The 72,089-nt window shown below is 46.0% G+C and overlaps 1 pseudogene; it reads left to right on the forward strand.

Moving 5' to 3' along the window:
• The first annotated feature begins 33,732 nt into the window (after positions 1 to 33,732).
• Positions 33,733 to 34,424, forward strand: LOC138528036 (secreted frizzled-related protein 2 pseudogene; annotated as a pseudogene).
• The last annotated feature ends 37,665 nt before the right edge of the window (positions 34,425 to 72,089 follow it).

Genomic DNA, 72,089 nt, shown 5'->3' on the forward strand with positions numbered 1-72,089 from the left:
GCATTTAGTTGGGAGTAGGCAGTTCGGTCAATGAGTTTGGCAAGGAATCTGGTGTTTGAGATGGGGCGGTAGTTTTTGGGTTTAAGAGGGTCAAGGGAAGGTTTTTTAATTAGCAGTTTGACATGAACCGTTTTGAATGCGTCGGGAAAGATACCAAAGGAAAGGGAGGCATTTATGATGGATCTAGTGTGTTCTCCTGCACAGGTGGAAGCGAAAATCTCTTTGAGGGTTGTGGCCAGGCAAGGGTCCAGCGGAGAGCCAGATGGTTTGTGGGCAGATAGGAGTTTGAGAAATTGCTCTGGTGATATTGGACTAAAGGATTCGAACGTTGGTTGCGTGGTGGTCGCAGCTGGTGGGCTGACCGATATGGGGGGAGTATTGCCTGGTGGATGTAAGAGAGACATTTTGGTGGCTAGAGTATTTGTTCTTTCGAGAACTGTGGTGTAAAAGTGGAGGGAGAGTGAGTCGCACAGTGATTGTGAGGGGGTCGGGGCGGTCGTGGTGCATGCCGGTTTGGTGAATTTAGAGATGATTTTGTGGAGTTCTTTGCTTGGGTTTTTGCAGTTTAGGATTCAGGAGTTGTAGTGGGCTTTTTTTGCTTTCCGGATTTTGGCATGGTACTGATAGAGGTGTCGGGACAAGGTGGCCTTGCTCTCCTTGGTTTTGTCTTTCTGCCATTTGCGTTCTAGGTATTTATGTAGTTGTTTAGTGGACTTCAACTCAGGAGTGAACCATTTGGGGAAGAGGCCACGGCGGGTTGATGGTTTGCAAGGGGGTGTGAGCCGCATCAGAGATGCCTTGAGCCATGAGTCAAAGGCATCAGCGGTTATTTGTTTATTGAGTTGGCAGGTAGGTGGTGGAGACTGGAGGAGCGCGTCGGCTAGGTCTGGGACGATAATTCGTTTTTTCCAGCATTTGCATAGATTTGGAGGCTCAGATTCGATTACGGGAAGGGGATTGGGTGAGCGAATGGCAAACGATAGAATGAAGTGATCGGACCAGATGATGGGGTGGGGGGGTTTAAATGAATCCGGGTGTTGGAGCTAAAGATGGCATCAGGAGTGTGTCCTTTTTTAGTGAGTCAGGCCCTTTATGTGGGGTTGGAGGTTAATTGCATCTAAACCGTCAACTAGAGAGTGTGTCATAGGGTTGGTGGGGATGTCGAGCCATATGTTGAAGTCTCCAAGAAGGGTGAGGTTGGGATGATTTAGTTGAAGGGTGGCAATAGAGTCGCATAGGTTGTTTGCGAATTGTCTATCATAGCCAGGGGGCCTGTAGATTAATAGGAAGCTATGTGAGAGCAACGGGGAGAGGAATATTTTAACGGGAGAGATTCACAGGAAGGAATGGAAGGTTGGTTGTTGATGATTGAGGCGTGGAAGAGAGACTTGAAGACGAATGCTACTCCCCCTCCTCTGGAGGGACGGTTCAGTGGGATGAGGGAGTAGTCAGGGCGGAAGGCTTCATTAGCGATTGGGGCAAAGTCGTCAGAGAGCCAAGTTTCGGTGATGAAAACCAGGTCTGGTTTGTCGGAGGTGAGGAGGTCAAAGATGCAGTGTCTGTTTTTTGCTACGGATCGGGCATTAAATAAGATGCATTTCACATCCGCAGGCGAGGTTGGTCTCGGAGCTGGAGCGGAAGGGGGTGGTGCCGGAGAGACTGGAAGCTGGAGAGGGTGAGGGGTAGGGTGGGCGATAATCAATGGGAATTGTGGGCGAGCAGAAGTATTGGCGGGCTTCTGGCGGGATTGGGTGGCTGCGTGAGTTAGGATGATCCGGTCTGGCTTAGGAGATTTGAAGGTGGGGTTTGGGCGGTTAGGAGTTTCAGTTGCAGATGATGAGGAATCGAGGGAGAGGGGTTTCAGGAAGGGTGAAGCCACGGGGAAGGAGGTGAGTGGGGGAATGAGGTGGTGGGTCGAGACAGGGGAGGCGAAGAGTGCTGAGAGATTGAGGGGGACCAGGTACGTTTCCTCTTTAGTTTCTTTGTTGCGATTGGAGTGTGAGAGAGGGTAGGGGGGTCAGAGTTGGAGAGGTATGAGGCTTCGGTTCTTGCTGGGGCTAGGCATGCAGATTTTAGGGAGGGGAAAGGGTGCGGGCGGGGGGGGAAGGTAGCGGGGGGTGGATGATTGCAGGGCTGGGTGTGCCAGGTATGACAGTGAGGGGAGCGGGCATGGTTAACGTTGGCTGGTCGGTGGTGGGGTTCAGGGGAGGATTGGCCTTAGGGTGGTTGGCTCGCCATTGTGCCTCTCTGGCTTGGTGTTTGGAGAGGGGAATGGCAGGGAGTGCGAAGTAGGGTGTGGTGATTTGGGAAGGACAGGGGGCAGGCTGATCAGGGAGAGGGGCGGTCCGCGGTGGTCATTTCCGACAAACTTTGGTGGAGTGGGTGCACTCATGCTTGGTACGAGCTTTTAGGTGGATTCAGGAGGGCTTTCTAGTTGTAGTTCTAAATTCAGTGAGGGCAGCCTTTTAGGCACACTTCCAGGTTCAATTTGCTCAGAGATGATACTAGACTATTAGGTGCACTTCTAGATTCAATTGTACACAGAGATGATATTAGGCTATTAGGTACTATTAGGTACACTTCTAAGTTCAACTGTACACAGAGATGATATTAGGTTCTACCTCTAGATTCAGTTTTTGTATAGAGGGGATATTAGATTATTAGGCACAGTTCTCGATTCTACATTACACAGATATACTATTAAGTATACTAATGGTGTTGTGTACACTTCTAAATTGAACTAAGCTCAGAGAGACTATTTGGACACTAGTCAGTTAAATTAGGGCACGCTAGTAGGCGCACTTCTCTCACTTCAATTTTATACAGGGAGGGTATTAAGCATGAGTCTAAATCAACTTTGCACAGAGAGGTTGAGCCCAGCACAGTATTAGACTATTAGGATATTGGGCACACTTCTAAATTAAACATTCACAGAGAGTCTATTGGGCACATTTCCACATTCAACTTTCACATAGAAGCTGTTCAGCACGCATCTAAATTCAACCTTTACAGGGAGTCTATTGGGCACACATTTAAATTCAACTTTCACACAGAAGATATTGCGCACACTTCTAAATTGAGCTTTCACAGAGAGGCTATTGGACACACTTCTAAATTTAACTTTTGCAGAGATGTTATTGGGTACACTTCTAAATTTGACTTCTGAATGTACTTCTGAATTCAACTTTCACAGAGAGGCTATTGGGCACACTTCTAATTGAGCTTTCACACGGAGGCTATTAGGCACATTTCTAGATTCAACTTTCACAGCGATGTTATTGGGTACACTTCTAAATTCAACCTCTAAATGTACTTCTAAATTCAACTTTCAATGAGCAGCTGTTGGGCAGACTTCAAATTCAACTTTCACAGAGAGGCTATTGGGCACTCTTCTAAATATGAGTTTCTATGAGCCGGTATTGGGCATACTTCTAGATCAAACTTTCACACGGAGGCTGTTAGGCACGTTTCTAAATACAATTTCTAAATGTACTTCTTAATTCAACTTTTCACAACGTGGCTATTGGGCACACTTCTAAATTCAGCTTTTCGCAACGTGGCTATTGAGCACACTTCTAAATTCAGCTTTTCACAGAGAGGCTATTGGGCTCACTTCTAAATGCAACTTTCACAGAGAGGCTATTGGGCACGCTTCTAAATTCGACTTTTCACAGAGTGGCTATTGGGTACACTTCTAAATACCAACTTTTCACAGAGTGGCTATTGGGAATACTTCTAAATTCATAGAGAGGTTATTGGGCAAACTTCTAAATGCAACTGTCACAGAGAGGCTATTGGGCACACTTCTAAATGCAACTTTCCCAGAGAGGCTATTGGGCAGACTTCTAAATTCGACTTTTCACAGAGAGGCTAATGGGTACACTTCTAGTGCAACTTTCACAGAGTGGCTATTGGGCGCACTTCTAAATTCATGGAGAGGCTATTGGGCACACTTCTAAATGCAACTCTCACAGAGAGGCTATTGGGCACACTTCTAAATGCAACTTTCACAGAGAGGCTATTGGGCACACTTCTGAAATCATAGAGAGGTTATTGGGCACACTTCTAAATGCAACTGTCACAGAGATGCTATTGGGCACACTTCTAAATGCAACTTTCACAGAGAGGCTATTGGGCACATTTCTAAATGCAACTTTCACAGAGAGGCTATTGGGCACACTTTTAAATTCACAGAGAGGCTATTGGGAACACTTCTAAATGCAACTCTCACTTGTATTGAACAGAGTTTCCATATGGAAATATATTACAGATATAACGAGTTTACAGTGGTGATGCTTTGTTAGATGAGTGGTTTGGTAGTATGGCGTGAAGAAATTGCTTCAGTCCCTGCCCTTCGCACACTTACTTAGTGTTGGCTTCTTGCTTCTCCTGCTGATACCTGCAGATACGATCTGGTGCCGTCTCTGTAGGAGACGTCCTTTGCTGAGTGGTCCTTAGCCAATGGGCCGCCGGGCAGAGGGCTGCCCTCGGAGGACTGGCAATGAGTGCAGATCTTCTTGTCAGGACCAATCAGTGCTGGGAGCTGGGAGGGCGAGGGAAGACCAGGAAGGGGAGGCCGGGGAGTCCGGTGCAACACGGGGCCGGGGGCACTATTTTTTGACAAAAACCACAGAAATGGGGTCGCCTTCAGGTGGCACACTCACCTGCTCCTCAGATGGGAAAGGGGAGCAGGTGCGACGAACGGGTCGCTAGACCCAGGCACACAGTTTGGAACGACCAATCAAGGGTGGGGGGCGGGCTGGGATTTGCGGGCTGGGAGGCTGGTGGGCGAGGGAAGACCAGGAAGGGGAGGCCGGGGAGTCCGGTGCAACCTGGGACCTGGGGCACTTTTTTTTAACAAAAATCACAGAAATGGGGTCGCCTACGGGTGGCACACTCACCTGTTCCTCAGATGGGAAAGGGGAGCAGGTGCGACGAACGGGTGGTTAGACCCAGGCACACAGTTTGGAACAACCTCTCCGGGGTGGGGGGCTGGCTGGAAGGCGGGAGGGCGAGGGAAGACCAGGAAGGGGAGGACGGGGAGTCCGGTGCAACACGGGGCCAGGGGCACTTTTTTTTAAACAAAAAACTACAGAAATGGGGTCGCCTACGGGTGGAACACTCACCTGCTCCTCAGATGGGAAAGAGGAGCAGGTTCGAAGAACGGGTTGCTAGACCCAGGCACACAGTTTGGAACAACCAATCAGAGGTGGGGGGCGGGCTGGGAGTCGGGAGCACAAGGGAAAACCAGGAAGGGGAGGCCAGGGAGTCCGGTGCAACACGGGGCCTGGGGCACTTTTTTTTAACAAAAAGCACAGAAATGGGGTCGCCTATGGGTGGAACACTCACCTGCTCCTCAGATGGGAAAGAGGAGCAGGTTCGAAGAACGGGTCGCTAGACCCAGGCACACAGTTTGGAACAACCAATCAGGGGTGGGGGCGGGCTGGGAGTCGGGAGCACGAGGGAAAACCAGGAAGGGGAGGCCGGGGAGTCTGGTGTAACACGGGGCCTGGGAAACTTTTTTTTAACAAAAACATCAGAAATGGGGTTGCCTACGGGTGGAACACTCACCTGCTCCTCAGATGGGAAAGAGGAGCAGGTTTGAAGAACGGGTCGCTAGACCCAGGCACACAGTTTGGAACAACCAATCAGGGGTGGGGGGCGGGCTGGGAGTCGGGAGCACGAGGGAAAACCAGGAAGGGGAGGCCGGGGAGTCCGGTGCAACACGGGGCCTGGGACACTTTTTTTTAACAAAAACGTCAGAAATGGGGTTGCCTACGGGTGGCACACTCACCTGCTCCTCAGATGTAAGGTTAGTCATGGGACACTTATTAAATGCCAGGATGGGGTCAGTATCTAATTTAGTTACCTCGCCCTTACAATTTGCCATACTCAAAATGTTGGCACTGCTCAGGTCATTTTTATTTGAATTTGAGTCTTTAAGACTAGGTGCTTCGAGACATGCAACACTATATGATTTCCTTAGGGGCACAATGGAATCATTATGGTTTAAGGGGTCTTCAAGTGATAGCTAAAGATACATAGTACAACCAGATCAAAGAAACAAAGTCCCAATTGGTTGTTTTTAGCCAGGCTAGAGGGTGACGTAACACATTGTCGACGTCTGGATATAAATCAAGTAGTTGGAAGGGCCAGGTGGTGCACACTGGGGTGCTGGTCCTCAGACATTTCGGCAAGGTGCCTTCATCTAGGGCCTGGAATAGGTCTCCCTTAGGGGTAGTTTCGCTGTGGATCCTGCAGTGGGCGGTCCACCAGTATCAAGAATGGAGTGAATGGTACATAATTGTTCAAGAGTTGTTCAGTACAGCATCAGGCTGCTTGTATAGCGTAGCTGTGAGGAGCTGGTAGTAGTGAGAATCCCCCAAATAACGAAGCTGGAAAATGTTGAAATGTAGAAATTCCAGTGAAAATGGGAGCTTTAGTATCCCAAAGATGGACGCTGTCTTGCTACGCGCCGGAGGTCTGCATCCTAGTCGAGGCCGTGATGTGGATATAGATTATCTAGACTGACACAAGGTAGTGTTTGCCCAACACCCAGATATCACTAAGACTGCCCAGGAGGATATAGCCAACATCTTTTTAGCTGATCTACTACCCAAGGTAGAAGCATATTTAAAGAACAAATATATTGGATGGCAGACCAAACCCCTAGTAGAGTCAATGGTGTTTGCCAATCACTGCAAAGATTGTGAGTCGCTAAAGGAAGAGACTTTTGAGAATAAACTAATGTCCCTCCAAATACAGAATTTACAGGGACAGGTACAGTGAATTGTATAACACAGAATAGATTCACCAAGAGCAGGCAAACCACAGAATAAGGGAAAAGGAGTTCTAGCTCCTGGACAAATGGGACAAATAGGGCAGGCAGGAGGCTACCCAGATAAGCGCAACCCCCTGAGAGAGTAGGAACAGAAGGACCAACTGTAACGCTCACCTGACTCCCATGGAGGCGCTGGCCTGGTTCACGCTGCTTTGACCTCTTCTAAGGTGATGCGCAGGGTTCGGAAGACGGACTGGACCGGGCCCCCAAATCTGGCTTGTCTGGCTCACAGAAGTATCCTTCTGTAGGCGAAAATAGGGGATTAACTGTCTGCGGGGTAATGCAATCAGCCTCCCACTTTCCCCTCTCACCCTCCTCGAAACCCTTCTGTGATTCCTCGTAGCGTCTCACCTTAGGGTCTGGAAGGACCAGCTCTCCATCCTGCTTCTGATGCAGGGGCGCGTTGGTATCCAGTTACTTCACTGGATTTTCGGATTGGTGAGAACCAAACTTGCTTGGCTTCCAGGTAAGTTTTTTGATAAGAGGTTCCCCTTGTGTCCATGCATTAATGTACTAATGCTAGTGTCTTTTTCCCCCTAGGGGCCGGGGTACGGAATGCCGGGGAACAGGCACCGACCCGAGATGAGAGGTGAAATCCTTGTAGAAATCAGGTAAGTCTTTAATGAGCGTCTTTTGGTAATGTCTTTTCATTCGCTCATTAAAGCTGATGTCTCTTTTTCCCCTTAGGGGCCGGGGTCCAGAAATGCCAGGATGCGGCGCGGACCCGAAATGAAGAGGGAATGAATCAACAGGTAAGTCTTAACATGGAGATTTAGCTTTCCTTATTCCCTTCTCTCTCTCACCTTTTGTTCTGGTCTTTTTCTCCCTAGGCGCTGGGGCGTGACAGCGAATCCGGATGATCGCTGCTGAACATGGAGGTGCCCTGTAAAGGTGAGTGGAATGCGGCGCTGCAGCGATCGACGCGATGAGCTTTTAAATAAAAGTCTTCCTTTTCAGGATTGTCGGCGAGATGTCTCCGGGATGCGGATTTAGCAGGTAAGGACTTTTCCTTCTTCTGTTCTCTTCTTCTCTTCCTTTGCAGGTGATCCAGGATGCTGGCAGGCGTGGCAGAAGTCAGGATGCAGGAGCAGACACGGTGAGCGTCCAGCTGCTAGATGCAGAACAACACGAAGCACGTGTGGCTGTTCGGGTGGGGTTTAAATAGCCTTGGAAGAAGTTCCAGGTATGTACCCTTCCTCCAATCAGGTATGTATCCTTCCCCGACCACGCCCGGATCGTAAATTATTCCCACAGGTAAAGTAGTTCCTTTCAGGCCTCAAGAAGGCCGGGATCCTGCAGCATGGTCTGCATCAGGTAAGTGCACCCAAGCACTCCCATAATGAGCCTGGCGCCATAGGCGCCAGGACTGATGTCTTTTATGAGCCTGGCGCCATAGGCGCCATGACACTGTCCAAAGGGCCCCTATATGGGGTTGCTGGGTCCTTCCTTGGGGACTGGATGTCCGCTTTTGGGGACGCAGGGCTTGAACCGGCTCCCCGGGAGCGGGCATCATGACAGCACTCCCCCCCAAGGCCCCTCCCAAGGTTGTTCCCTCCGGGGGTTTTGGTTTGTCTGGGAAGAGTCGGTGGAATTTCCTGACTAATCGAGGTGCATGCACATGGTTGCTGGGTTCCCACGACCTCTCCTGAGGTCCGTACCCCTTCCAATCAATTAGGTAGAACAGTTTTGACCTAAACATTTTTGAGTCTAAAATGTTTTCACTATGAATTCGGGCTCCCCATCTATTAGAATAGATTCTGGAGGTTTGAGTAGTCGGGTTCCGCGTACCACTGGTTTCAGAAGTGACACATGAAAAACAGGGTGAATTCGCATACTAGCTGGTAAATCAAGTTTAACAGCCACTGGGTTAATTATTGCCGTAATAGAATAAGGTCCCAGATATTTTGGGTTAAAAGTTTGAGGCCCTTTGAGTGGTAAATGTCTGGTAGCTAACCACACTTGATCCCCAATCTGACACGGAGGTGCTTCACTCCGATGTAGATCAGCATTCTCCTTGTATTTTCTCTTGGCTTGTTGTAAATGCGTAGTTGCCTCTTTGAAGGCTTGGGTAATTGTAGAATGCAGATGTTCTACTGCAGGCATTCCGAGGTTCTGAGGTGAGTCAAGGTTTGAGGTTCGAGGGTGATGCCCAAACAAAGTATAAAAAGGACTGTGGCCAGTTCCAGAGTGTACCGAATTATTATATGCGTATTCGGCTATCCAAAGAATGTCTTTCCAGTTGCTTTCAGATTGCTGTAACATACACCGTAAGTACTGCTCAAGGGTCTGGTTTGTCCTCTCGGTCTGACCATCGGTCTGAGGGTGGTGACTGGTCGATAATCTTACGTCGATCTGCGCCATTTGACAACATTTGCGCCAGAAGTGGGAAATTAATTGGCTTCCCCGGTCAGAGATTAGTATAGATGGGAATCCATGTAGCCGAACAATCTTTTCAAAGAATTCTTTGGCTAGGACAGAAGCTGAAGGTAAACCTTTCAAAGGAATAAAGTGGGCCATTTTGGAAAACAAATCCACAATTACCAGAATAGTATTGTACCCCGAACAAGGAGGCAGGTCCCTAATAAAATCCATTGATAGGGTGTGCCAGGGTACTGGCGGTATGTCTAGAGGTTGAAGGAGACCGGCTGGTCTTTTCTTTTGACTTTTAATTTGGGCACAAACACCACAGGACATCACAAAAGATTTAACATCTTTTCGCCAAGAGGGCCACCAAAATTGTCATTTCACCTTTTCCTCTGTCTTGGCAATACCGGGGTGTCCCTCTATTAATGTATCATGATAACCGGAAATAACTAGTTCGTGTAATTCCTTATGTGGCAGGAATAAGCGTCCTTGGAAATAAGGTAAACCATTATCTATGGAAAAGTCTGATCCCTTTTGTATCCAATCCTGTAAGGTTGTAGGGTCCAGGAGTTGTTTCACTCTGGCTTGAATGTCTTCAAGCGTCTGTAACGAAGTCATGCCTAGAATCCTCTGTTCGGGAATTATTGGTACTGGTTCTGAGCTTGTATCAGATCCTCCCATTCCAATTCGGGATAAGGCCTCTGCTTTGCCATTCTTGCAGCCAGGTCGATAGGTAATCACGAAATCAAATTCAGCGAAAAACAAAACCCATCGGAGCTGCCGTGATGACTGAGCCTTGGCGGTTTTCAAATACTGTAAATTCCGGTGATCAGTGATCACTGTGATGGTATGTCGAGCGCCAAGCAGGTAATGCCGCCAGGCTTTAAAAGCGGACTTAATGGCTAACAGTTCTTTGTCCGTGATTTCATAATTAACCTCGGGTGCCGAGAATTTACTGGACCAAAATGCTACAGGATGCAGTTGGTTGGTTTCGGGATCTCTTTGGGACAGGACAGCTCCCATGGCTAGGCTGGATGTGTCAGTCTCGACGACATAAGGGAGATCTGGACGCGGGTGTTTCAATGTAGGTGCGGAGGTAAACTTAGCTTTTAAATACTGAAAGGCCTGCTCGGCTTCTTCAGACCATTCAAAACGTTTATTTTTCCTCAAGAGTGCAGTAATGGGTTGTACCACGCGTGAAAATTCCGGGATAAACCTGCGATAGAAATTGGCAAAGCCGAGCATGCTTTGAACCCCTTTTACAGAGCTAGGTGATGGCCATTTGAGGATGGCATCCACTTTTCTTGAGTCCATTCGGACTCCTTTGGGTGTCAGGATGAAACCTAAAAACTCGACTTCTGTGGTATGGAAAACACATTTCTCCAATTTAGCAAATAGTTTGTGTTGGCGCAGTTTTTCAAGTACTGCCCTGACGTGTTTTCTGTGATCAGATTCCGAAGAGGAGTACACCAGAATGTCATCGATATATACGACAACACAAACATCGATGAGTTCCCGAAGGACATCATTCATGAAGTATTGGAAGGCAGCCGGCGCGTTACACAATCCGAAAGGCTTCACCTGGTACTCGAATAATCCGTATTTAGTACAGAAGGCAGTTTTCCATTCGTCGCCTTCTTTAACTCGTACCAGATGATAAGCCCCCCGGAGATCTAACTTGGTGTATATGCAAGCGTCCTTCACCTGGTCAAGGAGTTCAGGGATCAGAGGCAGAGGATAACGGTTTTTAACCGTTATCTGGTTCAATGCGTGGTAATGGATACAAGTTCTAAGGTCGCCTTCTTTTTTGGGCAAGACGAACAAAGCCGAGGATGCCGGGGACTTTGACGGGCGAATAAAACCATTAGCTAGGTATTGATCCAAATATTGTCTCAAATGCAGGTTCTCAGGTTCGGTAAGGGCATACATCCTGCTACAAGGGGGTTGTGCACCGGGCACCAGATCGATTTGGCAATCGTATGATCTGTGAGGACGTAACGTGTTGGCCTGTTCCTTTTGGAAGACGTCCTGAAAGTCTTGGTATTCCCGAGGTAGTGGCATGGAGGCAGAGGTTATAGATGCTAGATTAATCTTCAGGTTTTCTGGGTAGCAGGTTTGTGTACAATCCGGGAAGGTTATTCTCTTAGCTCGCCAATCAATTCGAGGATTATGTGTCTCTAACCAAGGGATTCCAAGAATAACCTGAAACTGTGGAGCCTTGATTACATCAAACACAATACCCTCCCGATGGCCATCGGGACCAATAAGAGTCACCTCAGTAGTGGAATGTGTTACCGGTCCAGAGGCAATTTCAGTTCCATCGACTGTGGTGATGACATCTTTGCTGGTTTTAGGATGGAGAGGGAGGTTAATCCTAGAGACCAATTCACGATCCACATAGTTTCCAATAGCCCCACTATCGATGTATGCCTTTATTGCATGCAACCGCTTAGGCTGTTCTGGATCTACGAGAACCATTGGCACAATGAAATGCGAGGTCTGAGAGTTAGTTTTCAAGCTCGGCAAGCGGACCCCTACACTTGTCGGGCAGAGTCGTTTCCTGAGACAGAATCTTCATGGTTTTTATCAGCGGCTCCTACCGCCTTTCGGGGCGGTTTTGCCGGGCAATCTCGTAGAAAGTGTCCAGAAGTCCCACAATAAAGACATAATTTTAACTGCCGCCTCCTTTCACGTTCCTTTTGAGTTAAGGGTCCTTTAACCCCTCCAATTTGCATAGGCTCAGAGACATCAACTCCCTTGGGATTAGCATGGGTCTTGACCAACACCCGGGTTTCAAACCTGGACTGATCTGCTTTTCTGTTTTGAAGTCTGTGATCCAATTGGACCACTAAGTCTATATACTCTGTGCATTCTTGGGGCGTATTTACAACTTGGGCCAAGACATCTTTAAGTTCTCCGCGTAGGCCTCGATAAAACAACGTGACTCTTTTATCCTCTGGCCATCCCGTTTCCACAATTAGCCTATTAAAGGTTGCAATATAGGAATGGAGGTCCTGATTGCCCTGTCGCAGGGATAGAAGTTCGTCATCCAGAGCCTGCCCCTGAGAGTATCGAGCAAATAACCTTTCCATGCTTGCTTGAAACTTTTGAAAATCACGGAGAATCGGGTCATCTTGAGTAACCAGTGGAACTGACCAATCGGCAGCACAGCCGCTGAGAAATGACACTACAAAGGCTACCTTGGTCTGATCATTAGGGAAGGCCCCAGGTCTGCATAGGAATTGCAAACAACACTGATTCATGAATACGGCAAATCGTTTGGGGTCCCCAGCAAAGCGTTCAGGTGGGGCCAGCGGCATGTTTCCAGGTAGATTAATCTGCACAGGGTTACTGGAAACCATAGGAGCGGGGTTCCCTCCGGAACCGGGTAGAGGAGTTTGTCCAGCTTGACCTTGCAAAAGCTGTCTGGCCAGGTCATCAGTTCTTTCCTTTGATATTATTAATTCGTTCCTGAGGGCATTAGTCTCTTGAGGCATGTACTTTGACCCGTAATTCCCCCAGTAATTGGGCCAACTGATCAGACTCAGAACTTTCCATAGCGCCTGGGTGGGAAGTTGTAGGAAGGCTTCGCGTTCTGTAACGCTCACCTGACTCCCACGGAGGCGCTGGCCTGGTTCGCGCTGATGTGACCTCTTCTAAGGTGATGCGCAGGGTTCGGAAGACGGACTGGACCGGGCCCCCAAATCTGGCTTGTCTGGCTCGCAGAAGTATCCTTCTGTAGGCGAAAATAGGGTATTAACTGTCTGCGGGGTAATGCAATCGGCCCCCACTTTCCCCTCTCACCCTCCTCGAAACCCTTCTGTGGTTCCTCGTAGCGTCTCACCTTAGGGACTGGAAGGACGAGCTCTCCATCCTGCTTCTGATGCAGGGGCGCGTTGGTATCCAGTTACTTCACTGGATTTTCGGATTGGTGAGAACCAAACTTGCTTGGCTTCCAGGTAAGTTTTTTGGTAAGAGGTTCCCCTTGTGTCCATGCATTAATGTACTAATGCTAGTGTCTTTTTCCCCATAGGGGCCGGGGTACGAAATGCCGGGGAACAGGCACTGACCCGAGATGAGAGGTGAAATCCTTGCAGAAATCAGGTAAGTCTTTAATGAGCGTCTTTTGGTAATGTCTTTTCATTCGCTCATTAACGCTGATGTCTCTTTTTCCCCTTAGGGGCCGGGGTCCGGAAATGCCAGGATGCGGCGCGGACCCAAAATGAAGAGGGAATGAATCAATAGGTAAGTCTTAACATGGAGATTTAGCTTTCCTTATTCCCTTCTCTCTCTCACCTTTTGTTCTGGTCTTTTTCTCCCTAGGCGCTGGGGCGTGACAGCGAATCCGGATGATCACTGCTGAACATGGAGGTGCCCTGTAAAGGTGAGTGGAATGCGGCGCTGCAGCGATCGACGTGATGAGCTTTTAAATAAAAGTCTTCCTTTTCAGGATTGTCGGCGAGATGTCTCCGGGATGCGGATTTAGCAGGTAAGGACTTTTTCTTCTTCTGTTCTCTTCTTCTCTTCCTTTGCAGGTGATCCAGGATGCTGGCAGGCGTGGCAGAAGTCAGGATGCAGGGGCAGACACGGTGAGCGTCCAGCTGCTAGATGCAGAACAACACGAAGCACGTGTGGCTGTTCGGGTGGGGTTTAAATAGCCTTGGAAGAAGTTCCAGGTATGTATCCTTCCTCCAATCAGGTATGTATCCTTCCCCGACCACGCCCGGATGGTAAATTAGTCCCACAGGTAAAGTAGTTCCTTTCAGGCCTCAAGGAGGCCGGGATCCTGCAGCATGGTCTGCATCAAGTAAGTGCACCCAAGCACTCCCATAATGAGCCTGGCGTCTACGGCGCCAGGACTGATGTCTTTTATGAGCCTGGCGCCATAGGTGCCAGGACACTGTCCAAAGGGCCCCTATATGGGGTTGCTGGGTCCTTCCTTGGGGACTGGATGTCCGCTTTCGGGGACGCAGGGCTTGAACCGGCTCCCCGGGAGAGGGCATCATGACACCAACAGAGACGCTATGGCCAGCAGGACTATCAGAGAAAATGGATGCAACAGTAACCATGTGGGAGAACTGAAAAATCCATGTGTTTGTAATTCCCGCTTCAGGTTGTGACTTCAAAGAAAGTGTGTCCATACAGAGCAATGAGACAATACTTTCAGGCTTATCAAGGGAAAAGCATCACCCAATGCCCCCCCGGTGGGCAAATCTATCCCTTACCCTAAAACAAATCAAAAAGCTCAATCCCCTTTGCTGAATCCAACCACCCCAATATGTGCCCCTATGCAACCTCTTATTCCTCAGGAGGACCAAGACCCGTTCTGAATAAAGTATGAGAGTAATATCCCAATTAATCTCTAATCCCAATAGATCAGGATGGACCATATTTACAATTTAGGGTGGAATACATATCTGTACCTTGTCTAATAGACAAAGGGCTCAGTAAGTCAGCCTGTGTATGGACGAGTTCCCCCATGTACAATTGTCAAATGATAACATGAAAGCAGTAGGGCTATATAATATTATTTTCTTAAACTCAGTTACCAATCCCCTTACCATCATGTTAGGACTTATCACTGACACACCTGCTTTCCTTTTAAAGCCTTCAGAACTAGGGAATGTTTTAGGCACACAACTTTTGTGTAAGCTTAGGTGCCCCATAGACTGCCTCCTGGATGGGATATTCTTAAATGTATCCCATACTAATGCAGAAGCTGTACTATCGATTCTCCAGGTAGAGCCAGAGGAAGAGCATAGAACATCAGTCTCAGGAGCGAATAGATATCTGAGCATGGCTCAATCTGTGTGAATGGGGAACATTTATTTATAACTAGTGATCCCTCACGTATCTCTTTGTCAGAAGCTGAAAATAGAACCCGAAGCAGAAGCTGAAGTGTGAAGAAGCTTGTCATCTGAATTATGCTAGAGGAAGAAGTCTGCTTCTGAAACGCTTCATCAAATCCAAAAACTGCTTTTCTGATTCAAGGATTGAACCAGAGAGAACCTGGGCAGGTGACCTCTTCCCGTAGGTACGAGGGGACATCATGCAACTGCTGCTCTTTACCCGAAGTGTCCTGGAAGCCAGTCCTGTGTGCCTGATGTCCCAAAGAGGTGCTTTCATGGGTCTAAAAGAGGAGTGCCCGGAAACCTTGAACCCAAGAAGTCCATATGTGTCATTCATGGTCCAGAGGAGTGTTTCTGACCGCTGGAAGCCAAGTTGTCCTGTATCGTCCAGAATAGGGGGTACACCGGCATAGTGCTGCTCAATGCCCAGAGCTGTCAAAGTTCCAAGTAACACAAGAAATGTTCAAGTCACACTAGGCTGCAGCACCGAAGAAAAAAAAGGCAGCCAACCACAAAATACAGAAACTCGACACCTATTACTGCCACTGCACCTGTCACTACCAAAAGTCATGGACAACCACAAAGGGACTTATCTAATTCATCCAAGTCTTGTCGAGCTCCACAACAAATTTCATCTTCGTGGGGCATCCACGGCCGGAGTACCAACCCAACAATGGAAACCAATGTGACAGACATGCATAACTGCCTTTCCAACACTGCTTGATTCCATTCTCCTGCTCAACACTGATTTTCCAGCAACTACTTCTTCCTAGCTGGGTGCATCCTTGAGGGGCATTATTGAGTAATGCAGAGAAACTCTGCCACTTTGCCTTCGAAAGCACCCAAGGTACTGTGACAAGGAAGCAAAAACAAAGAGGTGATGGCTGGAAGGTTTAGACTGAATCTTAACCACTGGCATTGCTCGGGGCAACCCTCCAGACCATCATTCTTCACCTGCCAAGCCATTACAGAAGGGGAAAGACCATATGCAAATCAGGCTTGTCCCCACCCCAAAAAGGGCAGTCCAGCCCAAACTGCTAGGTCACATCCCTTCTGCACGAGACCACAAGCATCCCCAAACATGTTTCGCCTTGTTGGGGCTGATCAGTGAGGAGTAGCTTGGGTCTCTAGGCCCAGCAGGCACGAGACCCACGTCTGGGCATACTCGTCCCACTCGGGGTAACAAAGCAAAAACAAAGAGGTGATGCTGGAAGGTTTAGACTGAATCTTAACCACTGGCATTGCTCGGAGCAACCCTCCAGACCATCGTTCTTTGCCTGCCAAGCCATTACAGAAGGGGAAAGACCATATGCAAATCAGGCTTGCCCCCACCCCAAAAGGGGCAGTCCAGCCCGAACTGCTAGGTCTCATCCGTTCTGAACGAGACCACAAGCATCCCCAAACATGTTTTCCCATTGTTGGGGCTCATCAGTGAGGAGTAGCTTGAGTCTCTAGGCCCAGCAGGCACGGGACCCACGTCTGGGCATACCCGTCCCACTCAGGGTGACAAAGCAAAAACAAAGAGGTTATGGCTGGAAGGTTTAGACTGAATCTTAACCACTGGCATTGCTCGGGGCAACCCTCAAGACCATTGTTCTTTGCCTGCCAAGCCATTACAGAAGGGGAAAGACCATATGCAAATCAGGCTTGGCCCCACCCCAAAAGGGACAGTCCAGGCGGAGCAATAGGTCACATCCGTTCTGAACGAGACCACAAGCATCCCCAAACATGTTTCACCCTTGTTGGGGCTCATCAGTGAGGAGTAGCTTGGGTCTCTAGGCCCAGCAGGCACGGGACCCACGTCTGGGCATGCCCGTCCCACTCGGGGTAACAAAGCAAAAACAAAGAGGTGATGCTGGAAGGTTTAGACTGAATCTTAACCACTGCCATTGCTCGGGGCAACCCTCCAGACCATCTTTCTTCGCCTGCCAAGCCATTACAGAAGGGGAAAGACCATATGCAAATCAGGCTTGGCCCCACCGCAAAAGGGGCAGTCCAGCCCGAACTGCTAGGTCACATCCCTTCTGCACGAGACCACAAGCATCCCCAAACATGTTTCGCCATTGTTGGGGCTCATCAGTGAGGAGTAGCTTGGGTCTCTAGTGCCAGCAGGCACGGGACTCACGTCTGGGCATACCCGTTCCACTCGGGGTGACAAAGCAAAAACAAAGAGGTGATGTCTGGAAGGTTTAGACTGAATCTTAACCACTGCCATTGCTCGGGGCAACCCTCCAGACCATTGTTCTTTACCTGCCAAGCCATTACAGAAGGGGAAAGACCATATGCAAATCAGGCTTGGCCCAACTCCAAAAGGGGCAGTCCAGCTGGAACTGCTCGGTCACATCCCTTCTACACGAGACCACAAGCATCCCCAAACATGTTTCACCCTTGTTCAGGCTCATCAATGAGGAGTAGTTTGGGTGTCTAGGCCCAGCAGATACGGGACCCATGTCTGGGCATACCCGTCCCACAGATTTGTTCAAAACCTTCCACCCATCCCTTTTGTGGTCACAGTTTGTCTCACTATGTGAGAGAGGGTATGCCCAGAAGTGGGTCCCTTGCTCGCTGTGCCATAGGGAACCAAGCTGCACCTCACTGAGGAGGCCCAACAAGGCCGAAACATGTCTGAGGTTGCTTGCATTTCCGTGCAGAGGGGACCTGGCCTAGCAGTTTGGGCTGGGCTGCTACCATTGGTGGCAATACCTGACTGATTTGCATATGGCTGGATCCCTTTTGCAATGGCGCAGACGGGCTAAAAAAACGGTGGTGTGGAAGGTTGCCCAGAGCATTGCCAGTGGTACAGATTTGTTCAAAACATTCCACCCATCGCTTTTGTGGTCACAGTTTGTCTCATTATGTGAGAGACGGTATGCCCAGACGTGGGTCCCTTGCTTGCTGCGCCATAGGGAACCAAGCTGCACCTCACTGAGGAGGCCCAACAAGGCCGAAACTTGTCTGGGTTTGCTTGTGTTTCCGTGCAGAGGGGACCTGGCCTAGCAGTTCGGGATGAGCTGCTACCATTGGTGGCAGTACCTCACTGATTTGCATATGGCTGGACCCTTTTTGCACTGGCACAGACAGGCTAAAAAACGGTGGTGTGGAAGGTTGCCCAGAGCATTACCAGTGGTACAGATTCGTTCAAAACCTTCCACCCATCCCTTTTGCTGTGACAAGGAAGAGCATCTTCCATCCTCACGATTTATGCAGGGCTCCCAGTTTCATCTTGGATCCTGTTCTCATGTGGCTTGCAAGGTATTTTGGGGTGAGGGACCTGCCTTTAGAAGCAGAAGCAGACTATTAATGAACATATTTGTACTGGACTGTAGTATAGAACATAAAGTACACCTTAACGTTTCCTAACAAGTTGTCCAGGTGGGGGATCCTGAAACAGCGTTGCCTTTTGACACTAAAGAAAGCATGCTGCCTATTTTTTTTAATATTCATTGAATTTCAACAGTAATGTTTATGATGTTAACCCTTGCCTAATAATTTAAATGTTTTTTTAATAACTGTGAGAATCTGGTGCATTATAACTGAATTTCAACCAATGGCACCACATAGAACTGTATACATTAAGTTAAAATACCTGATTAGATTCTAGTACAAAGTGAGTATTATGAATTTGTATTTATCTACCTGACTTTTGATCCTTTAATGAGAGGACTGTGTTATCCTCTAACATTGTATGTGGACATTCCATTTTGGGAAACTTGGGGATTCACTGTACCTACCAGCCTGCATTAGCTCCCATGAGTCTCAGGCTTGGTTGCTTGTCCATAGCTATCATTAGAGAACCTTGTCTAGGATGCTCTGTACCTCTAACCCAAACATATAGTTGGCAGAAGTACAGCTATGCCCTCCAGTCTTTACAGTTTGGAATAGGATCTTTCCAGTTGGGAATAGGATAAACCTGGAGTATATTCAGCCACCCCTGCTGAACTGCTTTAATAAGCTAGGAAAATGTCATGTGTTATTAGTTTGTAACAGTATTTATTTAGATGGAAAGGCTACTGGCGAATGATTGGGCATCATTATGAGTTTGGCAGTGCGGCCATAAACCGTGGTAATGCAGTGGTAACATAGTTACCAATGCATATTCGCCACATGTATGCACTGCCAAAGTACAGGTTTGTAGGTACGGTGAAGGAAAAACTTTTATCAGGATGCTGGAGGTAATTCTTCCACCTTACCTCCAAAAAACAGGCAAATCGGCAGAATTACTGACAGGCGTAATTACCACTGGCAATAATTCTGCTGAAATTCCCATGGAGTCATATGGACTCAAATAAATGGAGTCTAAAAACCGCCTACCACCACTTGTAATCCGACTGTAATTCTGTTGAACCATGTGGCAGTAACAGTAAATCCGTTTGGTGGTATGTCAATGCATATACCGCTGAAATACCACCAAACTTGTTTTGACTCATAGGCTCTTCTTCAGTGGCGAGTGTCAGTGTGTAAAGTTGGTTTCAGTTCCTACGTTAGACATATATTTTGATTTACAGATAGGGGCTCAGCACTTTAATGTGTATTGGCCAGCCATAGAAAAGACATCTGTTAGTCTCAATATAGAGTCTGTAAAGTTATCGGCCAAGGTAGTACCTAGATGCTTTGAGAACCTATAGAGTTTAATCCCAGAAGTTAAGAAGATCATAGACATTCAGAAAACTTTACATGTATTAGAAGTAGTGTTTAATGGGCAGAAATAGACCTTCAGGGTAGCTCACTGTACAGCCACTACATACACACCTGACGATATGATATGTGCCATTAGTAATGAAGTTTCTAAACAACCCTATATCTCTTTATTTGTGTGTATCAAGCATGCATATAACTTGATCAAATTTCTTACTGGCAGGAGTCATGTCAGGCTGCGACTGGTATTGTAGTAAGAAGGGTTCCATGGTTGTCAATACAACACTCTGGATCCACTCACCACAGCTCTGTCCACCATGAAATAAGCGAGGCATCACATGCTCTACAGCGAAAACTGTAACAACTTGTAAGAACTTGTAATCTACACATGCTTAGATTGTAGTATAGAAGATAATTAAAGACTGAAAGATGTTGGTCCTATTCTTACACACTTCACCTCTTGTAAAACGATTTAAAAGAAGAAAACATACATTACCGCTGTTATGATAGTTGCACTAGAAGTGCAAAGTTGTGTCTGTGAAAGAATGCTTCCCCCAGCAAATGACATAGGCCCTCATTACGACTCAGGCGGTAAGTGATTGAAATTACCGCCATGGCGTAATGAGCGTTAACGCCATGGTCCGATGGCGATAAGAGCGCCACATTACGACCCATCGCGCACGAGCATTACGCCATGGCGGTAACGTAAACTACGCCATGCCGTAAACAGCCCTTACCGCCCTCGTTAACAGCGCAGGGTGACCTACCGCCACCCATCATTGCGCCGACCGTAGTCAGCGGTCACCGTAATTAGCGGTGACCGCAATTAGGCGGAACCGGAAATAGCGTAATCGCGGCGGAACGGGAAACAGCACAGCGGCCATCTTAAAAAACACAATCCATTGCCATCCTACCCAACCACACCACAACCAACCCTCAAACCCTGACATTCCCATAACCCACCCATTTCCACAGCCAACCATGCCTAAAGTTGTCAAGAAGGCATGTGACAGGCAGCGGCAGGAGCGCTTCAGTCGAGAGGAACTGCAAATGCTTGCAGACACGCTCCAGGAGAAGGCTGATGTTGTCTTCTCCAATGAGATGACCCGAACAGCCATAGGCCGCAAAAAGGAGGTGTGGGAACTTGTGGCACAACGTGTCAGTGCTGTTGGAACCACCCCACGCAGCTCCAAACAGTGCCGCAAGAGATGGGACGACCTGCGGATCAGGGTCCGGGGCATTATGTCTGCCAACCGTAACCTGGCCCTGGGAACTGGCGGGGGAGCAGACTCCCCACTGAAGATGCAGCCATGGGAGGAGACATGTGCCTCTCTGATTGGCATTGAGTGCATCGAAGGTGTCGGCGAGATGGAGAGAGGGGCCCCGAGATCTGGAGACACAGGTAGGTGCCTCATATCCAGCCTTGCAAGACACCCTGATACACTTGCACGTGACAATCACAATGTGGCAGACGCAACACATCAGCAGATGAGCCACACCCTGCGCACATGCAGCATGTACACTGTACAGTAGGCAGACACACACCTGCATGCAAAACCGAACCTAAAGGGAGGCAACCTGTATGTCACGGGCTACTAACTCCACCATCTATCCATTTCACTCTTCACAATGCCTGCTCAATGTCCGCTGAACCATCAATAACAGTCACCCTCCTCTGCTCCACCACAGGCTCGCAATCGGACACTGGCAGGGACGACAGCACCAGCACCCCAGCCAAGAAGGCCAGGAAAGTGGGAGAGGGGAACCATGCATCCACCTCTGCTGGACCCAGGCAGAATCCACGCCAGGCTGAAGAGCCCAGGGCAGCAAAGTCCCCCGAGGAAGGGGTGGTGACAGCACCTGCAGCCCAACCACACCCACTGTTGCCCACTGAGGGCAATGCGTCAGCAGGGAGCAGTACTGTTGGGGAGACTGCAGCCATCGCTGCCTGCTCCGACAGTGATGTGGAGGATGACACCGGACTTCACCACAACACACAACTGCACTCACCACACCTATCCCCAATCAGCCATCATGGAGATGACACCCTGGGCCCATCGCCAGCTAATTCATGGCCAGCAACTCCAAGCCCAGTGGGAGTTGTGGAAGATGGGAGTAGTCCCATTGGTCCCCCATTGGCACCCCCCATTGGGCCAGAATTCCAGCTGTCGCTGGAGCAGATTGCCAACAGGCAGGAAGCACTGGGCACACTCCTCACGCAGCATGTAGCAGAATGTGTAAGTACCAGTGCAGCCATGGAGAGGAGTGCTGATGGCAGTGAGCTACCCTGAAGGTCATCCAAACTGCCAGCAGGGACATTTGCACCGAACTTGCTGCAGGGCGGCAGATGATGAGCCAGCTCATCCAGACAATTCTGGACACATGCCGTACTGAGCAGCCCGGTACATCCTCGGCTGCAAGTTCAGCACAAGCCTCTCCCGTCCGCAGGTCATCCAGGACCCTGAGGAGCACAGGCAGGGGGGCCCCAGGTTCCGGGAGAGGGGGCAGTCAATAGTGTGCTGAACTATACTCACTTCACCACGGGCACTGTCACATGTTTGCAGGGTGTTCAGGGGGGAGGGGGAGGGGGGTATTGGGTGTGTTGGAGTGTTCAGGGGGGAGGGGGAGGGGGGTATTGGGTGTGTTGGAGTGTTCAGGGGGGAGGGGGGTATTGGGTGTGTTGGAGTGTTCAGGGGGGAGGGGGAGGGGCACTGTTATACCTATTCAGTAGTACAATACACTTTTTCTTTTCTCACAAACTAAAAGTGTGGACATTGCTCATTGCGTATGTGTGCTTTATTGTTACAGTCCACAGTGTTGACATACCAGACACACACAGTGCCCCAAGTGCCATCCATATGTCACACACTCGCTGTGTGTGCTAGAAGTATCGGTCCATGACATTCTGACGCATAATATGGCCCTCCTGTGCATCGCTGCCTCCCTGAGGTGCTGCCCCATCCCCATCATCATCATCCCCATCATCAGGTGGTTGTGGTTCTGCGTCAGGGGGCAGAGGCACGTTTCGTCTGATGCACATAATGTGTAGCATGACACATGCCATGATGATCTTTGCAACCTTCTCATGGCGGTACAGGAGTGCCCCGCCAGACCTGCTGAGGCAGCGGAAACGTGCCTTCAGTAGGCCAAAAGCATGCTCTATCACCACACGGGTACGTGCATGGTTATGGTTGTAGTCCTCCTCATGCTGGTTCGATGGGTTCCGGACTGGTGTGAGGAGCCACCTCTTCAGGGGATAGCCCGCATCACCTGTAAAATGTGAGAAAAGAATGTGTCAGGAACGAGATTGATATGTGAACATGACGCACAACCATGCCTTGATTCTGACTGTTACTGTGCACCAATTGGAGTTGTGGTTATGGATTTACGCTGTGCAACCAGTATGTGTTCATGGCTCTCATGTACTGTTTTGCGTGCTAAAACACAATGCAGGGGGGACGATTGCCTTGTGAGTGGCCATCCACTGTGTCCGTTCAGGCCGTCATTCATGTGACCTTGCACGTGTCCTGTGAGCTTGAAGCTCACATGATAGCAACATCGATGTCTGGCTCATTATGACCCCAGTGAGCATTACTGGTGTCAATGGGGACAGTTTGTGGGTCTTGTAGTGGTGCATTGATGTCCCTGTCTGTCATGTGCCTCCTTTGTGCGCAGTTGTGGGGGACAGGCCTTTCAGTAGTTGGTGCATGGTGACGTGCATGTTGGTGTTATTCTTTAGGGTCAATGCGGCCACAATTTGCACTATGCACTTGCAAATGGTTGTGTCGTTTTTGGGATGCACTTTCATTCACATGTTGGGATGATTAGGTCAGGCATGATGTGTACACTTCTCTGTTGACGTCAGTGCTGCCACAGGGAATGATCTGGCTACTGCTAGTTGCACCCACCCCCCTGTATCTGCCAGATGTAATATGCATTGGTACGTCATTCAACACCCACTTTGCATTTCCATGCTCATGTCATTAGACTCACCGAGTAGGTAGGATCTTGGGCCTGCATGTCGCTCCATGTAGCGTGGTATTGTTGAGTTCCGAAGGATCATAGAATCATGGGTTGATCCGGGGAATCTGGCACAACAATGTGTGATGATCCTGTTGGAGTCACAGACCATTTGCACGTTGATTGAGTGGAAATGTTTACGGTTGCGGTACGGTACCTCCATGGCATGTGGGACCACCAATTCAACATGGGTGCAGTCAATGGCACCAATGCAACCAGGTATGCCGGCCAGTGCATGGAAACCCACTTTGGTGTTGGCAATCTCCTGGGCAGACCTTGGTAATGAGATGTGGTCATCTGTGTGCTTGAGGAGGGCATCGAGCACTTGCATCAGTGTACGCGAGAATAATGGTTGTGATATGCCATGCAAGTGCCCCACTGTGTGCTGGTAGGTGCCTGTGGCCAGGAAGTGGAGCACAGACACTACCTTCAGTAGGGGGGGGGTGGCAGTGGGTGTATCAATCATGCTGACGATGTCGTTGTGTATCATGTCCACAATGGTGGTGATGGTGTCCCGGTCCAGTCGGTACAGGGTGTGGATCTGCTCAGCGGTGAGGTTGAATGGGCTGGGTCTGATGCGTGGGATTGGGGGCTGCCTGCGTGGTGGCACTGGCTGTGCTGGTGGGGCTTGCTGGGCCTGCCTTGCCCTCCTTCTCCTCCTGCGTCTCCTCTGTGCAGCCTGTTGTTGTTGTTGTTGTTGTGGTTGTGGTTGTTGTTGTTGTGGTTGTGGTTGTTGTAGTTGCTGTTGTAGCACTCGCATTGCTATCAGGTCCTCCAGCCCCAACATTGCTAGTCCTATTGGTATCATTGTGGAGTGTGACTGGGTGTGGGAAGGGGTGGGGTGTGCTCTTTTTGTACTTCCTGTGTCTGTATTGCCTTCACCTGTGCTGTTTCTGTGCACCTGTGGCAGCTGCATTCACTTTACATGGCCCTTTACGGTTGGTTCGCGATGGCGTAATTTGCACCATGGCGGTAAGGTACTTAACGGCCTGGGTGATGGCGTTAGGGGCATGTCCGCTTGGGTCGGCATTCCCGCACCTTTCCGCCATGGCGCTAAGTACGGTGTGGATGTTCGCGTGCGCGCGCCCTTGGCGCAGTCAGCGGCAGCGTTAGCTACGATGCCGCTAGTGACATCGTAGTTTACGGTCACGGGTCGTAATCGGCCCGAGCGGAAGACGATGGCGGTAATCGTTTACCGCCATCGTTTTTCGCTTTGCGCCAGGGTCGTAATGAGGGCCATAAAATACATAATACACCATGCACTTATCAGAGGGGCAGGAAAACAATGAAAGGCAGGAGTTGGACTGAAAATCTTTTGTTCCAGGTAATACAAATGTCTTTTTAACCCTATTATGATGTCATTGTTATTATTTTCCTTCTAATTTATCATGGAATTTGATTAATGTGCCCTTTGGCACTCTACTCAATTATATGCTTGCATATCATAAGCTGGAAGGAACATGTGCACTGAAACCGCAGAATACCAATTTTATGGGACAAAGCATTCGAACTAAAGCCAATGGATTGCACTGGTTCAGACTAGTGGGGAAAATGGACCATCTCATCAACATCAGAAGCTATCATGTGGGTGAAGGCCTACGGCCCTAACTGTGGAAGATGGGACCAGAAGTGTGAGAGAGCAGCCATCTTTACTGACAACTACTACACCAAACGGTATCTCTCATAATGAACATTGATCATGGGCCATTGTTCTTTGCCAATGAGGCATATTGTTGTGGATGGGAAGTGGAAATACTATTCTGGAAGGCCTGTCAAAATAGATCTTCAATTGTCAGGATCAAGTGCCCCATAAGGTATAGAAACAGCAGATATGGAGGGTGTGCTGGATTAGATGGTTGGGAATGGGTTAATGGTTTAACACACCATTGGGCTTAATTCATTATCTAAAATGTAAGTTTATTCTTTTTGGGGAGCACAGTACCCAGTATCTGAAAAATATAAACTATCTTAATGAGTTATTGTAGAGTATGATACCACATCAGAGCTCTCTGTAATAACATTTAAGAAAAAGCAAAATAAATGCACCCCTCCTTCAAGACACACATACCTAAGAAAACTCAGACATCTTATTATCAGCTTTCCCTTCTGTGGAAAGGCAAGCCCTTCCTCCCTCTGGACAGCTTTAGATCCATCATTCAAGCACTGGTCCTATCTTACCTGGATGAGGGCAATGCACTCCTGGAAGGTCTCTGGTCATCCGCCCCTTGTGCCCCTGAGAAGTGTACTACATGCAGCAAGATGCCTCAACAAGAGTCTACGCAGATATGACCATATCACCCCAACCCTCATTGACCTTCACTGGCTCTCACTGCAAGCACAAATCAGCTTCAAATCTTGATGCATCATCTCCAAGACAGTTGACCTCAAGTCACCCAGCTACCTTGAAGAGAAACTCAACATCTCTGGCAGACAGAACTCGGCCAGAGGCCTGGACACATGCAAACTTGAAATCTGCTGCTGCAAAAAAGCAAGAGACCAGAAAACAAGCCATCTCTGCCTATGCCCCAAGACTAAGGAAACTCCTTCCCGTCAGCATCAGACTCACCCCCATGAATGTGATAAATTAACTGACCTGTGCTGGAATGCAACAATGAATCCTGGCAGAAATCACAGTTTATCCTTGATAAGGGACTTAGGGGCTCAATACCAGTTGGGTAGTATGCAGTAAAAGTGGCAGTAATGGAATTACCACCAATTTTACCAGACCGAATCAGGGGCTGCTGCTAATTCTGTCGGCGTAATTATCGCCAGCGGAATTAATGCCAGTGGAATTAACACTGGCAGAATGAATGCCAGCATCATGCTGAATTAGTGTTTACACAAAGTCTGTTGGCAGAATTAACACCAAGATGCAAAATGGTATTTGAACCACATCACAAGGAGAAATACCACTAAAATACTGCTGATAATGGGTGGTAATTCCACCAAAAAGACAGTGTTGTTAACTCCTCCTAAAAGGTGGAGGTAAATGCATACAGGTGAAGGAAATCAAGTCTCAGTTTCAGTCAATCCACTCAAAAAGACCCACACACACTTTCCAACACCATACTACCACTAGCACTCTCAAATATGTGACATGCAGCACTTTCTGCTCCACATTGAGCGGAAGAGGCAGGAACTACAGCACAGGCCTCATGGCGCACAGATGAGGAGATGCCATGCAGGGCCTGCACTCAGTCCCAGGATCAGGCTCTCATCCTCGACATTGACTGATGCCCAGCTCATTACCGTGTACCGACTGAACAGGGAGATGATAGCAGAGGCACTGTCCACAATCTACACCAACATGCAGAGCAGGATCAATATCAGGACTGCCCTACCTCCGCTGCTGAAGCTCATGTTGGTGCCACATTTTCTAGCCAATAACACCTTCCAGCACACTGTAGGTATGTTGCATGACACTTTTCCAGCCCACTCTTTCAGTTGTGCTTGGGCAGATAGATGCTGGAGTCATTCCTGTGTCATGTATCCCACTACATCTCCCTGCACAGACAAGAATTCCACAGAAGCATTGAGTTTGTTCCATCTTTTGTGGCAGTTCTCCCTATCCCGTGGTACAATGCCGATGTCATGACCACTCTAGGGGCCATTGGGGATGGGGGAGCAACAAATGCCATGGGATGAGGTCAGCCCACATTAGACAGGAATGGACTACCTGGCCTTGCTTTATAGCCGTAGGGAGGCTTAGAAGTACAGGCACTTGTCAGACATGTGTCAGATGGCTGCCTCACCAGGACACATGAGAGTTCACACAAGGCTTCAAAAGGCTGCTCCATACCAGACATTCCTGCAAAGACCCCTCTGCCTGCATGAAACCCACTGCCCTGCCCAGACAACACTCAACGAGAAGAAGAACAAGAAGAGAGTTAAACAAGTAAGTAGAATGACAAGTGAGCTAAAGCAAGGAAGAAGAAGAAGAGAAAAGATAGGGAAAGACAAAAGAAGGAACCACACACATCAAAAATTACCTCAGCTTGCTGTTGTCCGCTCGCATTCTGTATGTTCACATCCAGTTGGCGTTGTGCCTCCAGCTGCCCAGTTGGTACCACAGACCTACGGGACAAGGGAAGAGAACAGAAAGAGCAAGGTTAGCATCCAGGAGGCCCACCTGGATTGGGACTCTCGCTCAGGAACTTAACTAGAAACCCAAGTTGTCTGACGCTCCTCTTCTGTGCTCTGCTGCACAGAACCCGACAAAGGAAAGAACAGAGACATTATTGCCTCAGGACAAGTGAACTCTAGAAACATTGTGCATACAGATATTGTAAAAACATTTGGACACAACAGGATTTAGGTGACGGTCTGGGTGCATCTAAACCCCCCTCCTAGCACACCGACCCAGACGATAGCCTCCAAAACTCACTTGAACTCTGGGCCGTTGCTGGTCAAGACCTGGAAGCACCAGCCCCTGGATCGCTGAAGCTCGGGAGAGAGCGGAGTCACCATCCCAACAAAACAGGTACACAACAGACTAAGGGATATGGGCAGGGCAATACAAGGCAATGAGAACATACATAGGCAACAACAGTGTCCTTTCGGCACCCAAATCCTGCTCTGCTGAGTAAGGGGAACCGCACACACTCTTAATAGGGCATCCCAACAAGAGGTGGTTGGGCGGTAACTGCACCATCCATCATCCACCAAACCGCCCCTTGTTTGTTGGGTTAGAAGGCAACCCCAAGGGAGTAGTTTGGTGCAGGAGGTTTGGCAATTGCACCAGTTTGAGGAGTCCATGTGTCCCCAGGAGCTGCAGAAACAGGTATGACATTACAGATTGTCTGGCCCAAGAAGACATAGCTTCACTTGGTGTAATGGACACTGACATGGGGGAGGACATAGCTGCCCTGCTCCAGGAACTGTGTATATTATTGCGGGCTAACAGGGTCAAAAACATGCATTGTGCCAGGACCTGGTTACCACCAGGTATGCCACTGATGCTGTGGTTGCAAGTGTTACTGCCATACAAGCCAGGTTGGCCCCTATGCACGCTACTCCAGAGATAGTCCAAACCCTGTGGGGGGCCCTGTACAAGGCCCAGTCCCCAACCAGGTGATCGCCCCAGTGACCATCCTGTTAGCTCCACCAGAGATATTCCATAATGGCCCCTGAAGTATGCGCAGTTCAAAAATCAATGTGAACTGCATTTCATGTGCTGCCCCTACGCATTCCCCAACGATTCTACCAAAGTATGATATATTTTATGATATGATATTTTATTTATATCTCACTTATACACAGGTGTTTCAGAGCGCGATAAGGTGGCATTTATGCTTTTGTATTTGCAGGATAATGTGGAAAATTGGTTGATCCCTCTGAAAAACTGACAGGACTTGGGTGTTGTAGGATTTTCAGGGCTTCAAGGAGAAAATGGAGAAAGCAAAGCCCACACACAATCGCTCAACAATGAACTATCAGGTCTACGGCAAGGCAATCCCAATTTGTTGACATATATTAGCATGTTTACTTGTCTGGTGGTAGAAACTGATTGGCGGGAACCCAAGTGAATGTCCCTCTTCTATCAGGGCCTGAGGGCCAAACTGAAGGAAGGCTTTGCACAGTTGGTTAATCCACTGCATGGGTGTGCAGAATTAATTGATCTCATAGTACAGCTGAATCACAGACTGAGTGAGAGGAGAGGGGATAACCACCAGATCATCTTTCATCCCAGGGTGATTGCGTCTGTGGGAAATCACACCTTGGAGGGGGATGCAGAACCCATGCAGATAGGAGGTGTGAAAGGGCCCTTATTGAAGGAAGAGAGATAGAGGTGAAGGTTGCAGCAGATCTGTCTGTACTGTGGGAGACCAGGCCATTTTAACAGAGAATGTCCATCTAGACCTAAGCGTCCTCGTAAAGTAGTGGGAGCTACAGATTAAACACAGAGCACTCTGATGGGAAACTCGGGATCCTGACGGTTCTGAAGCCAAACATGTCTGTTCAGGGCACACCCACATTTTCTCCAGATACAAATATAAATCACACTCATTTGACCCTGCATGTAGTCTTGACCGTTCCCAGATGCAAACTGCAAGCAGTTGCAGCCTCCATCGACTGTGGTGCAACAGGGATCTATATCAACCGAACATCCACCAGCACACTAGGTACAACCTTCGTCCCCAAAGAATGGCCTGAGGATATTTGCGCTGTGGATGGCACCAGCCTGAAATCAGGGCCTGTGCGCTACCTAGTGGAGAGAATCACACTGCAATGCATCGATGAACATACCAAAGACTTTTCATTTGACCTAATTGATTCATGAAAATTCAAATTGATCCTTTGAATTCCATGATTAGTGGAGCACAATGCTCCCATTTGCTGGAGAATAAGAACATTGCAGATGATGTCAGTGTCCTATCGCATTGCATGTTTTACTACTGGGAAACTGTTAAAACACCCTATTCTGGCTCACACTAACCTGGAAATCCTGGGGAAGGGAATGATTGAGGGTCTGCCTAGGGGGGTACTCTGACTACAACAATGTGTTTGAGAAAGGCATGGCTAACACTTTTCCACCACACAGTCCATATGACTGCCAGATTGATAGGCCCCCTGGTGCCCAACTACCATACAGTTAAACATATGCCTTAATGGAACCAGAGTAAAAACATCTCCGACCATATCACGATACTACTTGGCAAATGGCTTTATCTGCCCCTACAAGTCCCTGGTTTTGTCACCATTATTCTTTGTGCCAAAAAAGGAAGGCAATCTTCATACCTGCATAGGCTACTATGGGCTTACCATGATCACTATCAAGAATAGGCATCCAATCCTGTTGATTCCCACCCTGTTAGATCAAGTGAAGGAGGCAACCCTTTTACACCAAACTGGACTCGCACAGTACCTACCACATGGTGCGAGTCAAACCAGATGATGAGTGGAAGACTGTGTTCCACACCAAACACAGCTTGTTTGAGTACTGAGTCATGCTCTTCGGCTTATGCAATGCACCAGCAGCGTTCCAATAGTTCATTCATGAAGTGCTCTGAGAAGTAATAGACGTCTGCAGCATAGTTTCCATAGATGACATCCTGGTGTACTTCCTCAACCATGAGGAGCAGGTGGAACATGAACTAGCTGTGCTACATTGACTCAGACAATATCAACAGTTTGCAAAGTTAGAAAAGTATACCTTCCATACACAACAAGTGGAGTTCTTGAGGTTCATCATAACATCCAAGGGTATCCTGATAGATCCAAAAATCTGGAAGAAGTCAGGCAGTAGCCATCTCCTTCATCCATCAGGGACGTCTGAAGCTTTCTGGTATTCAACATTTTTTATTGCTGTCTCATTCCTGAATTCTAAGCTGTGGTCAGGACCATCATTGACCTCATTAAGAAGGGGAAGAGATTTGCATGGTCGGACGTAGCACAACGAGTTTTTGATGCACTCAAGAAATGCTTCTCCACTCCACCCATCTTACAACATGCCGATCAGTTAAATCTGTTTATGTTCGAAGCTGATGCTTCCAGTTACGCGCTCAGAGCCGTTCTGTTTCAATGAGATCCCTTCATGGGGAAACTACACCCAGTAGCATTTTGATGCAGAAAATGTAATCCCATCGAGTTGCGCTACATCATCACTGAAAAAGAGATTTTGAACATCAAGTCCACATATAAATAATGGCACCATTATGTTCTTGGAACCAATCACACAGTCACAATATTGACAGATCACCACAATCTATTAATCTTGTCGTTGGCCAGGGCCTTGATGCCCAGGCAACTGAGGTGGACTCTATTCCTTTCTGAGTTCTATTTTATCTTCACCAATTGGCCGGGTGTAAGGAATGGGAAGCCAGGTGCACTTCAATGTCTGGGAGAAGATGCTGCAGAGGAACCAGAAAACAAGGAACCACCGCCTGTCCGTTCCCTTGCGTGTTTTGTGGGCATGCTGACAACTGCAACACTGCTGATTGAGGAAGTATGGAGACATTTCACACCAGGTTCTCGCAATGACAGGATCACAGAAACCGCAGGGTGTTCTAGCCATAATGGACTACCATTTCACTTGGAACAACTGTATCTTCTCACCAAAGAACTCCAGCTAACAGCATTATGTCACTTCAATGAGCACCCTTTTGCGTGACATCCCAGCATTAAGAAAACACTCAACCTGATCAAGCACCACTGTTGATGGTTCACGATTACCCAAGACACACAAATGTGAGTTCTATCTTGTGCCATTTGAGCGGGTAACAATAGCTCCTACTAGCGCCCTCAGGGACTTTTACATATGCTGCCAATACCATCAACCTTCTGGCACACCATATCGCTAGATTTCATCACTGTCTTAACAAGAAGCTGAGACAAAACAAATATCCTCATGGTAGTGGGCTAGCTGTCCAATTTGGCCCACTTCGCCCCTCTGACCAAGTTATCAACAGCAACAGAACTGGCACAAGTTTTAATGGGCCTCAACACAAGTCCAGCGGTAACCCATAAAAGTGGCAGTAACAGAATAAGTGCCACCAATAGCGCTCTTCCGGATCATGAGCCGGAACAAATACCGCTGACTGTAAAAGCAGTCAGTGCTATTACAGCCTGTGCTATTACAGCCAGCGCTATTGCAGCTGGTGCTATGACAGCTGGCCACACGTGACAAAAACACAGCCGCATCACAAGTCCATGTATGGCAGTATTAACGCCAGAAAATGGCACTAATACGACCAAAAGAATGCCGCACAGTTACCTCCGACTTCCAGCTGGAGGTAAATGAACACATGTGCCTAAAATGAAGCCACATGTGAGCCCAATCCACGCCAGAGGACTACATATGGCACACCCCTACCCCAGACACTGATTCCAACACCATGCTGCTGCTAGCCACTGTGATCTGGGACTGGCAGCTTCTCGTGCTGTGCCTGGAAGAAGAGATTCAGGACAAGCAGGCCAGGGCACAGGGGGACAAGGGGGTGGAAGGATGAGTCGGAGGAGGAGGAGAAGAGTCCAAGCAAGGGGTGCATCCATCCCCAGGGTCAGGCCCTCACCACGGACCCTCCTCCTTGTTGCTCTTGCAATTCAGACTTGTTTTCCACTATAATAAATAGACAGAAATTGCCAATTTGTTACACTACTGTTGATAAGATATATGGCTGATGATACGAACAAAATTGTAAACTGGCCTCTGTCACACATAGACATGAGCCTATTGTTGGAAAACCATTCACCACAGCTGGAATAATGTACCAAACAGGTTTCAGCATGACATCTGCCCATTATTGAGCACAGGTGGTTGTTCAAAATGTAATGCTACTTGCATCACTCATAAACAATGAATATGTGCAAAATGACCAAATGCACACTTAATCATTCTAAAACTAAATTAATCCAGTTAAAGTTATACCAAAATCTTCATGCTTTTTGAAGGGTGGCTGATATGCCACCCCGTCACTCCACCCTGTTGGCATTCCCAGCTTCTGGGTCTGACATGTTTCCCTGCCAATGAGTGTCCAAATCCTCTACAACGTTAAAAATCCTTCAGGGTATATTAGAGGTAATATGTCCCCTATGTAAATCTTTAAACAGTAATATGACAAATAATGCATTATTTTTGTTGTCACAAACATTTAAAAGAATCCCTGAATTGTGGCAGGCACCTGGCCCATATTTCCCTGGCACTGATAATGGCAAGCCCCACTAACTCTACACAGTCAATTTTAAAATACTACAAACATTACATTATCAGAGCCAGTAAAAAAGTGGTCATGGGGCCTCTGGTTTGATGTCATCTGTGATGTTGTCTGCGTGCTCATGGGCTGTGCATTGAAGAGCTTGAGTTAAGTTGGTATAATGTCCAACACCTGTCAAGTGTGTGTGGTATTGTATTATTACATACAGCTTTTGAAAACTGAATCACATGACCACAAAGTAAATAACTGTATAAGTTAGAATCTGACCTTCACAGGCTGCTGTTGTTTCATCATTTCCTTGGGCACTTCTCACAAAGAGAGGCTAGGGCACAGTAGAGCAAGCTCCCACGGTTCATGGTCTCTGCACTGAATGATGTCCCACGGGTGCCTGGTGCTTTGTCTGCTCTTCCCTGCTGAAGACTGTATGGAGCTGGTCACAGGCTCTTCTCCTTCGGGCAGCCAGAATACTCCTACAAGTGGAGCAAAGGCAAGCCCATACCGGACCAGCCTGTTACTGTGCCACAGCATTGAGTACCTACACATGTGGCTGCCTAACCTGTTGGGGCAGGAGATGCTGAAGGAGGTGCTGCTGCAGGCCTCATCCTGGATCCCATTGTTGCAGAAGCAGTGCCACCCAGACACCAAGAAGTTCATGAGTTTGCACTTAATGCCCGTCTGCATCGACGACCTGGCAAGACCATGCATCCGTGCCACTCCATCTGTGAGCATGTGAAGGAGAGCTGCACACCCATCATATCCACCATAAGCTTCAAAAGCACCAATATGCTCGAGAGCAGCTGCTTCCTGCAGGACAATGACCTGTGCATCCCAATGGCCGTGGCCAACCAGGACCTGCTGCCCACCAGAGAAGCCCTGAATGTGTGTGACGCCTGCAAGAACAGGAACCATGACATCAATTACATTGTGGAGATCCTGTGCAAGAACAACTTTTCCCTGAGTATAAAGGTGAAGGAAATCACCTAGATCAATGGGGACACCAAGATCAGCCCAGAGACCAGGAGCAAGACCATCTATAAGCTCATTGGCTATATCACGATTTAAATCCAACCTCCTAGCTCTGCTCCTTTCTGAAGAACCACGTTCATATCATTCTACACCACTGCATCTCCCTGTTCTCTTCTCCCCCTACCTCTCTATAACAACCCTTCAGTACATATATCTTACCCCATCATCCTAAACGTACCTCTTCCTCTGCTATCCCTTTCCTATGTCATACTTTATTCTCCTCGTCCACGGTTCATGTTTCTACCTCACCTGCATCGACTGGCCTTATATGCACAACCTCTCAAACCAATTGTTAAGGACACTTGTCTTGCACTCTGTAAGTCAAAGTTACACATTTTATAGCATTTTTTGCCAGAAATTCATAGCTTTACCTATAATTTCCATAATTGAATAAACAAGTAAATAAAACTAAGCTTAGTGTGAAGGATGCCGCTACATGCAAACAGCTCATACAAGGGATGGAGAACAAGGGTATTATGTGAATCTGTATATACCTGAACGGTCATTTTAGTTATCTCGTCTAAGGTACATTTTGTTTATATGAATACCAATAGTTTATACATTTTGGAAATGTGGTATTTAAGTTCTTAACCCATCCATATTTCAAATTGCTGATATGACAATAGGGTAGGGCCTCCCTTTAAGGGTATACATAAGGATAATGCAGTTGTAGTGCCTTTTTGCATAAACATATGAAACAAGGCTCTTTCTCACCGCCACATCTTTCACAGATTAATGCAAGGTCATCAGTGTCTCATGCTTCTAAAACCAAAGGATTTGATTTGTGAAGATGAGCTAAATGCTTTATTTATATCAGAGAACTGGTTTAATACAGTCCCTCTCCAATCTTGATTAATTAGTTGATTAGGGGTACATCCTGTCGCACGTAGATTGGATTTCAAAAAAAGGTGGTGGTGTTGCTGTTACTGATAAGGTGTCATGAATATGGATGCCGACTCTCTTCTAGCAATTTCTGCAATTTAAAATTCTAATGTTTTCTTTATTTTGATTATGCTCAAAAAACATATTTTTTCCATGTCATATATTAACCAATTGAATATGATGAAATCTTTATTCAACACTTCTCTGGATTTTTGTTAGAAGCATTATAACATGATTCGTGTAATATTTTCCTAAATGATTTTAACATCCCAGGGAAACTAAATAATCAGAGAATGAAACTAGAATTTGATACCCAATGTACAATTTGAAAACTTGAACAAAATGTAAGGAAATCTACCCACTGGAAGGCAAATAGTTTATATGCGACTATAGCAATAACCTGGTATGATCCTAAGAATTTAGTCTGGTTTAACCATTTCATTATTTTATTTTCTCTGTGACTGTTTTCAAAATAATACAATTAACAAAAACACCTATCAGTACTTTAAATGCTACCATAAAGAGATTATATATGGGAACTTAGTAGCAATTGGAAACTCGATGACTGTGAATGATCTTTGGCGGTGCATAGATGAGACACTCGAGGACATTTGGCTCTGATGAATTTCTTTAAAAAGAGTAGGCAATGAACTCCCTGGTATATCAAGTCTCTAAAAATAAATAGTGCAAGCAATATTAGGAAATTAGACAAACAAATCTTTGTCAATGTTTAAATACAAACACGTTTTACAACGTATCATGTTTGCCATGAAAATAATGAAGCAAGAGATTAGTGTGGTACAATGCTTGCATTATGAATTATATTTTCATTAAAAATGCATATAAACATTCTCCACATCTTTTTAAGGTAGTGTTCCTGTATTAATCTGTTCCTAGTTTGGAAATAGAACACTATCTGTCAAAATCAATTGAATGAAATGCATTTTTTGGGGATAAAGTTGAGAAGTTTAACAAGAAATAAATGAACAACAAGAATATAGTGATTTAGCCTTTCCAAAAGTAAAAACAAGAGATGTTCTTTGTTTGTCTGACTTTTATAGAATTATGATTAAGGATCTACCAGCCATTAAAATCACCTCCTTTATTGACGACATTGTACTTTCCGATGTTATGAAACTTTGCAGCAGGGTGTGTTTCCAACACATCTGAAGACTGGTAGATTGGTACCTATTTTAATAAAACAAGAAATCTAGGTGCATTGTAATGGAGTCATTTTACATTAATTAAACATCTACCCTCTATGGGGAACAATACATAGGGCATGTGCAAAGAAATTGAGGTAAGAAAAGCAGAGCGATGACAGAGGTTAAGATTAATTGTAATCCTTCTAGCTATATCCTCATTTGTATTACTTTAGTCGCTCTGAGTGGCACGTTTATGTCAAAATATGAGACCCATGCCTGTTGGGAGTAAAAACCCAAGCTACACCTCAATGTTGACGGCCAAAACACGTCTGGGGTTTCTTGTGGTCTAGTGCAGAAGGGATAAGAAACAGCAGCCTTCCAGGTGGTGAACGATGCACTTTAAATATTGGATGACAATATGGCCTGTCTGCAGGTGCTACTTGATCTTTCAGCGTCTTTGGATATGGTGGATCATGAGGCAATTTTTCCTGCACTCATATACTGATTTGGTTTGGGGGTGGGAAGGCCTTTGCTTGATTTGCAACCTTTCTATTTAGTAGAAATAAATTCATCCAGTATGAGTCCTCCAAATCCCTCTCCCTCCCTTGACTTGAAGAGTGCTCCAGCGATCCGTTCTATTTTCTATTATGTTCAATGTTGACATTGGCTGAGTATTCTGTATTCATATTCAATTACTCCTGAACTGTGATCAGGGGTTAAAGGATTCAGCGTTTTTTCTAGATTTTCAACTTAATTATAAAACTCATGCTGAGAAAAAGAAAGAGGGCCTCATCACAAGCTGGGCAGTATCCCGGTTGTAATACCGCTCAACTGTAATAGCTTTAGCACCCACCGGTCTGGCGGTATTACCGCCGGATCAGAGGTTGGGCGTTATTGGTAAATCCCCATTCCCAATTGGGTCCATTAAATACAATGTGGCATTTTTGGCGCTAATAATGCGGATTAATACAGCCAAAGGTAATACAACGGAAATAGGGCACTAAATGGGATTTTCAGCTCTAAAAAAAAGCTGGAGTTAAAACAGCCCATTTAGCGCCCAACTCATGATAGGGCCAGCCCTTAAATGTGGGGTAAACGCTGTTACCACTGCATTACACACTTTGCATTATAAACTCTATTTGTTGAAGAAAATGAAAACATTCCTCCGGCAGTCGAAGTTTTCTTTTTTCTGCAAGCTTTGATGATTTTACACATTGATGAGGGAAATAACCTATTAATGGGAGTCCAAAAAAGATAACCCTTCCTCTACTACTCAGCTAGTAGTGGAAAAAAGGAAATGTGATCATGGCTCTCCTTTCTTGAACTTTCTCTAATACTCCCTCCCTCCTTCATTCATGTATTCTTTTTAAAGTGGCTTCCTGAATCCATGCCAATATAATTATAAAACCTGATGGCTCATATGTGATATGTAGTACTGATGTAATGAAGTTTGAAATCCTGGGTCAAAAGAAAGAGAAGCTTGGAGAAAGAAATCCACAATGCCTCATACTGTGGCTTTGCACCTCAGCCCATCTATAATTTCCATTAAAAAAGAACAAACAATATTTTTCTTTGCTGGTAGGAAATAAACATTTGCTCTGCTTGTCCCTTCAGTATATATGAAAACTGATTAATTAATGTGTGGTTTCATTTGCATTGGAGGGATGGAGGTATGGTAGGTTTTACAATGTTATATCTTTTGTTTATATACGTTCTGCTGGGACGCACGTACATAGTACCAGCCACGCAAAAAGGTTTGGGTTGATGAAAACTTATTAGGATGAAAACTAATGGGAGCAGAGTGAAGGTTGTGCCGTGGATAGCGCATACGTTGTCTTAGTTAGTTCTAACACCTATTAGACACTCACATATAACAACAGAGGAAGAGCAACACATGTATTAATGTTGTGTTGCAGAGGTTATATATAGGGCAGCATTTCAGCCCTGTAGTTTTAGTGGATGTAACTATAGTAATGTAGGATAGCATGATGTGTGGGAAGGATTGAAATGAGGGGAAGATGGAGTCAGCAAGGCAGTGTGATAGAAGCAAAGTCAGAGTGTTAACTTGGCAAAAGTGTCACTGTTTCTGATGTTAAGGCATACCAAATTATGAAACGGCAGCTATATTTTATGCAAAAATATCTCAGGGTGGTTGTGCACTGCACTGTGTTACTGCTATGCTAGGGACACACACACAAACCAACCACTAGGAAATGGACACAGAATGAAAACATGACACAAAAAGAAAACACACAAGTCGATGCAATTATAACAAGAAAACACATGTATTCATGCTTTGTAAGGAATGCATAAATAACTACTAGCAAAGCGAATTTACAACGCTTTCTGCATGAGTTCTAACTATAATGCAATCTACAATTGCCATCTCTTCTGGCTTCTATGCATAGCAACCTAATACCGTTCTACATGCATTGTAGCCTAATAACAACAATGCAGCCTAGTAACAATGCTAATAACAATGCGTGGCTAATAACAACATGTGGCAGTTAGGCCTAAAACCATACTCCCATTTTAAACAGACAGCCAGGTCTGCTCCCAGCACGAGTCAAGCCTCTCTCTCTGCCCCCTCAGACAGCCAGCCTCCCTGCCAGCCTTGCACAGGGCCTTTTTGCTTGGCTGCTCAGAGGTCTTTTCTCGATCTGCCCTCGATCTCTCCCAAAATGGCTCATCCTCGATCTGCTTCTCATCCCAAGCTGCATCTCTGCCAAAGCCATTCGATTCTACTGCAAACCCTTCCCCTGGATATACTGTGCAATGATGCAAGTCATCACTAAGGTTACATGTCAAAACTCTCTTAGCAAGCGTTTCTCTAAAAGCAGACAGCCAAGCGCTGAAATGTCTCCCTATGTATGCAAATATTTCTAAGTCACTGTGACATTCAAGGAACAGGATGGAACACGCATATCTTTTCTCTCTGTCTGTGCATGTGGCCTTCCCTCTATCTTATGAAATCCATGCCATCCTCCCATCCAGCTGAAACCTTGCTCTCTACCGAAAAGCTCTCTATGGAAAGCAACACTCACTCCCTGCAGATTCCCTCCCACCTTTCTGCTGTCTGCCTTCTGCGAACAAGGTGGGCATTCTTTCTGCTAGGCCAAAAGCTACGGCCTTATCTGTCTGCCTGCCAGCCTTTGTTTACATTCCAATCCTTTCGCGCACAGAGTGGACCTGCTCCCTGTGTCTTCAGAATGGCTTCAGAGTCTGTTTCATTCATTCTAGCGCTTAGCGCATTCTCTCAAACCCAAGCGCTATATAATGGACTCAATGTTCATATCTAAATTCACGTACATGCGTGTCTAAATGCATATATCACAACATGTGTCTAAGCAAGGCCTCTTCATATGACAGGGCCTATTTCTCTAGCAAAATGCATACAAAATGTCTTTCAAAATGCAGCATAGCAACATGGACAATGGATGTATCTTTATCTGAATATGTCTGATGACAACCAAACAGTAGGCCATATATATTTCTCGTCCAACAAACTCCCCTTTTTTCAATTAGACAAATTCAGATAACAATCAGATAACAATCTCTAATCAGATTGTTAAATTTTTCAATCCGGCGATAAACCCTGGTCTCAGCCTAGTATGCAGCGCACAACTGAAATGCTTATTTTATTATGTCTATAGGTTCAATATTCCGAGTGATATACCACTCATATCACACCCCTTCTCAAAATACCCCACACCACGATGGACCAGGAATCAGGCTGGTTGGTAAAGGTAATATTTATTTATTTATTTAAAATTCAAATCAAACATATACTTTGAAATTGGGAGCAGCAATCACCAATGTGGTGGCAATAACAGATAATAAGGTATGTAAGGCAGTTAAATTCACTCTCTAGCAACAAAGAAGGAAAACAAAGAAAAGAACACTTTTGGCTTGTTTGGAAGCATAGCACTTATGTTAGGATTTCCCCCTGCAATATTCCTCAACCCACAAATAAGCAATTCTAACTAGATATAAGGAAGCAGCAGGTATTCAGGAAGAAGGGATGGTAAACAGAATTTGAATACAACCTTCCCTCCCCAAACAAGAGAGGAAAACGAATTTGAAATCTTACACTTTTTAAAATGACATTCGAAAATGGCTGGGTAAAACAATGAATGTGTGCACAAATCTTTAAATCAGTACAAATTTCTATGGGAGCAAAATTGAAACGATGCTAACAATTATGAGCTATAGTTTGAGCAAAAGTAAACACTTTGAATCCAAATGGAGGTTTGAAAATAATTTTAAAGGAAAATCACACGTGTAAAACTTTGCAGAAATGTGGATTCCCGCCTTAAATTAACCACACAAGTTTTAAGATTTGGAGTGCGGGTTTTAGGTTGGAATGTAGCTATAGGTCTTAAGTATAATCCAGAGTTGAAATGATGTCTCTAGCTATTAAATTAAGTGAGTTATGCAATGTCGAATGAGAGGCATTTTTGGAAAATAAAGGCGCGAAAAAGAAAACAGAAATCAATTTCTACAAGGATAGTTATATTTACACTAGGGCATTCAGGCTAGGTTACCAGATTGTAACACAGTAAGCTCTCGAGTTGATCTGCGGAACCAACCCCAGCACCTCTGCGCCCACCCTGGTGGACCCAGTCCAATTACCCAAAGGAGGATTAAGGGTTTAGGATTTCAAAAGACAAAATGATTTAAAGAAGTTAGCACTAGCACAATGAATCAAAGGAAGGGTGGCAATAAGGATTGTGACTATGATACAAGTTCTTAAGACAAGGATAGGATGGTTTAGAGATTGGGGTGGAACAAAACAAGGTAAGGTATGCTATGATTTTCTATGCTTCCTATTAATACTTACTGTCCACTTTAATTTAGGATTTTGGGACTGTAAAGGGTTCTAGTCATCACACGGATCGGGACTAACCAAGGACAGCAGGGCACATGGGGCGGAAAAGGATCAGGTGGGCGGTTCTGATCAGCGGACTGCACTGGACTGCTCTGGTTTCTGGAGACTGGAGATCAGTGGGATGGCGAGTTTGCAGGCATGAATTCAGTAGTAGTAAGCCAGACTGGATAAAGATGCTTCCATTGGGTTTTTGGGATTTGTTTAGAATTTGAGGTCTAGCTGAAAATGAAGTCAGTAATGCACAGGCCTTGACTTTGCAATGAAATCAGGAATCAGGAACAAGGATGAAGAAATCAGGAACAAGACGCAACGCAGAAAATCAGGAAGAAGTCAGGAATCAGTCTCTGTGTGCTGTCAGGTTCCCTTATTTATCTTGCCAAATGACATCACTAAAGTATATGGCAGGGTTAGGCTTACTGTCCACACCCCTAATGCTACAATTGGGTAGGAGCATAGTTTGCACCTTGCTCTTCGCTGATTGGATCACAGAAAGGATGTCATGTTTATGGTGTAACATTTACTATGTCTAGGAACCTCCCCTAGCTATTGGGACCAAAATCTCCTTTTCCCACAAATTCATGTTTATATATTTATAACCTCTGAGAAAAATAGATACACAGGTTACATATTTTGTGGGTCACATTTCAATCCAAACCCAAGTCTGTGGGACCTGGTTTTGCCTTTCTGCTACATTTTGGCAATTTTAACCATGAACGTTTTGGCCTAAAATGTCCCAACTTTGTACATAGATGCGCAATTACCCCTAGATATGTGTATAAAATGTTAAGTTTTCAACATTAAAACTTTCTGCGCAATCGTTCATTCTTTATAACTTCTGTTCCTTATGCAGTAATACGTTCTACCAAGTTTTCAAATGAATAGCATAAAATTAGATTTAGAATTATGCACTTTTCACATTTTTCCTCATTCTTACTGCCAAGTTAAATGTCTTGAAAGTTCAGTTGCAGAATAGTCATTTTAAAACCAAAAGGAAATCAATTGTCGCTTTAAGCAGTTTCTTTTCTTTCTTTCAACTGCAGGCAAATGTCAATTCCTTTGAAGCAGGATGAGGGGCCTCTCTTTCTTGACTGAAGTTTCCTGCCCCTTCCACTTGAAAGTGAGAGTCTTAGCCTGCTATTGTCTTAGCCTGGGGCAACAATGAATGTCTGAGGACAACTGGGAAGTCCCATTGTCCTGGGTATTCAAAGCCTCCAAGCTAGAAATTTGCCTCTCCTGTGACAGCAGTTTGAGGTGTCACCCTCTCTCAGGGCTAGCAACTTGCAGAGCAGGTTTTTTTTAATATAGTTAACCACCTCAGCCTGGGTTTTAGCTTTGATTTTCACATTTTAAATCTTGACTTTAAACCTATAAAAGTAAATAGTTTATAGGTGTATTTCTAACAGTAGCAAATCTTTTTACATTCTTAAATAAGCAAGCCTTTACACAACAATATACTTTAAAAATAGGTGATTTTGCTCTTCATTCAGGAAAAAGCACATTTAAGTTATTTCTTTAAATTTGGTTTTCATCTGCAGCAAATACACACTAAGGGAAGCTCTAGTCCTTTCCTTGAGTGCTGTAGTTGTTTGCAGCATGGATACATGTATCATGCATCTGTTTAGAGTCTTTCTCTGGACAGCTAATTCTTGATACTTGTTGCAAAGAAATAACCGCGTTTCCCGTGTAAAATGAAAACACAGTCCCTCGGTTGCTTTTCCAAAGATACTTTTGATAGGAGCTGTCATTCAACTGAGGCCCGGTTCCCCTGAGACTCAAGACTGATCCTGGGCATTGCAGGGCCATTTGATCATAGTGGTTGAGGAGGATTTGATGAATTTAGCACCACATAGAACTTTGAAGGTTGAAAAAATGATAATTTAAAGATGCATTTTGGGTTTTCAGCACAATGATGCTGCCTCTTTCACTTTGCTCCATGTAAAATGTTGCAGAGCACACTGGCACATTCCTTCAGTGAGTACTCGGTTCCACCCGACCTGAAATGTGTGTTGGCAGGGCGGTGTAGCCATTTTCTAGTTGTTGCAAAGCACAGTTTAGGGATCTTGGTGTGCATAGGAGTCAGTGCTGCCATTTTGTGCTGTTTCTTGCACCAATGCAGCAACATGATGTAGTAAGCATAGCTGAGTGGGTCAAAATATCCCACAGAATTCCCCCCCAACTTCTTCTGGACTTCCAGTGGTGGGGGCGTCGGGCAAGTGGAATTTTTCTTTCTTGAAAAAGCAGGTTCAGTCGGGTATGCATCCTTCATCCATCAGCGAACGATGCGACACGCTCTCCTCACTGCCTCTGGTTGGAGTGTGGAATGATACCCCCAGCTTACTCTCAGGTTTTCTTTTCTGGTGTGGAGCAACACTCCAGATTTCCTTGGTTTCTCCTTTCCGGGTCCACGAGGAGCTCCTCCTTGGTTGTTATAATCAGTGCAGATCTATAAAATAGAACACAAAATGGTTATGACAATTCCCCCCCCACTACTGGCTTCCAATCGGGATTTCAGCAGTGGGATATAGATGCATTCAGTGTACAAGGAAATATTTCTATGCTTCAGAAGTATCCCCTACTGGGTTTTCTATGGACCCCTCTTTTTGTGGCAAAGAGTGCCTGGGGTGGCAACCCTTTAGCTGATTGATGTGGACCCACCTTTCTTCTGTCAAATCACCCTTGGGGAAGCAGATTCTGTAGGCGACTGGTGAGATTTTGTCCACAATTTCAAAAGGTTCCCGGAAGCTAGGCAAGTATTTTCCCTCTTTGGTCTGGTTCCTTTGGAAATTGCACAAGTAGACCGTGTCTCCTGCTTGGTATTCCTTTTTAGTTGTCTTTAGATCATAGTGGGTGTTCATGCTGTCTGCAGATCTTTCTAGATTCTGCTGAGCATACACAAAAGCGTGTTGAAGGTGTTTTCTTAGATTCTCAACATACTCATGAGTTGTGCAGGCATTTATCAATGTCTGCTGTTGGGTTCCATAGAGCAGATGCTGGATAGCACCATCCTTCTTCCAGTCATCAGCTCAAATTGAGACATTTTAGTTGCTGAAGAAGGGGTAGATCTGATGGATATCAGGACAAGTTGTAATCGAATATCCCAACTTGGCCCAGAGTCTGCTACAAACGTTTTAGTATGCTCACAATGGTTTTATTGTACCGCTGAACTCCACCACTAGAGGATCCCGGTAGGCAATGTGTAGTTTCCTTTTTACCCCAAGTATCTCCCACATCTTTGTCATCACTTTGCTGGTGAAGTGACTACCTCGGTCTGACTCAATCCTTTGGGGTAGTCCAAAACGTGAGAAGATGTGATTTAACATCAGGGCAGCTGCTGTTTATGCCTTGCAATTTGGGGCTGGGAGACATTCCACCCATTTAGTAAACAAGCATGTTACGGTTAACATGTACTTGTTCCCCCTAGAGGAGCGAATCATGGGTCCGATGAAAATCTTAATCAGTGATTATGAACAGTTCATGGAGTTGGTGTTGGACAGCCGTGTGGATGGCTTGATGAACTGCCCTCAGCTCTGCCAACTGACTACTACGGGGACTGATTTTGTAACCAGCAGAGGGTCCCGGGGCATCATTCACCCAGTGTCATGACCACTGTGAGGGGGCACAATTTGTGCCACAAGCAGGCTCCCACCAGAACCCTGGGGGCCTTACAACCATTGCAAAAGGGCTCCTGGAGCCAGTCCTGGCACCTTTGAATCCAGGCTCATATGTAGGAAGGAAGGGCTGTTCAAAGTAAGTCCCATTTATGTACATGTACAAGGTCCTTTAAATCCAACATGGAAGCACCCACAGTCTAGTTCTAAGAACCAAGCCATGCAGTCTAGTGTTTTGGTTGTGACAGGCCTGGAACAACTTTCCCTGGGCTATATAAACCACACCCTGAATGCAGAACACGCTTTGTGTTATTCTGCAACCAGCAGCATGACGCTCACTGTGTCCAGCTCCTGGGACCTGCAATAACGAGAAAGGGAAAAATAATATTAGAACGCACGCTTACAAAACATCAAATTCCATCAGTCTTACCTGAATTCCAACGCGCTACGCCACACTTCCATCCAGAGCACCACAGCAACATCTGCAAAGGAAAAGAGACATATTCAGGTTCGCTTTCAATATTAAACAACCGCACAGCGCTGTACTTAGCTTAACGGATTCCAGGGCCTGTTTTTCATTGCGCTTTAATCCACTCACAGCACCACAGCGGCCTGTGAGGAGAAGAAGAAGAAAACACAGGTTAACTTTAAAAGACAATAAAGGTGCTGTTCTTTGTGCTTTCTCTTACCTAGAAAGGTGCCTCCCCATCCGGCACGCCATCATCAAGACCTTCCTGAAAAGAAGGAGATAAAGAAATTACCAAATTCCCACCATAAACATAACAAAGACTTACAATTAACAAACCTACCTGCCTACCAGCAGATTCTGGGTCACAGCAGGCCTGGGCCCAAGTGAGGCGTACTGCACCAGTGAAGCAATTTGGGCAGCTCACCAACAAACATCAAGCACCCCTGCACAAGAAACGCAGGACGGTTAGCTCACCCTACAAATAGAGGGAGGTGGAAGATTCACCCATTAAAGACAGTTATCACAAATCCTCCCTTCTGTAATTGCAGATTCATTATTCAGCACTGGGCAACTACGCATCCAGGGTTCCAGATCTCAGAGCCTTCCAGACGCCCCCGGGGATATCAGGTGGGTGTGACAGAACACAAAGCCTTTAAACCTTATCCACCTTGGCATCGTGGAGACATCTGAAACTGATCAGTTAGCCCAGCTTTTGGGACAATTATGCGCTGAAGTACACGCATCCCAGCAGGAAACCAATGCCTTAAAATGAGAGTTAATAGACACAAAAGACCTTACTGATGAACTATGCAAAGAGCTACTACAAACACAGGTGAGGCAGGCTCAATTACACGGATTCACCCCATCCCTCACTACAGCATCATCAGACAATCCAGTACAGATAACGTTGCTGGGAGCAGTACCCTTGGCACCAGCAGAATGGTTTAATGGAGACCCCAGAAGGTACGCAACATTCATGAACCAGTGCCGCCTCCATTTTCTTTGTAGGCCTGGAGTTTTCCCAAACAACCAGGAAAGGGTGGCCTTCGTGTTATCATATTTGAGTGGAAGTGCCGCAGACTGGTCGGTACCTTTAGTGAGCCGGGATAACCCATTATTGCAGAACTTCAAGGTTTTTCAACAGGAGATGGAAAAGTTATTTGCTCGACACTTGCATGGACAAGCGTTTGATAACGAAATCCTGTCCCTCCGCCAAGGGAATTAAGATTTGCTGACTTATATTGCCACCTTTAATAGACTTGTTGTAGAAGCGGGGTGGCCAGAAGATAAAAGAACCACGTTGTTTCATCGGGGCCTACGAAGAGACCTGAAGGATGTCCTTGCTGAAGTGGTAGACCCACCTAAAGACTGTGCAGAGTTTATCAACCTGGTAGTTCAGTTGGACCACAGATTAGAGGATCGAAGAACAGACTGAGGTAGACTCAAAAATCGTGCCATGTACGTACGTTCAAAATATAATGTTCAATGTCCATCAGAAAATACCACAGAACTCTGCCAGATTGGAGCAGTACGTCCCCGTTTAACCAAGGTTGAAAGAGACAAGAGGAGACAGCTACAGTTATGTCTATACTGCAGTAAATCGGGGCACTTCCTCAAAGAATGCCCAGTTAAACCTCCAAGGAAGGTGGTAGATGCTACAGAGAAAGAAGATGATGGAAAGAAATCGGAAAACTACCAGGCCCGGCAAGCGTAGAGGTCCGCTTGATGAGGGAGAACGATGAGTCACAAACCTCACATTTCGCCCTACCAGTAACCTTGATCAATCACCAACGACCATCACGGATGCATGCCATAGAGGCATATATAGACAGCGGAGCAGTTGGTAATTACATAGATTGAGATCTGGCAACAGAAATGGGACTTCCCTTATGCACAAAACCAACAACTGAAAAGGTAACTACTGTTGACGGTACAGAAATTGCTTCGGGACCTGTAACCAAAAGCACAACAGAATTAACCCTTCTGTGTCATGATGGACATCAAGAAGCAATCACGTTTGACCTCATCAAAGCTCCTCAGTTCCGTTTGATCTTAGGGATGCCATGGTTAGTAACTCACAATCCCCACATAGACTGACCTTTTCCGACGAATGCGCCCACGCTTGCTACCCGAAATCTATACAACAGCCAAACCTGAAATCTGTTCAAGGAATAGCATCGGGGATCACGGAAGCAATGGACACCTTACCAAAAGAATATCAGGATTATCAAGATGTTTTTTCAGAAGGAACAGGCTAACACAATACCGCTACATACGCCCTATGACTGTCAGATCGACCTGATACCTGGCGCACAGTTTCCTTGTGTTCGAATGTATGCACTTAGGAAACCGAAAATCTCCACTTGAAGTGAAGGGGGCACAAGTTGTGCAACAAGCAGGCTCCCACCAGAACCCTGAGGAACTTAAAACCACGGCAAAAGGGATCCTGGAGCCAGTCCTGGCACCTTTGGCACCAGACTCATATGTAGGAAGGAAAAGCTGTTCAATCTAGGTCCATAGGTACATGGGCCTTTAAATCCAACATGGAAGCACCCACACAGTCTAGTTCTAAGAACCAAGCCATGCGGTCTAGTGTTTTGGGTGTGGCAGGCCTGGAAATACTTTCCCCGGTACTACTTTACCTGGGCTATATAAACCACACCCTGACTGCAGAACACGCTTCGTGTCATTCTGCAACCAGCAGCGTGTCCAGCTCCCGGTCTCCAGAATCTTCCTGTAATCCTTCAAGAACAAGAACACGATTATTCTGTCTTACCTGAGAAAACACCATGTAGCACTCAGCATCTCAACTGGGCTGTAATCTGTGGAAACCGAGAGAAGAAGAAATATCACTCACCTGTGAGTACTAGCTTAAGGTCTTCCGGCGAACCGCTACCACAGCTGCTGTTCGAACATTGCGACCTGCAATAATGAGAAAGGGAAAAACAATATTAGAACACGCGCTTCCAGAACATCGAATTCCATCAGTCTTGCATGAATTCCATCGCGCTACACCACGCTTCCACCCGGAGCACCACAGCAACATCTGCAAAGGAAAAGAGACATATTCAGGTTTGCTTTCAATGTTAAACAACCGCACAGCGCTGTACTTACCTTAACGGATTCCGGGGGCCTGTTTTTCATCACTCTTTCATCCACTCGCAGCACCACAGCGGCTGTGAGGAGAAGAAGAAGAAAACACAGGTTAGCTTTAAAAGACAATAAAGGTGCTGTGTTTCATGCTTTCTCTTACCTAGAAATGTGCCTCTCCATCCGGCACGCCAGCATCAAGACCTTCCACCTGAAAAGAAGGAGATAAAGAAATTAACAAATTCCCACCATAAACAGAACAAAGACTTACAATTAACAAATCTACCTGCCTACCAGCCGATTCAGGGTCAGAGCAGGCCTTGACCCAGGAAGGCATACTGCTCCAGTGAAGCAACTTGGGCAGCTCGCCAATTAACGTCAAGCGCCTCTGCACAAGAAACGCAGGACGGATAGCTCACCCTACAAATAACTAAGGTGACAAAAGAAACCAGTAGGAAGGGAATCACTTAGAGGGAGGTGGGAGATTCACCCAATAGAGACAGCTATCACAATTCCTCCCTTCTGTAATTGCATATTCATTGTTGAGCACTGGGCAACTACGCATCCAGGGTTCCAGATCTCAGAGCCTTCCAGACGCCCTGGGGATATCAGGTGAGCGTAACACCCAGGTATTTCCAACGCCGGCTACCAGTTCTTTTTCCCCGTTTTGTCAACATGGTAGAAGCACCCATCCACATAGACAGTGGACATTCCATCGCACGTTTCTTCTTCATACACTTTGTGCGGGGAATTCAGGTACGCCTCCATGTTGTCCTGGATTCGTCCTTGATACAGTTTTCTCCGGCACCATCATGCAAGTCAGCCAGACCTTGCGCAAGGGGACTCTTCTTGCTTTGGCCATATCTGACCTCCACAGGAAAGCCTTGCATTGACAGAATCCAGGAAGTAATTCTGGAATTACTCACATTTCCGGCCTGGATTCTGTCCCTTTGGAGCTATTGCAAAGGCTGGGGTGGAGTCTCCACTATGATGTGTTCCCCCTGGATGAACGGGCGGTCATTTTTCAATCCTACACCGTTGCCAGGAGTGCCTTCTCAGAATCCTTGAATTTTTCCTCAACAGAGGATAAAGTCTTACTTGCAAAGGAGATGACTTTATTGACCTTGTCATACTTTTGACATAATACTGCGGTCAAGCATGTATTTGAGAACCCTGTCTCTAAAAAGAACTCCTTGTTTTTGACAGGGTAAGCTAGACGAGGCGCTTGTGAGAGGCTTCTTTTGAGTTGCTTTACTGCCTCAGCTTGTTCTGGACCCCACTCCCTCTTGACCCCCCTTCAACAGATGGATCAGGGGTCTTGTGATCTCTGCGTAATCCTCAATGAACTTCCTATTGTAATTAGTCAGTCCAAGAAGGCTCCTTAGCTCACGCAGAGTTGTAGGGATTTTAGTTTCAGGAGTGCTTCCACTTTCTTTTCCTGGGGACAGAGACCTTCAGGAGTTATCTCATGACCCAAGAAATCGACACAGGTCCTGCACCACTGTGCCTTTTGGAAGGATAGTTTTGCTCCGGCAACCCTCAACAGGGTAAGAACATAATGGATTTCCACTATGTGTTCCTCCACAGTTGAGCTTTTGATCAGAACATCATCTACATATGCCAGGTTACCCCTTTCACCCAAGTCGGGCATGGCCTTGTGTAAGAATATGTTAAATTAATTGCTGGAGTTGATGTATCCGAAGGGAATTCGGATCCAAGTGTATTCGTGCCCCCCGAAGGTAAAGGCCACCTTGTATTGGTCCTCCCTACTGACAGGTACAGTCCAGTACCCATTGGTCAGGTCAATGGCAGTGTATACCTTTGACCTCTGGATCTGGGCCAGCCCCGGTCAATGTAGAGGAGGGGCTATTGGGACATGTCGACCTGTTTATTAAAGGTGCTGTGGACTGGAGGAATTATCCAACGGGACTCAAGGTTTTTGATTATTTCTGCGAGGGACTCCATGGATGCGAGAGGCAAGCGGTATTGCTTCACAAACACTGGAGTCATGCCAGGGTCTGTGGGAATTGTTGTTGTATGGATTTCGGTGCGACGACAGTCTTATGAGTCCATCGCAAAGAGATCATCAAAATCTAAGAAAACTTGCTTCAACTTTTGCTTTTGCTCTAGAGTCTCACAGGTATCAGCTAGGTTGACTCTCTCTTCAACTATTTGCCTGAAGTCTAGAAAGACTTCTGGTTTGGCTATTTCAGCGGCCTCTTCCAGCTGGGTGGAGAGGTCCCTTGTTAAAGTGTTGACCTGGACGGAGGGTTCCAGGCAGGGGAGGCAGTCCTTGTGGACCTGGAAGATCACCTCATCCCTCCTGATGTCACAGGTCACCCCTTCCTCACTCTAAGGGCAGATAGAATACACCAGGAAATTCCCCCCATGCCGGGTGAAGATCCTGTCTGGTGTTATGTAATTGTCACTATCACTGTCAAAACAGTCATTGGGGATTGGTCCTATCAGTTCATTACCTAAATCTATGGAAAAATGTTGGTCATCAACTGCCATTCCAATAATGGGACTTGCGCGCAGAGTGATACCAATAAGGTTGCTGTTATCCAACAATATTGGAATGGTGTTGTGTTCTACATTGATTAATGGTGTTGGGTTTAACCCCAACCTTTGCTGTTGGAGATGGGCGTTGAGGTGAACATATGCGTCAGGATTTTGAAGTTTCTGTCCTCTCTTAATTTTTAATTCAAGTGGAAATAGTTGTGTCCGTCCTGGGATGGTGATTTCCTATTTGAACTTCAACTGCATACAGCAGCAATTGGGCTGACCAAAATGCTTTTTCTGCATCATCAAAGTGAATGGGATTACCTCCTAATTGGGACCAGGCTTTGTAGTTTATCAGGTCCAACTTAATGGCAAAGCGATTGAGAATTTCACTGCCTAAATAGAATGCAGCAGGGACATCTCGCACAACCCAACAATTATGTACTATGCTTTTGTGGCCTTTAGAAATGTTTAGCATGCACCTGCTAGGCAGGAGATGTTTGGAATTTGGAGTTTCCAGGTCCATTTCCCATTTGTCAATCAATTTAAATGTGGGAATGGCTGGATCTTTTGGGAGTTTTTAGAACATGGCTTCGCTGATGAAGCTCTTACCGTTGTTCACGCACACTCGGGTGAGAACAGATACCTTCCCCTCATTTAACTGAATAGGGATGAATAACTGTTCTCTAATCTTCTAAATGTCAGCTCAGCTTTGAGCTGGTTTCTCATCATTTTGGACTATGGAATTGGGATGTTCTGATTGTGAATTAGTATAGAATTTCAGAGTATTTCCTTCCAGTGTGGAATGCCACTTGAAACTGGAAAGAAGGTTGATTTTCAGAAATATAGAGGAATTCCCATCACCAGTTTGTTGTCCTACAGAATTACTTTCACGTCAGGTGTTTGGTTATTTTGAAAATGGAATTCAATATGATCCTGTTTTTGGTCAACCATGTGGCATGTGCCATTTAAACTAACATGGTTACACTTTTTTTTATTTTATTGGTCGGTTAGTCTTGGTCCAAAGGACTTTGTTCACACAACCTTTGCAGGATGTCATTCCCCAGTAGACAGGGTGTGCTTCCGGTGTCACAACTGTGACCAGGTGTTACACCTTGTGCCGCACAATTTTAATATCCAGATACGCAGTCCCATCGACAGGAATTTCCTTCCCATCAAAGTTCTGAAGTTGTCCAGGAAAAGGGGTGAGAGGGATCTGGCATCTCTTCCCCCCTTCCTGAATTCAGCAGATCAAAGGCCCTCTTTGACAGAAGAGTTGCTTGGGATCCAGTGTCCACTAGTGCCGACACGGTACACTGCCCTTGTACTTGGATTGGGGCATCAAATCTTCCCTCCTTCTCCTCAAGGGGGCAGAGATAATGTGCATTTTGGGCCAGTTGGTTGGTCAATTTCTTGGTTCCTGACTCTGAAACAGGGGTAGTTTGGGCATGATTCTGTATGGGATCTTGGGGATATGCACGAAAAATGTGACAGTTGGATATTTGGGGAGTTATGGGCTCCCCGGATTCTGATTCTGGGCCACCCCCCCTTTTTGGAGGCAGCCACCAGTATAGGTTTGGGCAGTGTGGTTTCCTAGATTCTCATTCTGGGGTTCAGTGATGGGCGATTCTAACTCAGCCCCCACATTCACCCAGTCTTCATTAGGATCTCTTGGGACCCATTTTTCTTTGGGAGGAGTTCTCCCGTCCCTGAAGGAGAAGATCTTTTTTCCCAAATCCTCTGAGGACCCCTCTCCTTCAAATTGGAGGACACTAAACTCCTCCACAAAATGGGCCTTTTTGGGTCTTTATTTCTCCTACCCACTCTCTGTTCCTTAGGTTGAAGACTTTCGGGGGCAGGAGATTTTGGTTCCGGTACCTGGGTGTCCAGGGGCTTTTCATGGGTGGGGAAGCAAGCTACCTCTAAGGCTTTACACCTACCTTACCCCCTGTGCCTCCTCCTCTGTAACTGGTGAGTTGTCACAGTTCTCTTCCCGTCATTGTTCTGGAGCACCAGACCCTTGATTTGTGGGGTTCTGAGCCGCCATGTTCATCTGAGTTTTCTGTTGAGCCCTCAACATGTGACCCAGCTCCTGGGACAGGTTCTGGACCTGGCGCTCCAGTTGAGACACCCGTTCCGGCTCGTACGGGGGTCTCTGGTCCATCCTAGGTAAATCAAGGGAAGGGTAACTATCCCTTCTCCCATAGTACCCTGGGTTTGGATAATTTGGATAACTCTCCACCCTTGGCCTCCCCTCTCCCGGATTGGGCTGCCTGGGCTCAGGTTGATGTTTTGAGGGTTGATGTTTTGAGGGTCCCGGGGAAAGAAACTCAACCCGGCATTTGGGGGATTATTGCCCTCCTGGGGAAAGTTAGGAGGGATGTTTCCTGGGGTGTTACCTATCTGGTTGGATCCCCCCTTGGGCCGGGGGAGTCCACACATACCCCAGGATGGGTTTGTTACCCTTGTATCAGGGGCTAATGTAATCAGGGGAGTTAGGAGTCCCATTTGTGTGATTACCTCCCTGACTACCACCCATCTGGGATTGGCCCGAGGGCCTTCTGATTCTTTGGCTCGATGAATTTTGTACAGGTATATTTTTAGGCCCCCCGCCATCTCCAGATCTAAAATGGGGGCACCCTACACCTCCGCCACCTTAGAAGCAGCAGTGATGTGGGCTGGTTTGGGGTTTTTATTTGTGTTTTTGTTATCTACAGGTTTTTGTACCTCATAGATATGGGTCACCTGTTCTATGACCCAGTCCAGTGATCTTTTCTCATGAAAGTCCCTCACCAGTGGGTCATTATATATTTGGGGAGTGCATGGAAGAAGGTGGTGATGAACTCCTAACTATCTGTGCGCACCCTGCTGTTGGTCTGCGCAAAGGCAGGTTTGAGCTCCTGTACAAATTCTTGTGGGGCCTGATCTACCCCGCACTGCAAATTGTAGGCCACCTTGCGGGCCTCTTGGGGGTTTCTTTGTACAGAGAAATGTTTTAAAATGGCCGTCCTGTAAGTAGACCATCTTGAGTGCTTCTGACTCTCCAGTCCTGCAAAGAAACTCGAGTATGCAGGGGAGAATGTTCATTTCACATACCAAATGTAGTGGGATCGCTATCAAATTGCGTGCGCTATTTTCCACTCTCGTACTTCAAAAAAATATATATATAAGAAAGATGGGGTCGGCAGCAAGTGATATCACTCCCTCAAACTTCCCACAAAGTTTGTACAAAGTAAACAAGAATATCAGAGTTTGGGAGGACCCTTGTTTCGACCCTTGGTCGTTATCAAGGCCTCTCTATGTCATTTAGTAATATCATCCATCCCTATGTTGTAGACCCTTTACATGGGCTGAATCCCAGAACCTCGTTATGCTTTAGAGAGGCCTTGATAACGACCAAGGGTCGAAACATGTGTCGGCTGTTCTTTACCTTGGAAGATAAATTAAATTATATTGAATTGACGAGCATTGTGTAACTTGAAGACTTTTTTGAACCTATCCTGAGGAATTTTAGTAACAGTGATAATAGGTTTCATAAAAAACTTATTGGTGTGAGCGCGAGATATCCTCCCGAACTCTGATATTCTTGTTCATTTCACATACCGTATACAATTCTGGCTGTCGTTCAGATGAAAAGTGTCCATCATCTGTTCATATAATTCAAGGTGTTCCCAGACTGAATACTTGGCATTTTTATGATATGGAGTTGTAACAGTCATAATGGCCTTGATCTGCTTAAGGGGATCTTTTTGCATAGCTCTCTTAATTTTGTTTGCCTTTTTGGTTTTAGTTACCCGAGTCCACTCGTCCTCAGACGCAGAGGCACTGCTACTGGATGTGGCTTCTTGATCCTTTAGGCAATCTCTGATTCTGCGAGCTTGAGAACGGCTTGCAGAATGTGAGGGCTTAGTTTTCCTATTCCGGTGGTGCTCAGTAGGGTCTTCTGACTCTCCCCTGCTCCCAGGATTGGCAGAGTGCCCCCACCCCCCACTGCCCTAACTGGGTAGGGATCTTCAGGATACTCTTTTTGGCCTTTATTTCCTGGTGTTCAACACCAGATTTAACAAACTGATATTTTGGTAGGCTGTATTTTGTGGATTCATTTCCCTGACTCTCCCCTCATAGCCTTCCTGATCAGAGATAGTAGCCCTAACATTTGGGGATCTGTACAGAGACGCCCGTCCATCTATTTCTGGGGGGCGCTGATCTGTCAGTCCCATCCTCTCAACTCTATTGAATTCTACCATCACCATGGCCTCTGGTTCATGTGAACTAGTGGACATGAAGCTGGCAGAGTTCATGAAATTGAAGGGGTTTGAGTCCCTGAGTACAGGTGTCCTTATGTTATGATCAGCGTTTGTTCTGTCCCTCTCTACCTTTTCCCTTTCAGCCCATATTCCCTGGTGATAAGCAAAAATCTGAGCCTTTTGTTCCTACATCAAGGCCTTACTGGTCTCAATTATTCGCTCTTGCATTGCTACTTATTGGTGGAGCCCATCATTCTTTTCACAGAGAGCCTCATTGTCTCTCTGCGCTTCCTGCTTGGTCTGGGAATACGGGGCTAATTTCTGCTGCAGGAGACTTACCTCCTGAGTTTAAGCCTCTTTGGTCTTGGTGTTCTCTCCCAGAGCACCTTCTTCCCGTCTGGTGTGTTCTAGTAGCTTCCCATACTCTGTCTTTAATTCCTTGAGCTCCTGGAGGGCCAGTTTTCTTCCCTCTAGCTCGGTTTTTAATTGGCTTACTTCCTGGCCTAAGGCATCTCTCTCCTGATTTAGGGTACCTCTCTGTTCAGCCAAGTCGTCCCTTTGTTTTTTGAATGCATTGGATTTCTGGCGCTCCTCATCAAATTCTGTTTGAGAGTGTAGGTCTCTCATAATTAATTTATTATATTCCTCTTCCAAGGTTTCTATCGGGTTTTGTAGGGTAACAACCTGCTCTGCGCAGGCTCTATTAAACTGTACTTGTTGTGCCAGCTTGCGTTGACTCTGTTGTAGAGAGTCAACCCTTTCCTGACACTCCTCTTTCAGTTCCTGTAATTGGGTGTCTTGCTCTGCATTCTCTTTCTGTAGGAGAGCCAGATCTTCTTTTAATTTTGTGACATACTGTCTAGATTCTGCCTCTAATTCTTGGCTCTTCAGTAGCCTTTGTTCTGCAAAGTCTAGATCATTCTGGATTCTCTCTAGTGATTCAACCTGATTCTATGCCAGAACTATGTTTTCAGTGTGATTTTCCCGTATCACTCCTATGTGGAGGTATAGGTATGCCGCAATTCTGGCAATTTTACTCTGCTCCTCTTTAACTTTTGGGGCCATGTACAATTCACTAAGAGCTTGGTGTAATGGGCCGTTGTCCTGCCATGTATCCAGGTCCATGGAAGTGACCTGTTATTTGATTTCCTGCAGCCAGACATGTTCATTCTGTTCTGGCCACTCACCCCTGACAAAAAGCGTGTGCAGGAAGTGCTCCCTAGCCATTTTGATTTCTACAGGAACAGCCATTTTGGAACTAGCAATTTCTTTGTTAATTATTTTGGGGTTGATTTACTTTTACTTTTACAGACCGGCCTGATCTTTGGAGTATTTGTTTTGGGAGGCACTTGTACAGTGTAGCACAGTACACCAACCAAGCAAGGTGTCACTATCCTCCGAGATAGTCTGCTCTGTTAGACTGTCACAGGTGGTCACTCAAACTCAAAATCACGGCATGAGCCCCCAAATCTATTAAGTATTTCAATCCGGCAGTACACCCTGGTCTCAGCCTAGTGTGCAGCGCACAGCTGAAATGCATATTTTATTATTTCTATAGGTTCAATATTCCGAGTGATATACCACTCATATCACACCCCTTCTCAAAATACTTTTGACTTTCTGCTACATTTTGGAAATTTTAACCATGAAAGATTTGGCCTAAAATTTGCCAACTTTGTACATAGATGCGCAATTACCCCAAGATATTTGTATAAAATATTACGTTTCCAACATTAACACTTTCTGCGCAATCGGTCATTCTTTATAACTTCTGTTCCTTATGCAGTAATACATTCTACCAAGTTTTCAAATGAATAGCATAAAATTAGATTTAAAATTATGCGCTTTTCACATTTTTCCTCATTCTTGCTGCCAAGTTAAATGTCTTGAAAATTTAGTTCCAAATTAGGCATTTTAACACCAAAGAAAATCCATTGCCACTTTAAGCAGTTTTTTTTCATTCTTTCAACTGCAAGCAAATGTAAATTCCTTTGATGCAGGGTGAGGGGCCCCTCTCTATTGACTGAAGTTTCCTGCCCCTCCCACTTGAAAGGTGAGAGTCTTAGCCTGCTATTGTCTTAGCCTGGGGCAAAGAAGAATGTCTGATGACGACTGGGAAGTCCCATTCAAAGCCTCCAAGCTAGCAATTAGCCTTTCCTGTGCCAGCAGTTTGAAGATCACCCTTTCTCAGGGCTAGCAACTTGCAGAGCAGGGTTTGTTTTTATAAAGTTTACCAACGCAGCCTGGGTTTTAGCTTCGATTTTCAGATTTTAAATCTTGACTTTAAACCTATAAAATTAAAACAGTTTATAGGTGTATTTCTAACAGTAGCAAATCCTTTTACATTCTTGAATAATCAAGCCTTTACAATATAATATACTTTAAACATAGGTGATTTTGCTCTTCATTCGCGAAAAAGCACATTTAGCTTATTTCTTTAAATTCGGTTTTCATCTGCAGCAAATAAACACTTTGGGCAGCTCTAGTCCTTTCCTTGAGTGTTGTAGTTGTTTGCAGCATGGATACATGTATCATGCTCCTGTTAAGAGTCTTTCTCTGGACAGCTGATTCTTGATACTTGTTGCAAACAAATACCTGTGTTTCCCATGTAAAATGAATACACAGTCTCTCGGTTGCTTTTCCAAAGATACTTTTGATAGGAGCTGTCATTCAACTGAGGCCCGGTTCCTCTGAGACTCAAGGCTGATCCTGGGCATTGCAGGGCCTTTTTGATCATAGTGGTTCAGGAGGAAATGATGATTTTAGGGCCACATAGCACTTTGAAGGTTGAAAAGATACATTTTAAAGAGGTATTTAGGTTTTCAGCACAATGATGCTGCCTCTTTCACTTTGCTCCATGTAAAATATTGCAGAGCACACTGGCACATTCCTACAGTAAGTGCACTGTTCCACCCCACCTTAAATGTGTGTTGGCAGGGCGGTCCAGCCATTTTCTGGTTGTTGCAAAGTGCAGTTTATGGATCTTGGCACACACAGAAGTCAGCGTGGCCATTTTGTGCTGTTTCTTGCACCAATGCAGCAACATGATGTAGTAAGCATAGCTGAGTGGGTCAAAATATCCCACAAGATTAACCCGATCTCTAATCAGTGTGGTCAAAACATGGACCCCAAAAACAAGCAAAAATTGCTATTTCTCACAAAGCAGTCTAACATGGACATTCCCTCAATGGTGCATACTAAACACAAGCACTCTATCAGTGTCAAATGGCAAATGCATTTCTGCAAGCGTTTCAGAATACAAACATATTCAAATGCTTAGCAAACTAAGCAAGTTCACTTTGGCATATTTCTCTAATGGCAAATCATTGCAGCAACCCTAAGTAGCAGTTCAAACAATAGTCAAGTCAAAAAGGTATAAAGCCAGCTTTGGCATTCAGTCTACAAGCAGATATATTCAGAAACGACAATTCAGCATAGAATCAATGCATGTGTACTGTGGACATCAAGATAGAGTCAATTCAGTTAACAAGGTGACATTTCCACATAGGTACAGGTGACAAGTGTACAACAACTCAAATGTGTCAGTAACAAACAAATCTTTGTCAATGTTTACATACAAATCAAGTTTTACAACATTTCACGTTTGCCAGGAAAATAATGAAGCAAGAGATTAGTGTGGTACAATGCTCGCATTATGAATGATATTTTCATTAACAATGTATATAAACATTGTCCAACTCTTTTTAAGGTAGTTGTTCCTGTATTAATCTGTTCCTAGTTTGGAAACAGAACACTGTCAAAATCAATTGAATGAAATGCATTTTTGGGGATAAAGTTAAGAAGTTTAACAAGAAATACATGAATAACAAGAATATAGTGATTTAGCTTTTCCCAAAGTAAAAACAAGCGATGTTCCTTATTTGTCTGATTTTTATAGAAATGAGGTTAATGATCTACCAACCATTCAAATCACCTCCTTTGTTGATAACATTGTTTTTTCTGATGTTATGAAACTTTGCAGCACGTTGTGTTTCCAACACGTCTGAAGACTGGTGGATTCTTGCCTCTTTTACTAAAACAAGAAATCTAGATGCCATGTAATGCAGTCATTTTAGATTAATTACACATCTACCCTCTATGGGGAACAATACATAGGGCATATGTAAATAAATTGAGGTAAGAAAAGCAGAGCGATGACAGAGGTTAAGATTAATTGTAAACCTTCCCGCTATATCCTCATTTGTATTACTTTAGTAGCTCTGAGTGGGACAGTTATGTCGAAATGTGAGACCCATGCCTGTGGGGAGTAAAGACCCAAGCTACACCTCAATGTTGAAGGCCAAAACACATTTGGGGTTTCTTGTGGTCTAGTGCAGAAGGGATAGGAAACAGCAACCTTCCAGGTGGTGGACAATGCACTTTAAGTATTGGATGACAGTATGGCCTGTCTGAAGGTGCTACTTGATCTTTCAGAGTCTTTTGATATGGTGGATAATGAGGCAATTTTTCCTGCACCCATATACTGATTTGGTTTGGGGGTGGGGAGGCTATTGCTTGGTTTACAACCTTTCTCTTTAGTAGAAGTAAATTCATCCAGATTGAGTCCTCCAAATCCCTCTCCCTCCCTTGACTTGAAGAGTGCTCCAGCGATCCATACTGTTTTTTATTATGTTCAATGTTGATATTGGCTGTGTATGCTGTATTCATATTCAATTACTCCTAAACTGTGATCAGTGGTTAAAGGAGTCAGGGTTTTTTCTGGATTTTCAACTTAATTATAAAATTCATGTTGAGAAAAAGACAGAGGGCCTCATCACAAGTTGGGCGGCATCCCGGCTGTAATAACGCTCAACTGTAATAGCTTTAGCACCCACCGGTCTGGCGGTATTACTGCCGGATCACAGGTCGGGCGTTATTGGTAAATCCCCATTCCCCATTGGGTCCATTGAATCCAATGGGGCATTTCGGCGCTAATACTGAGGGGTAATACAGCCAACGGTAATTCCACTGAAATAGGGCACTAAATGGGATTTTCACCTCCAGAAAAAAGCTGGAGTTTAAACAGCCCATTTAGCACCCAACACATGATAGGGCCAGCCCTTATGTGTGGTGGAAATACCATTACTGCTGCATTACAGACTTGGCATTATAAACTCTATTTGTTGAGGAAAATGAAACCATTCCTCCCGGCAGTCGAAGTTTACTTTTTTTTGCAAGCTTTGATGATTTTACACATTGATGAGGGCAATAACCTATTAATGGGCGCCCCAAAAAGATATCCCTTCCTCTACTACTCAGCTAGTAGTGGAAAAAAGGAAATCTGATCATGGCTCTCCTTTCTTGAACTTCTTTCTAATTGCTCCTCCTTCATTCATGTATTCTTTTTAAAGTGGCTTCCTGAATCCATGCCAATATAATTATGAAAACCTGATGGCTCATATGTGACATGTAGTACTGTTGTAATGAAGCTTGAAATCCTAGGTCAAAAGAAAGAGAAACTTGGAGAAAGAAATCCACTATGCCTCATACTGTGTCTTTGCATCTCAGCCCATCTATAATTTCCATTAAAAAAGAACAAACAGTATTTTTCTTTGCTGGTAGGAAATAAACATTGCTCTACTTGTTCCTTTAGTATATATGAAAACAGATTAATTAATGTGTGGTTCCATTTGCATTGGAGGGATGGCGGGATGGTAGGTTTTACAATGTTTTTATCTTTGGTTTATATACGTTCTGCTGGGATGCACGTACAGAGTACCAGCCAGGCAAAAACGTTTGGGTTGATGAAAACCTATTAGGATGAACACTCATGTGAGCAGAGTGAAGGTTGTGCCGTGGATAGTGCATACATTGTCTTAGTTCGGTCTGATCCATATTAGACACTCACATATAACAACAGAGCAAGAACAACACATGTATTAATGTTGTGTTGCAGAGGTTATATATAGGACAGCATTTTAGGCCTGTGGTTTTAGTTGACGTAACTATAGTAATGTAGGGTAGCATGATATGTGGGAAGGATTGAAATGAGGGGAAGATGGGGTCAGTAAAGCAGTGTGATAGAAGCAAAGTCAGAGTGTTAACTTGGAAAAAGTGTCACTGTTTTTGGTGTTACGGCCTATCATATGATGGACAGAAGAGAACACAGGCCTTGGTGTGGTGACGCGGCTCTGGTAGATCAGCTCCAAAAACAAATCCCTTTTCCCTTTCCCCAGAAGAGAAGCCAAGGTCTGAGGCACCCATGGTGCGCGTATAAGCACTAATTGTATCCAGCTGCAGGGCCTGAATGTGGTGGGTACAGAATGTTAGTTGGTAGAAAAGCTGGATGAAATGTACCCTTTGAAGGACAACATTCTTGAGAATTGGGCACAAGGCTCTGTTTTGCCAATGAGCCTGGTGAAGATTTTGAACAATACTGCCCTCATTCTTGGGCAGACACCCCATATGATGTACACCTAGACACACAATTTAAGCAAAAAAAAATCCTTGAAATTCAGACTTGAGAGCGGTGCCATGGTCATGTCATGCCTGGGCACCTGGGGTTGGGAGGAGATAAGGGGGAGCTGTGTCTGGGACGTCTTGTGATTTATGGCAGAAGGGCAGAGGTGATGCCAATAAATGTAGTAAAAGGTTGTGTGCAATGTCATCTGGGTTAATGAGGAAGATTTTTGTCTTATCAAGGCAGAGTTGGCCCTGGCAAGTTACTTTGGTTGCATCTGGAACAGGAGGTTGCACATCATGTGGCAGTCCCAAGTGTATGAACCTATTGATCAGAACCTACCATTCATATAACTGGGTTCGGCAGTGATGATGCAGGGGTCAACATGTCTAGGTGAGTGTCGGGAGTGTAATAATAATAATAATAATAATTTCGCAATTTATATAGCGCTACAAACCCTCAGGTATCTGAGCGCTGCTTATTATTACCCATGGAGTGTTATGCTCATTTATCCATCTCGGAAGGATGAAAGGCTGAGTTTGGCCCTGCTGGGATTCGAACCTGCGTTGGCAAGCACTGCACGGATGTCAAAGCGAGCGCTCTACTCGCTGTGGAGGTGGTCTATCAGTCAAGGGACTATGGGGGCATGTTCTATAGCTAGTAGCCAATGAGGGTGGTGGGATTATGCTTTACTCATTATTATGCATATTATTGTTAATTTGTGAAAATCTCTGCTATATAAACTGTAACCCATTTAGATAAGAAGAGCTCCATGTCAGTTCAGTTCTACTGGACTGTCTGATAACTTTTGCATGTAATATACCTTGTTTGCCCTTGCAAAGATGTGCACAGATTATTTTGTTTGGATTGTTTTTATTCTGTGTTTTTGGGCTGCCATCCTTTCAAATTGGTGACCCCGACATGGTCCCAGACCCTCTGTGAGGTCGCGGGTGTCCCAACCACACATCCTCGGGTGCTGCGCCCAACTACAGCGACTAGCCCCCATGCACAACTTGAAGAGAAGTTCACTAGTGATGTGTTGCTCTACATCCTTTCTGATCTTCGGAGTGCAGCACTGCTACCAGATTGTACAGGCCTTTGACGGAACACCATAATTGGAGGAACTCAGGAGAACTCATAGATGTAAATGTACCTTTGTTGGAGAAAACAATAAGGGGAAAGTGTGTGTGTGAGTGAGTTATGACAAGAACACGTGGCATTATATAGCGGTTTTGTATAAGGTGATGTTGTGCTATATATCATGAGTTAAAAGATGACAAGAGAGTAACAAGAACATCTCTGATTGTGGAGAAAAGGCAGTGCTGCAGGATAAAATAAGGAGTGAGGTCCATTATATGCAGGACTTGAGTGCAAGTAGGTAAATAAACTCATCCAGAGGCAAGGGGATAGAGAACAAGTCTAATACATTTGCAAATAAATGTGATTTAGTTGTTTAGGCCCATTACATTGTGGGCCTGGGATCTCTTTGCTTGGTAGAAGAGAGCGTAGAGATACATTTCCTTGTCTTGAAGTGGAGATTGAGGGAGGGTATGCATTACTGTGTATATATATATATATATTTGTGTTTTGTTTTGTTTGATTTGAGGTTTGGGGTGTTTATTGAGTTGTAGTATGATGTGGTGTATGTTGAGTTTAGTGAAGAGCTGTGTGTATTTAGTGTGTGGGGTGTGGGACAGCGAGGGATGGGAAGGGCAACAGGAGGTGCGGGCAACAGTGGCAGGGCACAGAAGAGTAATACCACTGGATCAGTGTTTGGGGAAAGAAAAGCATTGTAAGAATAGTCTTTGGTTACAACATGAGTTCCTTGACACTGCATGAATATATATGTACAGCACTCCTGCTGTGATGTTGCACAGGCAAAAAATAATGAAGTATCACAACAAATGAGTTGTTTGTATGATAGGAGGGATTTTTGAGCCCTGACCTGAAGAAATAAAAAATAATAGGGAGGTTTTGAATCACATGTACACGTATCTGGCTGCAAAATATAAAGCAAAGAAGTTGAGCTCTGGATAATGGTAGAGGATTTGGAAGATGCCCCTGATTATTCCCAAAGAGGGGAGGTAGTTAAACACATACATTGCATCCCCCACCACTCCCAGAGAGGCATCCTGAGAGCAGCCAAAATACCTATAACCCCCACCACACCCACAGGGGTGTTTCCGCATGCAAAGCAGCTGCAGGGTATACTAACCCTGAGTATGTGCCCCATGCAACTCTGCGCACCAAGCCCTTGCAACTTATGAAAATGTACCGGAGTCCCTAGCAGTGAGTGCAACATGCAACTCATTAGTGATGGAAACAGAAAATAGGGCACATAGAGATTTAGAAACAGCACTCCAAAGGACAGAAGCAGAACTGACATGAGTAACACAAGAGAGGGGAGAAAAGCGAAGAGCACCAATATGTACCGATGCCTGAAGAGCTGGCAATATTTCATTTAGATTTGATAGCACTGTGATTAGAGATGTGCATGTTGAAATGAGGGGTGATGGTTTCAATGATGAAGTAGATAGGGCAAGGTGACCATGAGCAGATAGTTGAGATTATGAATCAACCCGATCAGATGCTGATGCAGGAGTAGTGGAGGAGGAGGATGAGTGGGGAACATATGAGGAGCAGGGAGAAGAGGTGCCGTCCAGAGTGACGCCAAGAGTAGAGAATTTGTGCAAACCAAGATTAAGAGCATAACCAGGGAAGTGAGGGGGGAGGAAGTCACCAGCGAAGCAGGTGGGAGCACAGTTTCCATTGTTTCATTTGAGAAACAGACTGCAGGCATTACATTGGCAGTAGGAGACATGCAAAGCTTGTTCGACACAGTATTAGGATTACATTAGGAAAAAGGCTGGATAACCAGGAGTATGGATGGGAAACAATAATCATGATGGGGCACACTTTAATGATTTTTGGCCTAGAGTGCAGGCAGCATTAAGAACAGCATGCCCTGACATACATTAAATAAGGTTGTGCATTATGTACTAAAACGAAGATCCAGTGCCGTACATATTACAGATTCAGGAGATGTGGAGGGTTGAAACAGTTTAACCATGGGACAAACAATAGCAATATTTGATCATATGTTGAAAAAGGGAGTCCCCAAGGAGGTACAGAAGTATTTGGATAAGGTAGTAGGTGATTATAGTGCCTCATTGTAAAAGGAGGCAGAAGGTCAAGGAAGTAGCGGATAATGCGCATAAGGCTGAGATGAAGTTAGTGCAACAGAATTGGTGACATTGAGCAAAGAAGGAGCATTGATTATGGGGTTCCCTATCCAGCAGGTGGAACAGAGAACGGCTTTGGTAGAAGCAGGAATGACACCGAAGTAGACCAAAGAAGGGTACCAAGGCTATCCCGACAACTGAGAGTAGGTACCAGGGTGGTTATCATATTAGTTACCCAGGTGGTTATTTGTGAAGAAGAGGAGAGTCTGAAGGGGCTGAGGAAATAGAGGAGGAAGATTTGGCCGGATCGGGCTGATATTTGGTGGGTCAGGACCGTGTTGGTCACGTGGAAAAGTGGGTAATTTTGCGTAAGAATGTAGGAGCAGGCAAGATTAGGTATATAATACCAGAGCCTATCCTAGTAGACCGGCAACACCAGTTACATATCAACAGCAGAATGGGATGATGCTCTCAAGGATTCTGTATGGTATGATGGCTGTGCAAGTGCCCTAGCAGGTACAGCAGCCACTGTATGAATATCAAGCCCCTGTACACCAGCAGATGAAACCTCTATGCACCCATTACTGCACTAGTGTATGCACAGCAGCAGACACAGCAGACAACCCCATAAGTTTGGGACAAAAATGCTTTGCCGCACAGCACAGTGACCACGTACACAGGGGCAAGTGTAGGTGGTAACCCTTTCATGTTCCCATGGACGAACATATCCCAATTAGGACAGCCCACAGAGATCCCTAACGTGCCCAGTCCTATCAGTCACTGCCAACCTGAAAGAGGAACCCCTGGTAGGTATGGAGATAGTCATAAGTCATTTGTTATGGTTGACACAGGTGCAACAAAATCATTCATAACAGAAGGGTGCTTCCCCTCATCAGGTAACGTAATGGACACGCAAGGGTTTTCTGGAACAATACATTTAGTTCCATTCACAGAAGCCATTCACAGAAGCCTTACCCATTCAAGTAGGTAAGCAGGAGGTATTGGCATAGGTAAGGAGGAGGTATTGGCACCATTACTGTTTTCAAAGGTGACACCGGTAAACCTTTTGGGAAGGAATTTGTTAAGCAAATTGCACTTGTCAATTTCATTTTCAGAAGGGTAGTGTGTTCCACACCAGGAATTTGTTATGCTAGAGTCTTGGCAAGAGCATTATTCAGTGATGATGCTACTAGGGTGGTACACCTGGATTTGTTTATGTATGAAGTAATGGTGTTGTTGAGTTGGCTGCCAGGCCTTCAAATCAAGCCATGGAGAGGGCTGTCATCATTTTTGTTCAGACTAGCAGTGACCCAAGACCATGTCCCAGGTACTATTATCATGTTCGATATTGAGGGGGTGTTGACAGTTGATTACAAAATAGTGGTCATAGAGAATGATGCGGAGTGATATGAGTGGCAAACAGCTTTGTGCATTCACCCTGTTCAACCACTGAGTGGGGTGTCAGATGGACACTTGTTTGAAGATGCTTACATTCACGGCACAAAGATCTTGGAGGTGTGAGTTCCCTGTCAAACCATGATTATGCATAGGAATGTCCTGTAATTATTCCTAAAAGCATTCCTGCACATTTACAAGATAACCTGCTGCACGTCCCAAGCACTTTATGGGGGGACAACCCTCAATGTAGGGCTCATGAAGAGCATAGGAGCAGTACATATTAAGTTGAAGCAAGGAGCAATGTTACGTAGAGTGCAACAGTACCCATTGTCAAGAGAAGCAGATGAAGGGATAAATGGGACAATTGTTTCACTGTGGCATCAGGGCATTATAGTGCCCTCAGAGTCACTGTGTAATATGATGATTTACCCTGTCAAAAAAGGAACCGGCTCATGTTGGAGGTTCATACAAGGTTTGCACCCATTGAATAGCATAGTAGAAGCAGAGTTCCCACTCGTACTGAAGGCTGCCACAATTCTTTGCAACATACCAAAAGTAGTTGATGTAATTATAGTAATGTATAGTATTACTATGTATAGTATACATTATGTATAGTATACATAATTATAGTAATGTAGGATAGGACAATGTAGGATAGCATGATGTGTGGGAAGGATTGAAATGGGCGGGGTTGATATACGTGATTATTTTGCTACAAGCATTTTTAATTTGTCATTTTCGAATTCTAAATGTTCATATACAAAATAATCACGTACATCCAAATAACGTACAACTTTCTAAACTAACGGCTGTTATGGATCCTTACCCTTTTAGGACTCATCCACACCTAAGAAGAAAGAACAGAGAATAAACCCACCCTTTAGTTGTGTGGAGGATAAAGACCCAAGCCATTCACTTCATGAAATGCAAGTAGCACACAGAGCTGCAGAGACAGACAGTACTCCTCCTATGAGGTATGGCCTCCCTGTCCCTCTCAAACTTGAGATGTGCCACCTGAAGTTCCAGAAGCAGCCACCTGAAGTTCCAGAAGCAGCTCAATGCCTTCCTTTCCTCCTTTGCTTTCTCTCTCTCCCTGCCATGCTGACCAACCTGTCTGCTGCTCCAACTCGTTGCTTGGCTACCCTCAGAGTTGCACTCTGGGCACCTCCATGGCCAGTCTCCCCTGCAATGCTTTCGGGCCTACTGTGCAATAAGGGGCTGTAACTGTAAACTCTACAGTCCCTTGCCTCCTTGCACTTACCCAGAGCCGGACCGCCCTGGCTGCACTTACTCAGCGCAATGCTGCCCTGATTGCTCATTCCCCTCCGTCTCCCTGGTACTTCCCTCGCTCCTATCCCCTTGCACTTTGCACAATCTGAATGATGCAAGGGCCAGTAAGATCGTTTGTCTTGTCCTCCCTCTGTTTTCCCCCCTCTTGTCACATCTAGAAACACTTGTGTACAGGCACGTTATAAATGACATATCATATAATATATCAAGGAGAATCCGGCACACACCTAAAAATGATGGATTGAACTGCGGTCATACTCACTGAATGCTTGGTAACCCTGCTGAGAAACTGACTGGAAACGCCTGGATCACAAGAATCCCCAGCAGTCTAGAATACCTAACCAGCTAACGAGCGGCATAACAATGTACTGATGTCAAAGCCCCACAGGGTGATAACAGGAGGGGATTTGCCAGATCCTTAAGATGAAGAATGCCAGGCAAAGGCCAGAAAGGAAAATACAAATCAGCCTACTAGAACACCTCCACCCTCCACCCCCCTACCATCCAAACGTACCGCTGCAGCTCAATTACCTGCTGTTTCTCTGCACATCTATTTCCTGTGACATGAGTTCTGCCTCCCGTTGAGAGGCGAAACATCGCCACAGGGTGCTTTTTTTTAGAATTGGTTTATACTAACTGTACAAGATGGGAAATTAAGGAATTTATCAATTGCAAAACTCCCTATGTTTTGCACGCAATAGTTTGCATGGGCAATAACATTTACATTGGAAGTTAGAACATTAGAAACTAGAATCTGGGAACATCTCTCTTCTCTCGGCAGCCAAGACCAAAGACTCCCTTTAGGCATACACTGGCTAGAGAATCATCAGATGCAAAACAAAGACCAAATAAGATTTACAGGCCGATTCATGGAATTAATGTGCGCTGAAATTTTAGCGCAAGCGTGCGAAAGCGTGCGAATCGCAGTGCCAGTGCGAAAATCGCAGCAAAACCTGTGCACAGCCATTCATGGAAGTCCGTGTGTGTGTAAATCCCAGGATGTGTGTCAAAATTCTGCATCGTCTCCAAACAGCGTGCGCTATGCGCACAGCGAAATCGCACATAGCGCGGCGCACACAACAAAAGTAGGAGGAACAGAGGGCGTGACACGCGGAATGGGGAACAACGCGTGAAAATGTGGGCGTCATGGAGGAAGTACAGGAGGCAAATGCACGGAACGCCCAGACGCACATTCAAAACACGAATTCATGGATTCGAACGGGGCTAACGCATGTCCCAAAAAAAGACGCGCTAATCTGGAAACACATACGCCAGCAGGAAGCAGCCATACGTGGACCCACGCATCATAAAAGTGCACGCAAACAACAAACAAGCTCAGACGCCAGGATGAATATACCGTTCCTAGCAGCAGTGGTCGTGGGATACCGCAGGAGGAGGAGGAGGATAGTCAGGCCCAGAATTTTCACACCCAGAACAAGCCTTTTTGGGATGCCTGATGACCAGGTGTATGGGAGGTACAGGTTTCCACCTCACATAATACTCGACCTGGTGAGTGAGTGGGAGGATGACCTCACATTACCCACCCGGTGCTCCCAAGCACTCAGCCCCCTGGAGAAGGTCCTCAATGTACTGCACTTCTTGGCCACTGGATCATTTCAGCGGACACGTGCTATAGTGGGGGGGGTGTCACAGGCCACGCAGTCACGCTGCCTACACCAGGTCTTGGCCATCATGACTGCACGCCCATCAGTTTGCAGGCACATATACCTGCCCAGAAAACCTGCAGAAAGGCAGGTTGCAGTCCAGGATTTCTACGGGGTGGCACAATTCCCCAAAGTCCTAGGTGCCATTGATTGCACCCATGTGGCTCGACATCCCGCCAGGCCATCAGAGCACATCTATAGAAACCGCAAGCACTGGCATTCCATCAATGTCCAGGTAGTATGTGATGCCAAGGGAATCATCAACTCAGTATATGCCACCTATCCAGGGTCCACCCACGACAGTTTTATTTACAGAATGTCAACCCTAAACCGGGACCTTGAAGCTGGGCGGCATGGCGATACATGGCTGCTTGGTGAGTATAAATGCCACAGCACATGCATGCATGTCAGATACTGAGTAATGTCACAACCCCACTAATGATACCCATCACCACCTCCCCAGGGGACAGTGCCTACTCTCTGAGCACCCACATGATGACGCCAATTCGGAACCCCACCACGCCACCCGAGGTAAGATACAACACAGCCCACATTGCAACCCGGGGCATAGTGGAGCGCACATTCGGAGTGCTCGAGTCACGTTTTCGCTCCCTTGACCGTTCTGGCGGGCAGCTGTTATACGCCCCCCCCAGTAGTGTGCAGGATCATAGTGGCAGCATGTGTCCTGCACAATGTTGCAACATGCCGGGGCCAGCCAGTGGACATGGTGGTGCCCCCGCATCCCCAACCACATGCACGGCCGCTGCGCATGGGAGGGGAAAGGGCACAGGTTGAGGCAGCCCGTACGCAGCTGGTGGCTCATTACTTCACCTAAAATCACACCCCTGTGGAGTGCACACAGCCCTGGCACATACCATCTGACAATCAATGATGATGACATAAGGGACAGTCAACTGTCACAACCACACCAGCCTGAGATTGGTCACCTGGAAGTGTTACATTGTGTGCATCCCTACCTACACAAACACCACCAATGCTGTATCATCAAAATACACACTTCTATGCTTTTCAATTCATTACCCCCTTGCAAAATACAACATGTCAACAGTGCCATGTCACCCAACCCCTCCCCAGCACCGCCACCCAACACACCATGGCATGTCATGCTATGTGAGAGCAAACAAAGCAATCCCCAATACATGACACAAGTGTCACAAAGTACAGTGTCCCTAATGGAAACTGGCCACACACAATATGCTCCCAGTAATGTAGAACTAACAACACACATGACCAAATACTTACCAACAATACAATGCAGCTACACAACCTCAAACATAGCATAAACATGACAGTACTAAGTTAAGATAGTGGTAGTCTTATAACCTGATTATGCCAGCACATCGACCACTTCCAACTGTACAGTGCTGCTGCCAAACAAATGTGTAAGTGCACTGCTTACAACATGAACTCCATCTCCAAAGTAGACAGCCTTGTGAAGACATGAGGAATGAACCTGCAAATTAGGAGGAAGACATGGATGCACAGGCACATATCAAAATACCATGCAGTGTACAATACAAAAACAATATCCACTAGGAATGAATACACAGTATTGACCACAGACTGCCCACACAGCTCATGGGAGTCCAACATCACTGTGTAAGTCACTGTCACGTGGGCACACCCTTTGCAAGCCCGTGGAAACGGGAAGCAGGAGGGGTGTGTGTCTCGCGAACCCAAGCATCTAACCCAAACTCAGGAGAAGCCTGCATGTGCCTAGCCAGAATACAGTGGATGCCCACGGGAGCCACATAAGGCAACACACTGTAAAATAAAATCAAAAATCAAAAATCAAAAATGGCCATGTGGAGGCTAGGGGGGGAGGCCACCCAGGAGGTCCGAGGACAGGGTGCGCACCAACAGCCACCTGTGTGGATGTTGGGAAAAAAAAACACCTCCATGGGCTCATGGCCTGCACGGCTATGCCATTGTGGGAGAACTGCTACAGTCACTCTCATCACCCTCTGCTGCTGCCACAGGAGGTGGTGGTGCTATGGGAGGCTGCCCATGCAAAGCCCTGGTATGGTCCTCCATGGCAGCAAGCATTCGGGTGTGGAAGGTCTCGTTCTGGAGGATTATAGTGCGGAGATCCCCATGCACCACCTGACGTGATGCCCGGATCTCCTCCCGAGTTGCCTGCATCTCAGTTGAGAGCGAACGTGTGAGCCGACCCAGATGCTGTTCTGTCCTCAAGTTAGTGGAAGCCTCAAGGTCAACAAGAGTCTCCCTGAGGTGATGGAGTTCTACCCTCAGGGCTTCCCTGTGGCCCTGGGACTCTATTGATATCAATTGGCGTAGTGTCTCCAGTGCCACCCGTCTTTCCCTGTTGGACGCCAACATGTCCTCCCTGTGTGATTGGCAAATGGAGTCTGTTGTCTGCTGTAGTTGCTCCATCTGCCTTTCAGGGGGGACAATGGAAGTGGCCACCCTCTCCATTGCTTAAACCATCATCTCAACTGATGCTGCCTGTCGGGTTGCCATACCGTAAACGGATTGTTCCCATGCGGTATTGCCTGGTGGCGTACGGCCACCGCGTCGGCGGGCACCACACCTGTTTGGGGCAAGGTGATCTGCGCCTTGCTGTGCCGGCACTGCCTGAGGCTGCAGGACTGCATTCCCCCTCTGATCTGCTGGCCCAGGAACAGGATCAGATGTTGTGGAGTGTGACCCTGCATCCGTAACCATCAAAGGCGGACTTACCAACACTGACATCCCCATAGAGGGTTCTACCCCTGGTGTAGGTGGGTTGGACAGAACAGAATCCCTGCCAGAAACACTTACCTGCGACGGCACATAGGTCTCATCATCCGAATCAACACCTGAATAGAGGTCTGTGGAGGTGCACCCAGAGACACCCCTGGACAGAATGGTCTGCAGCAAGATTGGGTTCTCACCCACCACCGCACCACGTCCCC

This window comes from Ambystoma mexicanum, chromosome 7q (genome assembly GCF_040938575.1).
Source record: "Ambystoma mexicanum isolate Mex_15411 chromosome 7q, UKY_AmexF1_1, whole genome shotgun sequence".
NCBI classification, from domain to species: Eukaryota; Metazoa; Chordata; class Amphibia; order Caudata; family Ambystomatidae; genus Ambystoma; species Ambystoma mexicanum.